This window comes from Humulus lupulus, chromosome 5 (assembly GCF_963169125.1).
Source record: "Humulus lupulus chromosome 5, drHumLupu1.1, whole genome shotgun sequence".
Taxonomy (NCBI): domain Eukaryota; kingdom Viridiplantae; phylum Streptophyta; class Magnoliopsida; order Rosales; family Cannabaceae; genus Humulus; species Humulus lupulus.
Genome location: NC_084797.1, coordinates 18,446,568 through 18,518,656, shown reverse-complemented (window position 1 = coordinate 18,518,656; position 72,089 = coordinate 18,446,568). Strand labels below are relative to the sequence as shown.

Below are 72,089 nucleotides of genomic sequence, written 5' to 3'. Positions count from 1 at the left end.
CCTAGGATCGCCTCAAGTCGCATGCTGCAGATTTACCCACATAATAATGTGGTCCTCACAATTAAAACATATAATCACATTTATGCCCTCAACGGGCTAAAATTAAAAATATACCCTTTTAAGCTAAACGGGGCCTACATGCATACTAATGCTCGTAGTCATGCATTTCATATATATTCATATAATCATACAAGCATGCTTATCACATAATCATGCATTAAGCTATTTAATTCACACATAAACCAATCGTGCCCTCCCGGCACACTAATCAAGCTCTTAAAGCCTTATTAGTGATTTTTGGTCGTTACAACAATTTTCTCTTATGGCTTCCCCAAGTTCATGCAGTGATTCGTGGTCATCAACTCCCTGAATACATTAAGCTAGATTTTAAAGCTCTTGACCAATTTCTCACTGATGTTGATCCATTGGCCAAGAAAGTGAATCCGGAATATGTCAAATGGGAACAACAAGATCAACTTCTGTACTCTTGGTTGTTATCTTCCATGTATGAATGAATACTCACTCATATTATTGGTGTAAAATTCTCAACTCAGGTCTAGTTTATTCTTGATTCTTATTATATTTCTCAAACTACTGCTAAGATCGATCAATTTCAAACTCAACTTAAGAACATCAAAAAAGGATCTCTGTCATTGAGTGATTACTTGCTGAAGATTAAAACTCTTGTTGATAAATTGGAGTCTATTGGTCAAACCATCACTCCTAAATAGCATATTAGTGCCATTTTCAATGGCTCCTCTCTGAGTATAATGTATGCATTGTTTCAATCAATTCTCACACTTAGCCATACACAGTTCTTGAGGTCGAGTCTTTGTTGCTCTATCAAGAGTCTTGGTTGGAAAATAACTATCAACAACTAGATTCTGCTCCTGCGATGGTTAATCTTTCTCAATATCATGGTTTCAAAAAGTGTGGCAATTTCACTTCTCCATATCCTTCATCTGGTTTCCATAATCCTTTTGGAAATGGTGGTAGAGGTAACAATAATAATTGAGCTAGTCGTGGTTATTGGAATTGTAATGTCCCAAAATTCCTAATAAGGCTTGGTGCCTTGTTTAGGGGCTCAAGAGGGCAATATTGGAATATTAAGTGTTTATATGTGAATTAATTGGATATTTATGTGATTATGTGAATTGCATGGGTTGTATTATTATATGACCGATTATAAATGTTTAAGTGTATTAAATGTTCGAAACAGACCCGCTTTTATTTAAAGGGGCATATGTGTAATTTTGACATGTTAAGGGTATAATTGTGATTATATAATTGAGACCACATTATTATGTGGATATATTTGAGATTTTCGGCAGAAGTTGGTCTTTTCGAGCAAGATAGTTGTTTAGTCACAACGGGGACTTATACCTGACTCGGGGTGAGCCAAGGGGATATTTCGATAATTCGGTGAATTACCGGGGCTCACTACAGTATGAGTCGTATTTTGGGAAAAATAGTGATAATCCAGTTTTAGCGGAATTAACTGGGAATTATAAGTGTAAGGTGAGACGGGAGTGTAAAATGATGATTTTTCCCTCAGTGAGCTTTGAGTGAAAAGTTTTTCCTTAGGGGCATTTTGGTCTTTTGGACCACTTGAATGATATAGGCTAAGCTTAGTATGATCAACTTAGAAAAAAATAGAACTTCAAAGCACTCCCTCACTCCTCTCTCACATTTTCTCCATTCTCTTGAAGTTTCCTTGAACTTTGAAGAGAATTGTGATTCTAGAGTTTGGAAGAAAGCTTGGTAAGGGATTTGAAAGCTGTAAAAGCTTTGGAACTAGCTAGAGAAAATCGTTTAACTAAGGTAATTCAAATTTATCTGAGTTTAGTTTTTTTTTTATTTTCTATGGTTTTTGAAGCTTTATTGAATTTTGGGTTTAATGAAGTTTTGATTGAGTTTTAAGATTGATTTTTAGGTTTTTGAGCTATTGGGAACATTATTATATGGTCGAAACTGGTTAAAATCATGCTTTTGGATGATTTTGGGGAGTTGGCAATTCTTAAAAGAGTTGCTTTTTTTGGGTTCGCAGGTTGCATCGCGATGCTGTTCTTGGGGCGATGTGCCCTAATGAACTCAAAGGGGAAAGGACGTGCCTCGAGCCATCTTGGAACCATGGTGCGTACCATGTGGTTTTAGGCTCGGAGCTCTCTGACTTGTTGCGTTGCAACCCATAGTGGGGACACCACGACTCTAATTGGGGGAAAAAAATTAGAAATCAAGTTTTGGGTTACAAGAACCCAAACCTAAGGGCTCGGGAATGGTTCTATTAACCAGGTTAGTGGAATTCAGGGTCCTGGAGGCTAGGACTCGGCCTGGAAGCCTTTATTAGCTAGTTTCCTGATAATTATTCCTTGATATGGTTGTGACTAAGGTGAACTGTTAGGCTCGAGAAGAAAGGACCGTACTCGGGGTCGTCATACACTATTTACTCAAGACCTGAGGTAATAAAACTGCACCCAAATTGTGTTTAGGGCTTGGCCCGGCTATAGAACCTGGTTATAACCATGCTGAGAATGTTTCATTAAACCCGTTGATTGTGTTGTGCTTACCTTTGTTAAGTATTGACTGCTTATCTGTATGTCTGATTAAAAGGCTCGACTTATAAGTCAAGGGTTATCTTTTATATCTTATTGAAAGGCTGGGCTTATAATTCGAGAGTTTATTGAATGTATTTGACTAAAAGACTCAACTTATAAGTCGAGGATCTATCTATTGCATGTGATTAAAAGCTCGGCTTATAAGTCGATGATCTATCTATGATATCTGATTAAAAGCTCAGCTTATAAGTCGAGGATATATCTGGTTCACAATGCCCGACTTATTAGTCGAGGGTTTAAAGGCTCGACTTATGAGTCGAGGATGACAATAGCGTGCTGAACGCCGGCCAATGTGGGTAAGCTAACCCAGAAGTGTGATGTACAATTGAACAACCCTATGACCACCTGAAATAATAAGCACTAAGTGCGCTTGGCTAGCCCTAAGGCTGGTTATATAGGGAATTGGGCATTGAACCCTGTTGAGACTCTATAGTCACTTATCTGGATAGAATGCATGCACGATTAGGGTTATTACTACTAGGCATGCTATTTATGATTTTGTGATCTGATGTATTATTGCTTATGAGCATGATTATGTTTTCTTGCTGAGTCTTGGCTCACATGTGCTAAATGGTGTAGGTAAAGGAAAAGAAAAGCTGGACCAACCATGAGTTGGAGAGCTTCAGGGGCAGGGTGTACATATGTAGCTTGCTCGACCGCCACTGCCGATGGTAACAGTTGAAACTAGGGTTGGACTCTGATTTTGTCACTTAGGTCAACTTTTGTATTCATCTTGAGTTGTAATAGTTTTAAACTCTGTTTGGATCCCATGTAATGTACTCAAACTCTTTTAACAAAATAGTTGACTTTTAACCGATACTTTTAGTACCTAAACCTGTTGTTAGTTTCAATTACACATTTTAAGTACAAATGACATGTTTAGTGAGTGAAGCACTATTTAATTACACAGTGTAATGGTCCTAGATTAGGAGGACTTTACAGGAATCCTTATGCAATGGGAGGTCGTGGTCAATTTTCCAACAACTCAGGTGGCTCTCCAATTTTCAGTGGTGCAAATCGTGGAGGTATTTCATCCCCGGGAGCTGGTCGGCCAATATTTCAATTGTTATAGGCCTGGTCATTTTGCATCAAAGTGCTACAATCATTTCAATCTTGGATTTCCTGGATATGGTGCTACTCCAGTTGATCAACCACGAGCCAATTTATAGACGATGATTGCCACGTTTGATATGGTCATCGATCCAACTTGGTACTCTGACTCCAGAGCTACAAATCACTGTACTAGTGATGAATCTAACTTGATGCAGAAACAAGAACTTTGGTTCTGAGAAGCTTCATGTGAGTGATGGCAGTGGCCTTATGGTAAATGTAATGCCCTACTATTCAGGGACCATTACAATGTGTATTTTAAATAGTGTTAGACTCGCTAAATGAGTCATTTGGCCATAACTGTGTAACTAAATGTGATTAATGGTTTAGGGTTACAAAAATTTCGTCAAAAGGTACAACTGTTTCACATAAAAATGTTTACTTCCATACAGGGATCCCAAACTCATATTTAAAAAGTTTAATTACAATTGAAAGTTACAACCAGTAAACCTAAGAGGCAAAATAAGGTTTGATCCTAGTTCCTCTGAGAAACCCTGATCGTGGTGGTCGAGCAGCCACATATGTACACATCATCACCCGAGCTTTCCAACTCAGGGATGGTCCAACTTTCTTTTCCCCTTACCTACACCACAAAGCACCCGTGAGCCAAGGCTTCGCAAGAAAACTTAAACATGCTCATAAGCAGTTAACAACACATTACCAAATCATAATAAGCTTTCCGAGCAGTAACAACCCTACTCATGGATGCATACCATTCATATAATGACTACAGCATCGTTTGGGGCCAATAGCCCAAGATAAATGATTAATGAATCATACTGGGGACCGTTTCCCAAAATACATGGTTAATGAATCTTATTGGTGCTCAGCGCCCTAATACATGATTAATAAATCATACTGGGACTCTTCGCCCTAATAGATGATTAATAAATCATACTGAGGCTCAGAGCCCTATGATATGGGACTAATAAGTCTCCCCAGGGCCCTTTCCCCTATCCTTTATATAACCAACCTTAGAGCTGGCCCAGCGTACCTGACGCTTTAGTTTTCCACGACCAGTAGCCCGGTTTTATGCCCTAATTAAAACACAAATTCTTTGTAATCTCATTTTATTATCAATAAAAGAATAGAAATCATTTTTTGACTTGGTCAATCACTTTGCTCACATGTTTTATTTTCATGATTATTTGTTTAATATAAACTTCTATTAAATCCTGAGCATATAGTTAATCCTATTTATAGTGACATAATCACAGTGGAATATAAATATGATTATATGTTCAAAATAAGTTAGTCCTAACATTAGTCAGTGCGCAGGATTTACACTGACTTGCCAATCTACGATATGATCTACTTACATATTACAATGTTATGTTCTTTCGAGAACATTAGCAAAGTAGATAAGATCGGATGTATTTGTTACATCGGACTGGACCGATATTGACAGTAGATAAGATAAGTAAGCGTACCATTATTATCTATTCTAGTCATATCATATAATTGACCATAGGTCAATTCAATCTCAATTCTGAGTGGTTAGTATTCTTACTAATTGTATTATTTGAGTTCTTTGACTTGTTCGTTACCAGCTTACCCTACGGACTAGCCCATACTTACATCTTAGGAACTCGGTAGTATAATTGAGTGGGAGTGTTAATTATAGATATAAACATCTATAGCTTCTGATGAAGAAGTGAAATGATTGTTTCCTTTTAGTTTGGTTCAAGTTGTTAAATGATAGAGATCTCATTTCAGTAATTAAATTAGTTTACTGAAATATCATTTACAAGGAACTAAATGTTTTAAGGATAAAATACAATGAGGGGTAAAACGGTATTTTAGTACTATCTCATTGTAGACCGTCTATAGAGGATTGAGTGACAATTATGGTTGTAACAATGGATAATTAATAGCGTATCTATATTTGTTATAGAGCGTTCTATGAATTCAAGAGTGCAATTCTGAGTTTATAGTGGAGTCACGAGGAATTAATAAGTTAGTAAATTTATTTGTTAGATTTATGATAACTTATTGGAGCTTGATTTCATAGGCCCATGGTCCCCATTGTACCTTGGATAAAATCATCTAGATAGTCTCAATTAATTGATTTAATCATCAATTAAAATTATCAAAGTTGACCAGGTCAATTTTGGATAGTTTCACAGAGTTGTGTAATTTTGAGAAGAAAAGAGAAATTATGGCAGATTTATTAATTAAGATAAATTGGTATCTAAATTAATAAATAAATTTAAATCAAGGTTCAAATTATAAATAATTTATTTGATAAAGGATTTAAATAATTATTTAATTAATTAAATCAATAGAAAATAATACATGCCTTGATTTTAAGTCCAATGGGCTTATAATCAAATGGGAAATTTCACGAGCCTAAAGTCCATGATAATTTTGACCTAGGGCTTTAAAATGGCTATTATTTTATCGATTTTTTAATTAAATTAAATGGCCTAATTGAGTCTATAAAAGGAGTGCTTAGAGAGAAGTCAAAACATAAGTTTGATAAGTCACAAGTCAGACTTTCTGATAGTTTTAGATTCTCTCTAAACACAAGTCCTTTTTCTAAGCCTCTTGATTAATTTCTCTTCTCTCTCTGTATCTATCTCATGTGTTGAGAATTTCCCACACTAGTCTAGGTGATTCTAAGGTTACATTGAAAGACTGTGAATAAATTAGAAGAACGATTTAGTTTCCCTATAATACTCAGCGACAGAAAGGATTCAAGAGTTATAGAAACTGAAGGAAGGACTCTTTCATTTCGCTGCGTATACTGTAAGTATTCTTGTCTTTATTTCTCATTGAATTCAATTTCAGAAACATGTTTTAGGCTATCTCGTATTAATTTGTTTAATATTAGATATACATGAAAATAAATAAAGATCATGTATAAGTTTTCCCAACATAAACCATTCCCTTCTAGGTGTCATATGGAAAGTACACCCAAAATCTAAGATCACTCATCCTTTGAATCTGCATTACTGACTGTTAAAACATCCAAAATGATTGTCAAAACATCGACTGTATCGAACTCCTCTGAGACAGCTGCTGTGATTCCAAGAGTTTCTTTTCCTGACTTTTGATCCTTGTTAGACTTTCAATGAGGACATTGCTTCTAGTAATGACCCTCCTTATTACAAATCCAACAAACCTTTGATCCTTGAGCACCATTTATTGACTGTGACCTAGAACTTCCTTTTCCTTTCTTGTGAATTCCCCCATTCTCTGACCTTTCTCTAACACTCAAACCTTCTCCATTATGTTTGGATTGCTTGCCATTAGCCTTCAAATATAGTTCTTTGGAGTAAGAAACTCCTGTCACTTCCTCTAGAGTCAAAGTGTCCTTGTTGTACTTAATAGTGTCCCTGAGTTGGTCATATTTCCGAGGGAGAGAATTCAAAAGAAAAATAGCTTGGTCTTCCTCATCTATTTTAACTTCCAGATTTTCCAGATCTGAAACTTAGTGACTTCATCTATATTTTCATCAATGGATTTATTCTCATCCATCTTGAAACCATAAAAATTTGCTTCAAATAAATCCTATTTGGTAAAGCCTTTGTCATATACAATTGTTCTAACTTATTCCACATTTCACAAGCTGAAGTTTCTTTGATTACCTTTCTTAGAACTGAATCGTTCAAACTCAAAATGATTGTGTTCCTTGCTTTCTTGTGAATATCAACCTTGTTTGTAATGTCACAAATTTCCTCATAAGGTTTAGGACCTTGATTAGGAGGCCGGGAGGGCCATAATTGATTTACTATGATATTTAATGATTATATGCATGTTTATGTGAATTATATTATTATATGATGGTAAATGCATGCATATGAGTTCATTTTTAATTATAAGGGAATTTTGGTAATTTGGCCCGTTGAGGGCGTGATTGTGTATTTTCATGCATGTGGGTGAATTATAAATAATACCACATTATATGTGGATTGGTTCGAGCCATTCGGCATGAGACGATCATGGAATGCAAGCTTTCGGTCTATTCATAACGGGATTAAGTTCGGGGCTCGGAGTGAGTCTCAGGGTCATTTGGTGATTAGAACATTGCCGGGAATTAGAGGGCAACGCGATATGAGTTATTGGTGTTTGAGAATATTGAGAATAACGGGAATTGGAGGGTGTTAATTATAATTAACAAGATAGGCAGGAAAGGACGATTTTACCCTTGGGAGTCTTTAGAATTCTTTATTTGACCTAGGGGCAAAATGGTCTTTTCACCCCTAAGATGTATATCAGCCTTTGAGTTTAGAAGGCTGTGGAATTGTTGAAAATAGAGCATCCTCATCTTCATTTCTTCTCTCCTTCCCGTACACCATTTTCCCTCCTTCTTCCTTTTAATTTTTGAGAGCCAATTTGAGGAAATAAGCTAGGAGATCAAAGGTGGGGGCTTAGGACTTTGGTTCAATCATTGAAGGGGATCTAAATCAAGCTTGAGGTAAGAATTCATCATTGAATATAGGCTATACTCTGTTTTTCCTTATGGTTTTTCAGTTGAGAATTTGAGGTGTTAGTGGTGAGAACTCATGGAAGTTTTTGTGTAAGTTTGAGAGGGTTTTGCTGAGGGTGTGATGTAGATGAGGATTGGGGGTCGAATTTGATGTTTTGATAATGTTTGGGATTGGTTTGGAGGTTTGTTTTCAAGGGAAATTGCAGGGGAGAAGACCAGAAAAGTTTCTGGTCTGCTGATGGTGCCCCGGCGCTAGGCAGGGCAGATTCTGGGGTTTTCTGACTTTGGGGCAGCGCCCCAGTGCTAGTGTATTTTCCAGCAACTTTATTTTAGGGATCAGGAGGACTTTTAAGGCGCGGGGGTTGGTTCATTTACCCCGTTTTAGTAGATTAAGAGTCCCGAGAGTGTGGGATGCATCCCGGAAGTGAGATTTTAGATTGTAAACCTTTTTATGATTTATTTTATTGATGGGATTCCATATTTGGTTATGACTAGGTGACCGCTAAAGGATCAAAGGATTGATCGTTCTCAAGGGTCGTTCTTTACTAGTTCTTGCTCGAACCTGAGGTAAGAAAACTGCACCCTGTGTATATGTGACATGCATGGTTATTCTTAATGCATGTTGGATGTCTAAATGTGATCCATGTAATGCATGAGAAACATGTGAGTAGGGAATGCTATGAATACTGAGTATGATATTGTTCAGAGCTTGAGCCTCTGTGTTTATGCATGATCCTAATTGTGCTAGTAATTATTAAGTAAGCATGTTGAATGCCCTTTATTTGGATATTTGACATATGATATATGTTTGATGGAACTGCTTACTTGTATATGTACTGACTAGTCAGGGATACAGACCTAAGAGTCAGAAATGGCATAGCGTCATGAACGTCGAGCCAAATGAAGATTAAATCTAATCGACATCAGCGTTGAATGACTCATATGGGGTATTAATGCTGGACCGACCTAAAGGTCGATGAAAATTATAAGTGCTTGGCTAGTCTTTGACTAGTTATTCAGAGCCAGGGCCTAAGGCCTAGGTGACTGCTTGTCACATGGCTAGGGAACATAGTTCCATAGTTATGACTCTAGGGTCAGGAGGAAGGTTATGTTGATGACTAATCATCATGCACCTATCCTGTTTAAGCTAATGAAAGGATCACTTATTTATATTGGGAGTGGAACCCACTTTAGTGACTTGTACCACTATCACTCTTTTATTCAGGGCTGTTAGCCGGCATGGTTACCGGAACCACCAGTGTTAAATCACTTATCTGATTGAGATCGAATTGATAGTAATCCACTCAGGAGGACAGGATTTCTCATCCTGGATACCCATCATTACTTGGATTTATTGCCTGCTTGACTAGGGTTATATCTGTTAGGCGTGTGCCTTATGATTTAATGAGCATATTGAGTTTTCTTGCTGGGCTTCGGCTCACAGGTGCTATGTGGTTCAGGTAAAGTAAAAGAAAGCTGGACCATCCTTGAGTTGGAGAGCTTAGGTGATGATGTGTACATATGCAGCTGCTCGACCACCACGGCCAAGGTTTGAAGAGGAACTAGGGTTTAACCCTGTTTTGCCGCTTAGATCGGCCTGTTGTAAATATTTTCTTGTAGTAGACTCTGAAATTATATTTTGGGATCCCAATGTATATATTAAACATTCTAATGAAACATTATATTCTAACCAAAATTTTAATCCCTAAACCGCTAATCATACTTAGTTACACGATTTTGGCCAAATAACTCGATTAGCGAGATTAGCACTGTTTACAAGACACGCCGTAACGGTCCCTGGAGTTAGGGCGTTACAACTTGGTATTAGAGCGAGCCAAGGTTTATGGTTCCTAAAGACAAGCTGGGCATGTACACTCGTCACTGAAGATAGCTTCACTTAGGGAATGGTAACTGTTTCTGTAGTTATGTGCTTAACGGCTTAAATAGAATGTAAATGCTTTACCTGCACATTGTATTAGGGAGCATGAGATTCTGATAAGAGCCAGGCTAAACTCTTGACTATATGATTATATGCTCTGTGATTATGTATATGATTGTGATCATATGATTACCTGCTCCATGAATATATAATTGTAATATTTGCATGCTGAAGTTGGAGGCATGGTTTGAATGATGGAAGAGCAGGGATTGTAGTTGATGTATGAATGTTGTGGGCATGTTTTTAGCACTGCAAGTGGTTATGATTGTGGTGTGGTAAGATTTATCCCGTGGGGGAAAGCTCTTGATATGCTCATCATGATTAATGGGTCAAGTTATTGACTGTAGATTCAATTAGCAGGTTTATATCCAAGGCAGATTATGAGACCTGGTGGTGGTTATACAGGGGCTGGGAGTTACAGCCAGGGTGTTAGTTCTTCATCTGCACCTATGAATTTTCAGCAGATGCTTACAGATTTGCAATCAAAGTTTCAGAGGCATGAGGAAGAGATTAGGTGTTTGAAGCAACAACGGAATCTATTAGGGAGCACCTCTTCCTTTGCTATGCCAGGAGTGGCATCAGCTTTAGCTCAACCTAGGGTTGAGAATAGATGGGGATTTCTTTGTGGAAGATTCCAGGAATATTACCCTCCAGTCTTCGAGGGAGGCCTAGATCCATTCAAAGCTGAGCAATGGATAGGCATGATCAATTCCATTCTAGATAGTATGGGGCTGGTAGGTCACAATTGGGTGATCAGTGCGACTTATGTATTGCGGGATGATGCCCGGACGTGGTGGGAGGTAGTATCCCAGACACGAGATACATCTGTGATGGATTGGAAAGAATTTAGGCAGTTGTTTAATGAGAAATATTACTGTGATGCAGCTATGACTGCTAAGATGAATGGGTTTCTGAATCTGGCTCAAGGAAAGGAAACATTAACCGAGTATGTTAATAAATTTGATGGGTTTTCCAAGTTTGCTTTTGACATGGTACCCACAGATATAGCTCGGAAGGAAAAGTTTGTTCAGGGATTGAATCGTAGAATAGCTCAGGGCGTTAGAGTTGCCCCAGTGCATGAAGTCTCCACCTATGCTCAGGTGGTAGAGAAGGCTCTTGCTATTGAGAGCATAAAAGATGAGAAGAAGAGTGCCAAGGAGCACGGAGCTCAGATAGTGGTATCTTCACTTATTGGAGCAAGTAAGAATGAAAGCTGGAAAACTCGTCCAATATGCACGTGGTGCAAGAGGCGTCATTTGGGAGAATGCCAAGCAAGGGTATGTTTTGTATGTGGCATGGTTGGGCATTTCAAAAAGGATTTCCCAAGGCTAAGAGAGCTTAAGAAAAATGAGATAGACAGCTCGATTCTAACTCGAGTGTTTATTCCGGGGCAATCAGAGTCTGAGACTGAGACTAATTCCTTAGGGGTGGCAGGTCAGTTTTTGGTTATGCTCTCTATTTTGTGCTGATTGGTTTTGGTGCCATGCTGTTCCTTTATTTGTTGCATATAGAGAGGTATAGATTTGCTATGCAGATCACATGGTTATGTTGTGATGGGAAGATGGTACTGTATTGGTAATCCAAGGGATGAGTTGAATTGCGATGAAAAAGGACTTATCAGTGATTTTGATAATGCTAGTTATGACTGGCTTTAGTTTGATCCAGGGTATGGATTGGCTACGTAGTTATGGGGAAATTTTAAATGGCAAGGAAAGTATAGTAACTCTTGGGATTGAGATTGGGAAGCTTTGTAGTAGTTGGCAATGTGCGCGGGTTCTGTATGCTTATGATATCTATAGTGAGAGCTAGAGTTTTGTTGCAGGGAGGTGCATGGAACTCTGAGCTAGTGTGGTGGATATCTGTAATGCCCCGGATTCCCTAATGTGGTTTAACGGCCGGATTAGTAGGCCGGGAGGGCCATAATTGTTTAATTACGCTATTAAATGTGTTTATGCATATTTATGAGAATTATATTATAGTATAATGTTAATTGTATGCATGTCGGTGATATATGTGAGACCACATTATGATGTGGGTTTGTTCGAGCTGTTCGACATGAGACGATCGTAGTTATTGATTAGCGGTTTAGTCACAACAGGTTTAAGTGTCGGGACTTGGTTTGAGTCTCGGGGTGATTTTGATGATTAGAGCGTTACCGGGAGATAAAGGGTAACGGGTTGTGAATTATTGGTGTTTGAGATTATTGAGAATAATGGGAATTGGAGAGCGTTAATTATGATTAACGAGTTAGGAGGAAAGTACCAAAAATGCCCTTAGGAGCCTTTAGAAAGTATTAAATGACCTAGGGTTAAAATGGTCATTTCACCCCTAGGATAGATATAACCTTATTTAGCTGAAAAGGTGAAGGAAAAACAGAGTATCATTGAGAGTTCTTCCGTACCTTCTTTTTCTCTCTGTTCTTTGTGGTTTTTGAGCCAACTTTGAGGATTCTAGCTTGGGAAGCAAGCCATAGGAGTTTGGGAGTGTGTTCCATCATTGAAGAGCTTCATAAGCCAAGCTTTGGGTAAGTTTCTAACCATAGTTTCTCTGGTTTGCTCTGTTTTAGTTTTGTTTTGCAGCTGAAATGTTTAGGGTGAATTCATGGGTTTTGTTGGGAGTTTTGGCTAGGGTTCCCATGCTTGTGATGTTTGGGATGTGTTGGGATGGTTTTTGGGTTCATTTGGCATCAAGAATAGGCTTTGGAAGCTTGGGAATCGAGTTAGAATCGAGGGAGATGAAGAAAGTCGGTTCAGGGGTGTTCTGGGCTGGAGGTAGCGCTACAGCGCCCACCCTAGGGCGCTATAGCGCTCCTCAGGAGGGTTTCTGGCACTTGGGAGTTTCTGAGTATAGCGCTGTGGCGCTAGGGGTTGAGCGCTGTAGCGCTACCATGTTCCTTCCAAACCCCGTTTTGAGTGTTTTTAAGGGTTTTTTACTTGGGGTTTCAATCCTTAAGGCCCGGGATCGATTCTACTCACCATGTGGGCATGTTTCGAGGTCCCGGGGATGGTGCTTAGGTCAAGACCCTATTGTTGTGGATTCTCATTAATGGAGGTTATAATTGGTTGTGATTAGGTAACCGCTAAGGAGCTAAAAGACCGATCGTTCTCAGGGGTCGTCTTTATCATACTCCTCGCTCGAACTTGAGGTAAGAAAACAGTGTATGGACACAGTTGCACCCTGTACAGGTATATGACATGCATGGTTTGATATTGAGGCATGTTGTTTGTTATATGTGAACGTGGATTGCATATCAAATGCTAATGATTGCTAATCACCTGTTAAAGACACTGACTAGTCAGGGACCGACTCTAAAGTCGATGATCACGCATTGAGTAGCTCTATGGCATTAATGCGAGACCGATGTAAGGTCGAAGAAACTTACAAGCGCTTGCCTGGTCTACGACCAGATGACTATAGCCAAGGTATATGACCCCGGTGACCGTTTGTCACGTGGCTAAGGGATGTTGTCCATAGTTTCGACTCTAGAGTCGTGAGGAAGGTTATGTTGGTGACCAATCACCATGCACCTGCCCTGAACATGCTTATGAAAGAAATCACTTATCAGTTAAGCCCTGGTGACCCTATCGTCACATGGCTAGAAGGAGCGATGCTCATTACTGTGACTTTTGGCTATTGTCACCTATTTGTTGGACTGATAGTCCTGAGTGGTTATTATGGTCGTTGTTGATATTACATCATGTTCTATTATGTTTTCTTGCTGGGCCTTGGATCATGGGTGCTATGTGGTGCAGGTAAAGGAAAGGAAAAGCTTGGCCAGCCTTGAGTGGAGAGCTTGGGCGATGTAATGTACATACAGGGCCGCTTGACTGCCACGGGCAAGAAGTTCTCAGAGGGACTAGGGGTTTACCCTATTTTTGCCGCTTAGGCCGGCGGGGATTGTATATATGAAACTGTAGCGACTCTTTTGTAATACGAACTACTTGTAAACATTTTAAAAGGCTCATGAGCAGTTTATTTACTTAATGAAATGTACCCTTTCCTTTTACTGGTTTTCCACCTTAACCTGATAATAACACTTAGATCACGTTTTTAGCCAAAGGACTCGGGTAGCGAGTCAAACTTCCAGCTCACCGTTCTCCGTAACTGTTCTGGGGTAGCCAGGGCGTTACAATATCACTTAGATCGTGCTAGTGAGGTCAGGACAGATTGGACTAATCTGTGAGTTTCTGGATGTGTTTCCAAGGGACTTGTCAGAGTTTATTTTATATGAAAGGAAATTAGAATGATGATTGGATCAGTGCCCGGGATGGAATCAGATGTAAGCATTGTTTGGAATGGCTCAATGAAGTTGTAAGAATTAAAGGTTTAGTTATTGAGTAAGATGGAATTCTCTAAGGTGAATCTTGGATTTGGTTAGGACCAGTTAGAGATCAGAGAGGAAGTTATATGAAAAAAAGAAGATCGTGTTTGTATCAGATAAGAGCACTGAGAGTGCTGAGTATGATTTGGGGAAATCTCTTAATGTCAAGTGTTTATGAATCAGATGAATAAAGCATTCAAAGGATTATTTGAATGGGATCTGTGGTCCTCTTGGATGATGGTATTGTGGTATTTTCTCTGCGGAGAATTGCCAAGGTCAAGAAACTCCTCAGAAGGCAAGAGTGTCCTTGGGCGGTAAATATATTTCAGGTGCCTTGGAAAATAGTTCTGAGTCTTCTCGCAGATCAGAACCAGTTAGTAGGTCGTTATGACATCTCAGTGACAGAGAAAAGTAATTGCCTATGCAATATGTTGGTTAAAGGATTTGACTAGAACTAGAGTAGAGTTTCTAGTGGGCCAGGTGGCTAGTTTATTGTTTGAGATTATTATCTCAGGGAAGATCAAAAAGAAAAAAAAAAAACAACTAAGTGAACCACAGATAGGAAAGATTGAATGGAAAGCCTTAGCTGGATTAACTAAGAATCGTGTAGTGTCAGATATAAATTTATTATGGTATAAGGGTTGGATTTGGAATCCAATGGACAATGAGATTAATTAGGAGATTCTAGATGAATCTTGTGTTATTCTTCTATTCTTTTCATTCAGGCGTCATGAGAATGTAACCGGATATGAAAGCTTTATAGTGGTAGCCTGAGATGGAGAAGGATGTAATGGGATGTGTGTAAAGTTTTTTGCTTGATAGCAGGTCAGATTAGAGTGTCAGAAATCGGTGAGGCCATTGTAGCCTTTGAATATGTTATAATGGAAATAATAAAGCATCGCGATGGACTTTGCGGTGGGATTGCCCAGGTTAGTGGGTCAGCGTGAGTTGGCATGGGGTTATTGTGGACCAGTTTATCCAAGTGAGTTCACTTTTACTAGCAAGGATGAATAATGCAGCTGATTAGTAATCAGATCTCTGTGTGAAAGAGATAGAGCGCCTTCATGAAACTTAAGGTCTATCTTATCAGATGAAGACTCTACTGTGAATTTTAGGTTTTGGAAGGGTTAGGAAGGCTACGAGTATATAAATGGAATTCAATACAGATTATTACTCCCAGACTGATGGTAAATCAGAGAGAGAGGGTTATCCAATTATTATTGGAATAACATCTTATAAGATGAATGAGTTAGTATATATCTAGATCCTGAGGTGGTTCAGGGGACTATTGAGATTATTAAAGAGTGGAGCTTGGATGCTCACTTCTCAGAATAAATGGAAAAGTTTGCTGAATTGAAAAGTAGAAACGTGGAATTCCAGGTAGAAGAATGTATCCTCTTTAAAGTATCGCCATGGAAAGGGGTGAGGAGCTAGGGCAAGCTAAGCCCTAGATTAACCCGACAGTTGAATCCTGCATAGGTCTAATTAGGTTGACTTTGGATCAGCCTTACCTTTAGCACTGTTAGTTGTATACAGTGTGTTATGTATTTCCATGCAGTGGACATGGGTTAAAGGAACTCATAAGTTGAGTAATAGGAATCTGAAGGTTAAGGTTAAGTATTCTGGTAAGGAATAGTCAGTTCAAATTATAACTGAAGTAATAAGGATCTGAGGAACAAAGTGTACCTTGTGTTAAGGTATATTGCAGAAACAGTGAGGTCAAGAGAATGACCTAGGAATCTGGGATCAATTGTGCGCAATTCTTATTCCGGGCTGTATAGATAAATTTCAAGGACGAAATTTCTGTAAGGAGGGGATAGTTGTAATGTCCCAAATTTCCTAATAAGGTTTGGGGCCTTGATTAGGAGGCCGAGAGGGCCATAATTGATTTATTATGATATTTAATGATTATATGCATGTGTTATGTGAATTATATTATTATATGATGGTAAATGCATGCATATGGGTTCATTTTTAATTATAAGGGCATTTTGGTAATTTGACCGTTGAGGGCATGATTGTGTATTTTCATGCATGTGGGTGAATTATAAATAATACCACATTATATGTGGATTGGTTCGAGCCATTCGGCATGAGACGATCATGGAATGCAAGTTTTCGGTCTATTCATAACGGGATTATAAGTTCAGGGCTCGAAGTGAGTCTCAGGGTCATTTGGTGATTAGAACATTTTCGGGAATTAGAGGGTAACGTGATATGAGTTATTGGTGTTTGAGAATATTGAGAATAATGGGAATTGGAGGGTGTTAATTATAATTAACAAGATAGGCGGGAAATGACGATTTTACCCTTGGGAGTCCTTAGAAGCCTTTATTTGACCTAGGGGCAAAATGGTCTTTTCACCCCAAAGATGTATATCAACCTTTGAGTTTAGAAGGCTGTGGAATTGTTGAAAACAGAGCATCCACATCTTCATTTCTTCTCTCCTTCCCGTACACCATTTCTCCTCCTTCTTCCTTTCAATTTTTGAGAGCCAACTTGAGGTAACAAGCTAGGAGATCAAAGGCGGGGGCTTAGGACTTTGGTTCAATCATTGAAGGGGATCTAAATCAAGCTTGAGGTAAGAATTCATCCTTGAATATAGGCTATACTCTGTTTTTCCTTATGGTTTTTCAGTTGAGAATTTGAGGTGTTAGTGGTAAGAAATCATGGAAGTTTTTGTGTAAGTTTGAGAGGGTTTTGATGAGGGTGTGATGTAGATGAGGATTGGGGGTTGAATTTTATGTTTTGATAATGTTTGGGATTGGTTTGGAGGTTTGTTTTTAAGGGAAATTGCAGGGGAGAAGACCAGAAAAGTTTCTGGTCTGCTGATGGCGCCCCAGCTGTAGAGTCTAAGAACTTTACTTAGCTAGTTAGATAGTAGTAGTAATAGTAATAGCTAGTAGTAGTTGTAGTATGTTTATGAATGTGGATTTTGGTTCAAGCCGGGACTTAATTGGAAACTCCTAGCAATAGTTATGGATTTTATAAGTTTAATCTATAGTTTAAGAATATTAATTATAACATAAGGTTTGATTAATATTGCTGGTTATTAATATGATAATTATTATAACCTAAGGTTTAGATAGAGCTAATAAGAATATGACACTTGTCATGAGCATGGTTATTCTTAAGGTTTAGATAGAGCCAATAGGATTATGTCATTTGTCATATGCATGATTATTAAGAAATTATTATTTTAATGATAAAATAAGTGAAATATAGGACTTAGTCTTCACCAGAATCTGTTAGGAGCATGACATTTATCACAATTTTATTTATTTGTGTATTAGGTTGTTATTTAGATAATTAAATAGATTTTTCGTAACTTTAGGGTACTATAACTTCCGACCTATTTTTGACCCAGTTATATTATGAATTTTAAAAAATAGTATTTCTAGAAAGTATTAGATAATTTAATTAGCTTTCTAACAGTATAAATTGAGTCTAAATCGGAGTAATACAGCTTCAGATATGTTGATTTTACTGCAGGAGAGTTTAGAGTTACGAGATTTAGGGAGTTAGAGGTTAGGATTCTATTTGTTTTTATTATTTTTGTTTTAAAAATCAATCTTTGAATCCTTAAATCTCTCTGAAAAATTTGACCAATTCCTAAGCCTTTGGCTGAAGGATATTCAAATATTTTCAATTAAATTTATTATTTTTATTCAAAGCCAAAAAAGAAGATTTTTATTCCTATAAATAGGATCTAGCACCAAGCCTTTTCATTCATTCTTCAAGCATTGATTAGAGCCTTCCAAGTGCCAGTGAGACTATAGAGTGATAAACACTTGGGTTGGGGTTATAAGCTTAATCATTATAAGCTTAATAAACACTTGGGAAGTAAGGTTCATAGTGTGTATTTCGGTTTCGAGGTGTAGTTCGATCATAGCAATTTCAAAGGTAATCCTATTCTTAGTTCCTTTCAGTATTGTTTCATTAGTTTTATAGTCCTCACTCAGTCTTCTCTATTCTTGGTTAGGCATCTAAGTTCTTCCAACTTGAGGTTTCTTGTCGGTAAGAATACTCTCGGTGGTTTTTAGTTCATTCATCGATTTCTTTTAGAATACTCACATCTATATTATGGTTTTTAGGAGTGTTCCAAAATCCCGACTTTGTTCTCATCATCCCGGTATATTGGTAAGGAAAATAGGATAGGATATTATGTGTTATGCCATATGTTATCTTATGATTTATGTGTTATGTTAACTTATGATTTGTGTGTTATGCATGTTTGTAGACTTGGGCATATGACCTGTACACTAACAAGCCCCAATAAATTTATGGGCATATGACTTGCTTAGCTAGCAAGCCCCACAAATCTAATGGGCATATGACTTGTTTAGTTATGGGACCCCAAGTAATAATGGCCATTATAGTATGTGTGACATATGTTTATGATATGTTTTATTATATGCTAAGTTATGAATTTTGTGTATATGAATTATGTGTTAGATTTTCCTTGCTGGACATTAGGCTCATTCCTTCATGTTTTATATGTGCAGGAAATAGTTATGGCGGCGGAAAGATTCTTGGCAGCTTGGGGATGTGTATTGAGGCAAGATGGAATCGATGGACTGAGCGTTCGATTAGAGGATGAATTTTTTTTTTAGCTTTTAGTTATGATTTCTATGTATTATTTTTCCGCACTTAATTTTGTAACCAATTTATTTAAGTTATGTTTTGTTTTATTTTTAAAAAAATGGGATCCCATATCCTAAATGATTTTTTATGGATTTAACCTTTACTTTACAGTTTTTAAATAAAGTTATGGTTATTTCATATGTACGTTTTCTTAAGATTAGTATAGTAGTTATTAATGGTCCAAGGTCTAGAATAGTTGGGTCGTTACAGTTGGTATCAGAGCACACACTCAAAGCTCCAAGTTCTCCTCGATACACACACTCAAAGCTCTGAATCTAACCGCCAATGTAAGTGTTTATGTTTTAGTTGTTTTGATTATGTGTTTAGTTAATGTTTTAGCCCTTATGTTTTCAATTAAGAATATTTGTAAATTAGTTTATTTTTCGTTATTTATTTTATTTATTATCTTTGCATTTATGATTGTACATAGTGAAAACTTTTTTTTTCCAAATAAATACCATTGTTATTTTTTAATGACATGTATGAGTTTGATTTTTTTTTTCTACAATCATAATAAATAATAAATTTAATAAATAATGACCAAGTTCGGTGAGGGTGGATACAAATCAATGGACCGGGTTCTATATTGAGAGTTTAGGAGGCCATAGTAGTGGGAACGATTTTACTAATCCCAGCCCTCCCTGAATATGGTTAACTTTGGAACAACGACGAGTTTCGAGCCTGAGAATTAAGTCATATAGGATGATTAGAAACAGACTTAGTAAATTATAAAGATGGCTTATTTTTCTAAGTTTAGAAACAGACCCTAATCATAAAGAAGGCTTACATAATTTTTTTTTTTGATAAGAAATCATAATTAATAGGTCCGAGTTATGCTTGCTTAGATTAATTTTTGCCTTAGAGCCTATTAGGATAAGTTCTAACATGTTCTCGACTGTTAGAACTTTGTTAAAGATGTCGTTAAGAAGATCTACTCGCAACAACGCCAATACCTCATGCGTCGCTCTTGAAACTTATGAAGCCCCTTCAGTTCGCAGAAGGGGAAGGCGTGCAACCAATGCTGCTGCTAAAGAAAGAGCATCATCACCGCTGGTTGACAACACTGCAGAAATTGCAAGACTACGACAACAAGTGGAGGAATTACTACAGCAACAACGACAACAGACTCACTCTCCACCTCAACCGCAACCACAGGCCCAGCAAATGGCTCAAGTACCCCATCAAGTAGGTCCTTATAGGGGATGGCCAATGGTGAACTATGCGCCATACCCAGCTCAGCACATGGAGCCAATCTATGAGCAGTTTTCTAAGCAACACGCTCCAAAATTTGAAGGGACAGCAGACCCCTTTGAAGAAGAAGAATGACTCAGAAATGTAGAGCCGATCCTAGCGCATATGAATCTCGGCAACGCGGACCGCATATCCTGCATTTCTTCTCTGCTTAAGAAGGATGCTAGAATATGGTGGGACTTAGTTCAGCAGACTAACGATGTCGCCACCATGAGATGGACAAGATTTGTGGAGCTGTTCCACAAGAAGTATTACAGCTCGGCAGTCATCGCTACAAGGGTTGAGGAGTTCGCTTGTTTGAAGCAGGGCAACTTAACGGTAGTAGAATATGCTCGGCAGTTCGATAGATTAGCCAGGTTTGCACTAGAGTTGGTTCCAACTGACTTTATGAGGGTGGAGGACTTAGACCAAATATTGAATTAGGGGTTAAGCTAGCAAACCCGGGAAATACTACCTATGCCGATGTTCTAGAAAAGGCAATAGAAGTAGAAAGGCTTCAGGCGAATGTTAGTAAGGAGAAGGCTAGTAGGCCTGAGCCTAAACAGCAGGGTCAACCTCAGAATGGTCGAAACAACCACAACAACAGCCGTCAGCATAGCAATAGTAATAGTAATGGTCAGAAGAGAAGGCATCCTAATGATAAGCAGGCCAATAGTGATAAAAGAGCACGGACAAACAATGGAGGCAATAAGTCGGGTTATGTAGAATACCGGCAATGCTCTAAGGGCCAAAAGAAACATCATGGGATGCTTCAACTATGGTCAGGAAAGTCATCGAAAGAAGGAATGTCCATAGCTCAAGCAGAAGGAGAAGAGGGATTAAACGATAGTTCCAGACCTAAGTCTTTGCCTTGACCCAGGGAGGAGCCCATGCTAGTAACAAGCACTTTCAGGTCAGATTCCTATCCTCGATAGTATATGTTCTAGTATCGCTTGATTTGAGAGCAATATACTCGTATATCTCGTTAGGAATGATAGAGAAATTAGACAAACCTTGTAGAACTAGGTTTGTGACATAGTTGCCTTCGGGTGAAGTAGTCCTATCATCACGGATAATACGAGGCGTACCGATCAAAATTGAGGACGTAGAACTAGAAGGAGACCTGATAGAACTGGAGATTAAAGATTTCGACATGATATTAGGAATGGACTGGCTAGCAAGGCATGGCGTAACCATCGATAGCAGACGTAAGTAAGTGATGTTCGAGACTTCTGACGGTCAGAAACGATGCTATATGGGAAAAGTTTTAGGACTACGTACACCGCTAATATCATCTCTCAAAGCCCAAAGAATGATAGAAAAAGGGTGTCAAGCATTCTTAGCTAGCGTTACGGATGTGGTAAAGGAAACACCACTAAAAGTTGAAGACTTCCTCAATCTAAGGGAATTCCTAGAGGTATTTCCTGGAAACTAGCAGGATTGCCGCCGACACGGGAGATAGAATTCACAATCGAACTAGTACCGGGCACCGAGCCATTCGCTATGGGGAGCACCGGTTCTATTTGTGAAGAAGACAGACAGAAGTATGCATATGTGTGTAGATTATCACGAGTTGAATAATGTGACAATTAACAATAAGTACTCGCTACCCCGACTTAATGACTTGTTTGATCAACTCTGAGTGGCAACCGTGTTTTCAAAGATTGATCTACGGACCGGGTATCACAACTCAAAGTACGGGGAAAGGATAATCCCAAGACGACTTTAAGAACTCGTTATGGACATAACGAGTTTCTAGTTATGTCTTTTGGTCTTACCAACGCTCCAACCGCGTTTATGGATTTAATGAATAGGGTCTTTATGGATTATTTGGATAAATTCGTCCTAGTATTCATTAACGATATCTTGGTGTACTCAAAGGATAAGTCGAGCATGAGAAACATTTAAGGAAGATCTTGCTGCGACTAAAGGAGCATCAACTTTACGCCAAGTTCAAGAAGTGCGAATTTTGGCTTTCACAAGTAGCATTTCTCGGCCACATAGTATCCAAGGACGGGATTGCGGTAGTCCCATTAAAGGTAGAGGCCGTAAAGGATTGGCCAAGACCAAGGAACGCATCAGAAGTAAGGAGCTTTATGGGGTTAGCAGGTTATTATAGGAGGTTCGTAGAGGGCTTTTCTAAGATAGCCACTCCACTCACCAACCTGACCCGGAAATGACAAAGATTCAATTGGAATGATAGATGTGAAGAAAGCTTCCAGTTGCTTAAGGATAAGCTTTGCTCAGCATCAGCACTCTGTGTGCTGACACCCAACGACAAGTTCGTAGTCTACTGCGATGCATCGAAGCAAGGGTTGGGTTGCGTGCTGATGCAGAAGGACAAGGTGATAGCCTATGCCTCACGACAGCTAAAGGAGTACGAGCAACGCTATCCAACGCATGATATGGAGTTGGCAGCGGTGGTCTTTGCATTGAAAATCTGGTGCCATTATCTTTACGGAAAACGGTGCGAGATTTATACAGACCACAAAAGTTTAAAGTACTTCTTCACTCAGGTGGTTAGAGCTAGTGAAGGATTATGATTGCGAAATCTTATACTACCCGGGGAAGGCAAACGTAGTTGCCGATGCGCTAAGTAGGAAAAGTTATGGAAGTTTAGCAGCATTAGCCGGACTAGAAAAGCCACTACAGCAGGAGCTGATCAGTGTCAGAATAGAAGTAGTTATCGACAAACTGGCTAACTTGTCTATCCAGTCAAATCTGCTAGAAGATATACGGCTTGGGCAGGGACTTGACGACACACTAGCAGCACATATGAATGCAGTCAGAGAAGGCAAGGCTATAGATTTCTCAATATCAAGTCAAGGATTATTGAGATATAAGGATCGGGTATGCATGCCAAATGATCAAAGGACTAAGAGGACGATTCTAGAAGAAGCGCACAGTACCCTGTACTCAGTTCACCCAGGGTCGACCAAGATGACACATGACGTCAAGGCAATCTATTGGTGGCCAGGGATGAAGAAGGACATAGCACAGTTTGTGTCTAAGTCTTTAGTATGCCAGAAAGTGAAAGCAGTGTATCAGTGGCCTGCAGGCTTATTGCAACTGCTTAGCATACTAGAATGGAAATGGGACAATATAGCTATGGACTTCGTGATAGGATTGCCAAGAACGGATAAGCAGCATGATTCCGCTTGGGTAGTAATAGATAGACTAACCAAGTCTGCTCACTTCCTTCCTATTAAGACTTCATACACGGCAGACCAATATGCAGACATCTATATCCAAGAGATAGTACGGTTGCATGGAATTCCCAAGAAAATAATGTCGAATAGAGGATCGGTGTTTACATCGAGATTTTGGGGAAGTTTACAGCAAGCTATGGGTACTAAGTTAAGTCTTAGTACATCTTTTCATCCTCAGACAGATGGTCAGTCCGAGCGTACGATTCAGATTTTAGAAGATATGCTACACGCTTGTGTACTTGATTTCGGAGGATCGTGGAATAAGTACTTGCCGCTGATAGAATTCTCCTACAACAATAGCTACCAGTCAACGATCGGGATGGCACCTTATGAGTTGCTTTATGGAAGAAGGTGCCAATCGCCATTGCATTGGGATGAAGTAGGAGAAAGGCAACTTCTCGGTCCCGAAGCTGTTAGAAAAGCTCAAGAAGCAGTAGCACTAATTAGACAGCGTATGCTTGTTGCTCAAAGCCGTTAGAAAAGTTATGCGGATGACAAGCGACATGATGTGGAATTCAAAGTCGGAGATCAAGTCTTCTTAAGGATATCTCCTATGAAAGGTGTGAAGCAGTTTGGGAAGAAAGACAAACTTAGTCCCCGATTTATAGGTCCTTTTGAGATATTGGACAAAGTGGGAGCAGTTGCGTATAAATTAGCCCTACCACTAGCTCTAGCAGATAGTCACAATGTGTTCCACATCTCGATGCTGCGTAGATATTTGTCAGACCCCTCTCACGTCCTCAAGTACAATACGATAGCACTCCAGAAAGACTTGAGTTACGAGGAGCGACCGGTTAGCATCCTAGATAGAGGGATGAAAGAATTACGATCTAAGAGTTTTTCGATAGTCAAAGTCCTATGGAGAAATAGTTTTGAATAGGAGGCAACGTGGGAGTTGGAGGAAGACATGTTAGATCGGTATCCGGAATTGTTTTATAAGTAAATTTCGAGGATGAAATTCTTTTTAGTAGGGGAAAATTGTAGAGTCCAAGAACTTTACTTAGCTAGTTAGATAGTAGTAGTAATAGTAATAGCTAGTAGTAATTGTAATATGTTTATGAATGTGGATTTTGGTTCAAGCCGGGACTTAGTTGGAAACTCCTAGCAATAGTTATGGATTTTATAAGTTTAATCTATAGTTTAAGAATATTAATTATAACATAAGGTTTGATTAATATTGCTGGTTATTAATATGATAATTATTATAACCTAAGGTTTAGATAGAGCTAATAAGAATATGACACTTGTCATGAGCATGGTTATTCCTAAGGTTTAGATAGAGTCAATAGGATTATGTCATTTGTCATATGCATAATTATTAAGAAATTATTATTTTAATGATAAAATAAGGGAAATATAAGACTTAGTCTTCACCAGAATCTGTTAGGAGCATGACATTTATCACAATTTTATTTATTTGTGTATTAGGTTGTTATTTAGATAATTAAATAGATTTTTCGTAACTTTAGGGTACTGTAACATCAGACCTATTTTTGACCTAGTTATGTTATGAATTTTGAAAAATAGTATTTCTAGAAAGTTTTAGATAAATTAATTAGCTTTCTAACGGTATAAAGTGAGTCTAAATCGGAGTCCTACAGCTCCATATAAATTAATTTTACTGCAGGAGAGTTTAGAGTTACGAGATTTAGGGAGTTAGAGGTTAGGATTCTATTTGTTTTTATTATTTTTGTTTTAAAAATCAATTTTTGAATCCTTAAATCTCTCTGAACAATTTGACCAATTCCTAAGCCTTTGGCTGAAGGATATTCAAATATTTTCAATTAAATTTATTATTTTTATTCAAAGCCAAAAAGAAGATTTTTATTCCTAGAACTCTATAAATAGGATCTAGCACCAAGCCTTTTCATTCATTCTTCAAGCATTGATTAGAGCCTTCCAAGTGCTAGTGAGACTATAGAGTGATAAACACTTGGGTTGGGGTTATAAGCTTAATCATTATAAGCTTAATAAACACTTGGGAAGTAAGGTTCATAGTGTGTATTTCGGTTTCGAGGTGTAGTTTGATCATAGCAATTTCAAAGGTATTCCTATTCTTAGTTCCTTTCAGTATTGTTTCATTAGTTTTATAGTCCTAACTCAGTCTTCTCTATTCTTGGTTAGGCATCTAAGTTCTTCCAACTTGAGGTTTCTTGTCGGTAAGAATACTCTCGGTGGTTTTTAGTTCATTCATCGATTTCTTTTAGAATACTCACATCTATATTATGGTTTTTAGGAGTGTTCCAAAATCCCGACTTTATTCTCATCATCCCGGTATATTGGTAAGGAAAATAGGATAGGATATTATGTGTTATGCCATATGTTATCTTATGATTTATGTGTTATGTTAACTTATGATTTGTGTGTTATGCATGTTTGTAGAGTTGGGCATATGACATGTACACTAACAAGCCCCAATAAATTTATGGGCATATGACTTGCTTAGCTAGCAAGCCCCACAAATCTAATGGGGATATGACTTGTTTAGTTATGGGACCCCAAGTAATAATGACCATTATAGTATGTGTGACATATATTTATGATATGTTTTATTATATGCTACGTTATGAATTTTATGTATATGAATTATGTGTTAGATTTTCCTTGCTTGACATTAGGCTCATTCCTTTATGTTTTATATGTGCAGGAAATAGTTATGGCGGCGGAAAGATTCTTGGCAGCTTGGGGATGTGTATTGAGGCAGGATGGAATCGATGGACTGAGCGTTCGATTAGAGGATGAAGTTTTTTTTTAGTCTTTTAGTTATGATTTCTATGTATTATTTTTCCGTACTTAATTTTGTAACCAATTTATTTAAGTTATGTTTTGTTTTATTTTAAAAAAAATGGGATCCCGTATCCTAAATGAATTTTTATGGATTTAACATTTACTTTACAGTTTTTAAATAAAGTTATGGTTATTTCATATGTACGTTTTCTTAAGATTAGTATAGTAGTTATTAATGGTCCAAGGTCTAGAATAGTTGGGTCGTTACACCAGCGCTATGCAGGGCAGATTCTAGGGTTCTCTGACTTTGGGGCAACACCCCAGCGCCACTAGGCAGCTCCCCAGCGCTAGTGTATTTTCCAACAAGCTTATTTTAGGGCTCGGGAGGACTTTTAAGGCTCGGGGGTTGGTTCATTTACACCGTTTGGGTAGATTAAGCGTCCCGAGAGTGTGGGATGGATCCCAGAAGTGAGATTTTAGATTGTAAACCTTTTTATGATTTATTTTATTGATGCGATTCCATATTTGGTTATGACTAGGTGACCGATAAAAGATCAAAGGATTGATCGTTCTCAATGGTCGTTCTTTTACTAGTTCTTGCTCGAACCTGAGGTTAGAAAACTGCACCCTGTGTATATGTGACATGCATGGTTATTCTTGATGCATGTTGGATGTCTAAATGTGATGCATGAGAAACATGTGAGTAGGGCATGCTATGAATACTGAGTATGATATTGTTCAGAGCTTGAGCCTCTGTGTTTATGCATGATCCTAATTGTGCTAGTAATTATTAAGTAAGCATGCTGAATGCCCTTTATTTGGATATTTGACATATGATATATGTTTGATTGCACTGCTTACTTGTATATGTGCTGACTAGTCAGGGATACTGACCTAAGAGTCAGAAATGGCATGGCGTCATGAACACCGAGCCTAATGAAGATTAGATCTAATCGATATCAGCGTTGAATGACTCATATGGGGTATTAATGCTGGACCGACCTGAAGGTCAATGAAAATTATAAGCGCTTGGCTAGTCTTTGACTAGTTATTCAGAGCCAGGGCCTAAAGCCTAGGTGACTGCTTGTAAAATGGCTAGGGAACAGAGTTCCATAGTTATGACTCTAGGGTCAGGAGGAAGGTTATGTTGATGACTAATCATCATGCACCTATCCTGTTTAAGCTAATGAAAGGATCACTTATTTATATTGGGAGCAGAACCCACTTTAGTGACTTGTACCACTGTCACTCTTTTATTCTGGGCTGTTAGCCGGCATGGTTACTGGAACCACCAGTGTTAAATCACTTATCTGATTGAGATCAAATTGATAGTCATCCACTCAGGAGGGCCGGATTTCTTATCTTGGATACCCATCATTACGTGGATTTATTGCCTGCTTGGCTAGGGTTATATCTGCTAGGCGTGTGCCTTATGATTTCATGAGCATATTGAGTTTTCTTGCTAGGCTTCGGCTCACGGGTGCTATGTGGTGCAGGTAAAGGCAAAAGAAAGCTGGACCATCCTTGAGTTGGAGAGCTTAGGTGATGATGTGTACATATGCAACTGCTCGACCACCACAGCCGAGGTTTGAAGATGAACTAGGGTTTAACCCTGTTTTGCCGCTTAGATCGGCGTGTTGTAAATATTTTCTTGTAGTAGACTTTGAAATTATATTTTGAGATCCCAATGTAAATATTAAACATTCTAATGAAACATTATATCCTAACCAAAATTTTAATCCCTAAACCGCTAATCATACTTAGTTACACGATTTTGGCCAAATAACTCGATTAGCGAGTTTGGCACTGTTTACAAGGCACATCATAACGGTCCCTAGAGTTAGGGCATTACATTTTTCTTAATTGAATCCCCCATCTTGGACTCACCTTGAAGAGCATCATCCAACCTGAGATTTCCCAAATGTGCCATCATCTTTTGTCACCATAAATTGAAATCGTTCTTGCCATCAAATTTTTCTACTTCAAATTTAGAGGTTGACATGATTGAAGGAGCTTCTAGCCAGGGAGTCTTCAACAAAAAATTCTTCAAGTAGAACCCACTTTTGGAAACCAAGAACTTGTTTCCTTTGAACCATGAACTTCAATCTTCCAGCCGATTACACCAACCTATCTCTAATACCAGTATGTTAAGATCAAACCTAATGACAATAGATGAAAGATGAACACAATAAACCAGAACAAAAGCATAAACAGACAACACCAAGTTTGCTTGGTTCAGTAGACAAAAGCAAGATGTTTTTGCTACCTACATCCAAGGTAGGACAAAGCCCTAGAAGAAATTCACTATGAAAATATAAGAGATTACAGCCACCAATGTAATGTACAGAGATCTAAAGAACCACTCTCAAACCCCAATTGTGTATCAAGAACAATTAGAAGAAAGCTACAAACCCTGGAGATTAGTTCCCCAAGAACTATTCTATCTCTCTCAAAAACAAAATGCACTCTCTGATTTGATCTGAAACGTTCTGAACAAAATGAGTAAATATATCTCTAATAGAAGAGCTAGCCACATCAGCAAATCCTATCAAAATTGATTTTTTGATATAAAACCCAGAAATGTCGAAACATTCAAAACGCATGTTGAGACATGGGCACAGGCCACGACCACTGTATAAAAATGAGGCAACTCTTCAATAGAGACAAACTTAGAGTATCTCTTATACCTATTCTAAGTTTGAGGGGATGTTAGGATTAGTTAAACATTTTAGAATTAGTTTGTTAGTAATTAGTCATTTGTACAACTAATACTCTAACTGGTTGTATAGCTAAATCTTCTAACAACTTAATTAGTGCATATAAACCATTTTACCTATTTTTTTTATTTATGAGAATCAGATTACATTTCATTCTTTCGTTTCTCATACACAACTATATTGGAAATATTTTAGTTTTCTTATTTAAAATTTACTTCAATTTAGAAGTTATTTTAATTCTTTGAGAGGCATGTATATACTATGGCGGGGCGTGGTGGGGCTAGATTTCACTACTACAAAACTGGGCTTTCCCGACACCCAACCACGACAGTCAACTCTGTTGACTGTCGTAGTTGCTAAGCGGGACTCTACACCGACAGTTAAAAACTATAGGCATAGAGACCAACGCCGACAGCTAATAACTGTCACCGTTGCTTTTGACTGTCGCTATTGACCCCAATGCCGATAGTTAATTCGAGACCAATGCTGACAGTTAAAATGTGTCGCTATTGACCCCAACGCCGACAGTTAATTCTAGACCAATGTCGACACTTAAAATGTGTCGCTATTGAGCTCAACGCCGACAGTTAATTCGAGACCAATACCGACAGTTAATAGGTGTCGCTATTGACCCCAACGCCGACAGTTAATAAAATTCCAATGCCGACAGTCATAAAATGTCGCCAAAATTCAAATAAAAAATTATAATTAATGAATAGTATAATTTTAAAAATATAAAATAAATTATGTATTTATTAAAAAAATTTAAAACTAAATTTTTTTGTTTCTAAATTTTTTATTTACTTTTGTATTTATAATAATTTTTATATCAAAATTTAAATTTATTATTCTTTAACATATTTATAAAATTAATTATATTATTAACTATATTATTCTTTAACACATTTATAAAATTTGTATTAGTTAAAAAAGAGTTGTTTTTTATTAATTGGAAAAACATTGTAAAAAATTTAATGAATAGTATAATTTTAAAAATAAACTAAATTAAGTAAATATATATTTATAAAAATTATTAAAAACTTTTAAAACTAGATTTTTTTTGTTTCTAAATTTTTCATATTATTATTTTTTGTATTTATATAATAAATTTTATATCAAAATTTAAATTTATTATTCTTTAACATATTTATAAATTAAATTAACTATATTATTCTTTAACACATTTATAAAATTTGTATTAGTTAAAAAAGAGTTGTTTTATTAATTGGAAAAATATTGTAAAAAAATTTAATATATAAATTTATTAGTTATGATTTTTTTTATTAATAGATATGTTTAAATATTTTTTTTATAAAAACGTATTGGGGCAATGCCGACACCTATAAGTTGTCGCTATTGGAGCCATTAAAAAAAACTAGCTGGTAAATTTTTTCCCCCAAACCTCTATTTTTCCCTCTTCCTTCTTTCTTTCTTTTCCCTCTTCTTCTTTCTTTCTTCCAGCCAAAATAGTTCCTCTAGCTTCCAGCCGAAAGGTTCCTCCACCAGCCAGCCCACCACCACGTCGTCGACGCCGAACCAACCTCTCACCCGCCGGCACTGCCTCACCGGCTCTCACCCACCAACCAAAAGGTTCCGTCTTTTGTGCAGCTAGCAACTAGCCACACCCACGGTCCCTCTCTCACTATATCTCTCTCTCTCTATATATATATATCTTGTCTTGTCTTCTAGTTTGGGTTGTATTCAACCAGCCACATCCATATTTTTTTGAATCTAAAGATTTTGCAAACTTCTTTTTTGACATCCAACAAAAAGGAACTTTGCTTTTTGCTATTACATGCATACATGTGCAAGGTGGGAGGGTATTTGCAGCGTTATTACAAATTCTTTTTGAAAGTTAGTTAATCTTTAGAGGGTGGGTTCTTTTCATTCTTTGATTTATTAAGGATTGAGATTCCGTTTTGATGGACTTCTCTTCCACTTACTGTATTATTCTTTTTCCATTAATATATTTCTATGTGTAATGTAAGCATACTCGGAAAAAGACAAGTATTCCCCCTGTTCTACAAGAGAAAAACAATTCACTTTCTGTTGCATTCTGTAGCTGAGAAAAACCTTGAAAATGGTTGAATATACATAGTGTTGAAGGCAATACAAAGTTTTAAGTTAGCCTTCTTAAATAGAATAGCTATTTCTATAAAACATTTGATAAATTTATTTATTGAATTATTTAATTATTTTTCTTTTTGGATTTGTAATTTTAAATTGCATATAATAACATTGACTACGCTGTGAAGGTCCATGGAGTCAAGATTTCTCCTGATCCTGTGGTAATAGGCAAGCCAGTCACGTTTAACATATCAGCCTCAATAGGTGAGAACTATCAACTTCTTTGATTTATTTATTTTCAGTTTTGTGAGCTACTTCTTTATCTGCTTAACATTGTGATAACATCTAAAGTAGTTAGCTGGGTCTTGATTATCTCTTGTAGAACAGGGGGAATACTTGTCTTTTTCCCAGTAATAGTCCTTTTTCTTTTTAAAAAAAATACTTATATGATTTTAGGAGAGGAAGGACAAGACTGGGTTACTTTCACACTGAAATAACAGGAAATTTACTTTCAGACGTAAATTTATATTAGCACATGATAAGACTAGACTATCAATGACAAGTCTAAGACTTGTTATAGAGCTCCACTTCGCATAGTGTCAATGGAACATAAGACGGTCCTTTTAAAAAAAATACAAATAAGACGGCTCCTTTAGCAGCACCATGTTAGATACCCAATCGCATACACTACTAGGATACAGAGTTACTAGATTTCATTTCTTGATGATTTCATAATTATCCCTATTTTAAACTTGAAAAAAAAAATCTTAATTTTGGGAACTCTGTTTATTAGGTTGTATTATAATTTTACTTTTGAAAATGGAGTCATAATGTTGGATTATAATTAAGTACAAATATATATATTCTGACTATTATTATTGTTTTGTAGCTATTATATAAATATATCATCTCACTTAGCTTGGTAGCTATTATATAAATATATCATCTCACTTAGCTTAGTAGCTTAGTATTATTATTTTAGAAAGTAAATGTTGACAGATATTTAAGCATAAACTTATTACTCTGTTATTTATTTTATTTCATGTTTTTGAAAGGCTCTTCGGGATAAAACTCTTGATCTCAGATTTTTACTTCAGAAAACAATCTAAAGTTCAAATAGATCATCTCAGGTATGTTTTAATGGTTAAAACTTATTAATTTGTATTCTAATTGTTTAAACATATTTAGAGGTATATTCTTTTATTCTTTTTAAAATTATACAAGTGTATGCTAGAGGAGTTTGAATATCTTAAATATTCATCCATAGTGAAGTAGGTTCTAGGATTATAATTGTGTGTTGCGGTGATAGCAGAAGATTGAGAACTTGCATGTCTTAGTGAAGTAGGTTCTGTGATATCTATATAATTGCGTGCAGGGGAGATAAAAGGAAGAAAACTTGTTTGTTGTTTGAATTGATTGAATTATTTGTATTGATATTGACAGATGGTTAGGTTACAAATATAGGGGAAGTGTTGTCCGTTTTAAATCATAAAAAATTGTATGAATGATTTAGATTATGAAATATTATCGTTTCAATTTTATTTATATTCAAAGCTCAAGTAGTCATTTATTTTGACTGCTTCAAGCTTTCAAACCTCTGCAATGAATCTTCAAACTGATTTACTTACTCTTTAGTCCTTAAATATATATTTTTAATATATATGCGATTCAGAGAAAATTATATAGGGGATAATATATAAATATTTTTTTTAAAATATCATGAAATCCTTAGTGCATGTATGCAAACAGTATTAAAAAATTAGACTGTTTTAATTCAAACTCCTTAGTCTAATTAAATCAACCTAAGTTTAAACTTAAAACCATAGCATATGGTATTGGAAAATGATATGAAATAATACATTATATGAGTAAAGATGGAATGAGATAGTCATTTCAAGATAATTAACTCTAATATAATTGGAAGAAAATAAGTTTCTTATATTTTGAATATTTTAGATTATTTAATTGAACATAGTTTTGAAAATAGATTTTTTTGTGTGTACATTTTTAGACAAAATAATGGCAATCGATAAAGAATGGATGTCAGCGGATAGATTATCAGTGAAATATAAGGATGGAGTTGAGCATTTCTTGGAGTTTTGCGCAAGAAATGCTAAAGATCCTAATAACATTTGTTGCCCTTGTATTAAGTGTGGTAATGTTCAAAGTATGAAAATTACTGAGATAAAGGGTCACTTATTTAAGTATGGAATAGATCAAAGTTATAAGATGTGGTTTATGCATGGAGAAAAAAATCACATTTAGTGGAGAATCTCCATCTAAGAAGAATAATTGTGATTATGTGAATGATGATGAGAGAGATGACAATGCAGAAATGATAGGTGACGCACAATTTGAATCAGATTTTGATCCAGTGAAATTTCAATCCATGTTAGAGGATGCTGAGAAACCCATTTACCCTGGTTGTAATAAGTTCACCAAACTGTCAACACTTCTTAGGTTGTATAATATAAAAACCAAACATGGGTTGAGTGATAAGAGCTTTACGGATATACTTTCCTTTCTAGGAGAGTTATTACCCAAAAATAATGAAATGCCATTGTCATTTTATGAGGCAAAGAAGACATTGCGTTTGTTAGGCATGCAATACAAAAAAAATCATGCTTGTCCTTATGATTGCATCCTATATCGAAAAAGATTGGTTGATGCAAATGCATGTCCCACTTGTGGTGAGTTAAGATGGCAGAAGAAAAAGAATTCTGGTGAGGTTAGGGTAAGAGTTCCTGCAAATTTTTTATGGTACTTATCGCCTATACCTCGTTTGATTCGACTTTATCGAAATGATGATCATGCTAAAAACTTAACATGGCATGCCAATGATAGAATACAGGATGGTAAACTTAGACATCCAGCTGACTCACCTGCTTGGAAGAGAGTCGATTGGAAATGGCCTGAGTTTGGTAACGAACCTAGAAATATTCATTTAGGCCTTTCTGCTGATGGAATTAATCCACATACTTCCCTAAGTAGTAAATATAGTTGTTGGCCTGTTATGCTTGCCATTTACAATCTACCACCATGGTTGTGTATGAAGAGGAAGTTTACTATGTTGACATTGTTGATTTCAGGTCCTAAACAACCTGGAAATGATATTGATGTATATCTAGCTCCTCTTATTGATGATTTAAGCACTCTATGGTATGAAGGTGTTGATGCTTATGATGCATATAGGAAGGAAGAGTTCAAACTTAGAGTTGTGTTGTTATGGACCATTAATGATTTTCCTGCGTTAGGCAATCTATCCGGGTTTAGTGTGAAAGGGTACAAGGCATGTCCTATCTGCGAGGAGAACACATGTTCACAATATTTGAAGCACTCTAGAAAGATTTGTTACATGGGACACAGAAAGTTCTTACCTCGCGATCATGTCTTCCGAACATGGGAAAAACCATTTAATGGTTCACAAGAGTTTGCAATGGCTCCACAACCATTATTTGGAAGACAATTGGTTGAAAAGTTGAATAAAGTCCAATTCAAACTAGGAAAGCACAAACAGAGCATGAAAAGAAAGAGAGGACGTGAAAATGGTGAGGAGGTTCAAATTGATCCTAAGTTTGTTGGAAGAAGAAGTCTATATTCTTTGAGCTTGAATACTGCTAGCATTTGGTCCTACGTCATAACTTGGATGTCATGTATATTGAGAAAAATGTGTCTGATAGCCTTATTAGTACATTGTTGAATATTCCTGGACGGAGTAAGGATGGAATTAATGCTCGACTAGATTTAAAAAATATGGGTGTGCGTACAAATTTAGCACCAAAGGTTGGTGAGAAACGAACATATTTACCACCAGCTTGTTATACCTTGAATAAAGAAGAGAAACGAGGAATTTTTCATTGTTTGGCCAATGTGAAATTTCCAGAAGGTTATTCCTCCAATATTTTGACATTGGTAGATATGAAACACTTGAATTTAGTTGGGTTGAAATCTCACGATCATCATACACTTTTACAACATATTCTACCAATTGTTATTCGTTCTGTCTTACTCAAAAAGGTTCTGAATGCCATCACAAGATTTTGCTTGTTCTTTAAATCTCTTTGTTGTAAAGTGGTAGATGTTTCTAAGTTGGACAAACTTGAATCAGAAATCATATACACTTTGTGCTTGTTGGAGCAATTCTTTCCACCTTCTTTTTTTGATATTATGGTTTACCTAATAGTTCATTTGGTGAGAGAAGTGAGATTGTGTGGACCAGTTTATTTAAGATGGATGTACCCTTTTGAAAGGTATATGAAGATTTTAAAAGGTTATGTTAGAAATATAAGCAGGCCTGAGGGTTGCATTGTTGAATCTTTTATCGTTGAAGAAGCAATGGAGTTTTGTTCAGATAACTTGTCAGGTGTTTCAAGTGTTGGGGCATATCCATCTCGAATTGAGATTGAAATTAGTAAAGGTGGAAGAGGTGGTGTAGTTTTGGAAATAAATCAAGTTGATCGAGATGAAGCTCATTGCTTAGTCTTACAAAATATTAACGACGTTCAACCTTACATTGAGTAAGATACTTTTAATTCTAATTCTTTCGAACAATTTAATGATATAAGTAGTTAACTTTGAAAACAATAATGAAGTTTGGATCGCTCTATTTTCAAGGGAGCATTTCAATTGGATCAAAAGTTCGTATCCAACTAAGTCGAAGAATCAAAAATGGCTACAAGATGAACATTATCGAAATTTTAGCACTTGGTTTGAAAATCAGGTAAAAAATTATTGTTTTGTCTTTTGTGGGCCTAGTTTTAAGTTATGATGATATTTTTATATTTTATATATCTGATTTTTTTTTAAATTTTTGTTTGTAGGTCCTAATTAAATTAAGTAAAACACCTAATATAGTGTCAGAATCATTAAAATGGATATCACGAGGCCCTACATTTAATGTGATTAAATATCAATCTTATTATATAAATGGTACTCAATTTAACACAATGGATCGTGATAATAGTAGAAAGACACAAAATTATGGTGTTAGCATTGTCGCCAAAACTTTTCAAGTATCTAGTTCCAAAGATAAAAATCCCATAGAATGTGATATGACATTCTACGGAGTTATCAAAGAAATTTGGGATTTAGATTATATAAATGTTCGAATTCCTCTTTTTTTATGTGATTGGGTGAAGAGTGATAGCAGGGTTAAACAAGAGAACTTCGGATTTACATTGGTTGACTTGAATCGAATAGGGCACAAATCTGACAGATTTATAATGGCGTCCCAGGCCAAGCAAGTTTTCTATGTCACTGATCCTTTAGATTCTCGTTGGTCAGTTGTGTTAACAAGCCAACCAAAAGACTATCACCTAAAAGAATCTCACAACGGCGAAGTTTTACTCGAACAAGAAACTTTTGTGCTTGACGCACCACTTCCTGATGTCACCATTGAGGATGCAAACATTGGTTTACGTGATGATGGTGAAGGTTTATGGTTTGAAAATTAAGTGTTACTTGACAAATTAAGTGGTTTTTACATGAAAACACTTTTAGAACAAGGTACTTTGCATTTTTTTTTATCAACTTTTGGTGGGAAACCAATGCAATACTTTGTGAGCTAACTTTTATTATTCTTCAAATGTAGGTACACAAGTATGGATCCCCCTTTATCTGATGATGATGTTGACCCATTTGGCGATGACAATGATGAGATGGGTGAAATCCCAAAAGAAGTTAAAATTTCGAAGATATATAGGGGCAAAACAGTTTGTGCTGACGTCATAAAGGCTAGAAGTGAGGGTCAAAAATTAGTGGCAGAGTATAATCAATTGGGGATATCAATTGGAAAGGGGGCAACGAAGATGGCAAGTCGTATTGGAGTGTTGGCACGTTGTCACATTCCTTTGAATATCGATGACTGAAGGTTGGTCCCAAATGAAACTAAAGAGCTAATTTGGAAGGAAATTAATGTAAGTTTTTAAATTTTATTAACTTATATATGAGTGAACATATATAGTTGTTTATTAATTGATTACTTATTATTTTTTATTTATGTAGGAGTCATTCGATGTACAGGCCACATCTAAAGCTAAAGTTTTGAGTGAAGTTGGGGACCGATGGAGAGATTGGAAGAGTTGGCTAACAAAGAATAAAGTTGAAAAGTACAAAGAAAAAGCTCCTGAACTCCTTGCCCATCCACCAGATGCATGGAGTAACTGGATCAAACAAGATTGTCTCCTCAGTGGGCTGAGCTAAGAAAAAAGAAACAAGGTGTGCGGGCACACAACAAATACAATCACCGCATAGGATGGGGTGGTTACAAATAGATAGAGCAACAACTTGAAGCAGAATTAGGCCACGAACTAACATATTTTGATAGAGCTGATATATGGTTAAGGATAAGAAAGGATCAATTATGGAGAAGATTGTGAGTATAATTTTACTTTAATAATTAACATTTTTAAATGGAAATTCGTATTAATTATTAACTAATTTGATTTTGTATATAGGTTGACTACAAACAAAAGGTAGCAGAAGGAACTTTGGTGGTGGAAGGATCCAAAGATGTCCTAACTTTGGCTTTGGGCACCCCTGAGCATTCTAGACGTGTTAGGGGGATGCCTAAAGGTGTCACCCCTACCCAATTTTTTAAGACACCAAAGCGTAAGAGAAAAAGTCAGCTCGAAGTATCTACTTCAGAAGATAGCCGCATTAATAGGCTGGAAGAGCAACTTCGACAATCTGATGAGAGGAACCGTCGAACTGAGGAGAAGTTAAATCAATTGATGGAGCAATTTAGATCGACACATAGCAATATCGATGAGTCATCACATGCATCTGGTTCTTGTCTGGGAAGAGTAGCCTCTAATGTATCACCACCACCACAACTAGCACCATATGTTGAACAAGAGGTTGTTCCACCTAATGTATCACCACCACCACCACCACCACCACTAGCACCAAATGTTCAACAAGTGCTTGTTCCACCAATACTAGCACCACCACCACCACCACCACCACATGTTCAACCAATGATTACTCCACCAGAACCACAAGTTCCACCAACTATGCATGAGGTATTCTTATTACCATAATCAACTTAGCAAATGTTAATGCTTAATAATTTCACTATTGTACTATATTAATTATTTCTTTCTAACGCATCATATTAAATGCAAGCTTGCTATCAAAACGAGAGACAACATAGTTGCATCGGGATACATCCTTAAGACTGATAGTACAGATATCCATGGAAAAAAGATGCCTAAAGAAGTTGCTCGTGTAGTCGTTGAGGTAGCCCACGATGAGATGGCTAGGCTACAATTTCCTAATTTGAATGCAGGGATGACTTTGGTAGGTCAAGCAGTTGGGGTACCAATAGCATGGCATAAACATCTTATTATCGATGAAAGTGAGCATGGACAGGTAATGTCTATAAGTTTTTATCGCCTAACTTATTTTATTTTGAAATTTATTTTATTTTGACTTTTTCTTGGGCCATAAGCAGAAGAGAAAGCAAGAAGATATTGAGGCAATGATACCTTCCACTCAACATCCACAGCTCCCAAAGCTTCCGCGTGTAGAGCCGTTAACACAGGAGGTAGTGTCAATCTCTCACAATGATTCGACATCTATGTCAAGCAATTTGACCTCTTTATTGAAGTTTGTATCACCATGGGATAATGACTACCACAAGAAGATTAATATCCCATCACATGTTTTTGGATACAACACGATTGCTACGCTTTTCAAGGATGATGTGACGCAATTTTGCAACATGGAAAAGATTGGGCAAACTCCAATGATATTGTATTTTAGGTATATATTCATGTCTTTTATAATTTAAAGTTTCAATTATATGCATGTCTTTTATAATTAAATATGATTAATTTCTAGGTTGTTGGATGATATACTACATACCAATGGGTTGGATCATTTGTACGCATTTCAGCATCCAGGTGAAGTTAGTGTAGGTCATGAGAATAAGCGTGCCCAAGCACTTAAAGATCGATTCATTCAAATGGGCGAGAAACAGTTCCTTATTTGTCCCTGGAATAACAAGTAAGTTTATATTGAGTTTTGAAATGTTAAGTTCATATAGTCATCTTCTAAATATTTGATTGTTTGTTTTCTAGTGAACATTGGATGTTATTGCTATTTCAACCTCACTCACATTCAGTGGCGTTCTTGGATCCCATTAACCTTTAATTACGCAATGAGATTAAAAATATAGTTAGGCTGTAAGTTTATATAAGTTTCATTCCTTAAAGTATATTATCTTTTTAATAGTACTTGTTTGCTAATTAAAATACTTTTATTATGTATAGTGCTTTTACGCTATATGACACAGAAAAAGGAAAAAGAGTTGTAAGTCTAAAGTATTATAGTCCAAAAGTAAGTAACATTCAACTTTATAAAACATAAGATTTAAATTACAAGTATACTAACAAGTATATGTAATATACTTTTACATTTTTCGATGTTAACAGTGCCGACAACAACCAAAAACCACAGAGTGTGGTATCTACTGCATGAAGTATGCTAAGGATCTCATTTCACAACAAAGAACCAGAGCATATCTATCGAATAATGTAATAATTAAATGTGTTTAACTTTTAACTTTAATAAAGTTATATTTTAATTTAAAATATATTTGACATGTAACTTATAATTTAAATTATTTGCAGTTCAATTCAGATTTACCATATACTCACGCAAAACTTAATGAAGTTCAAGAAGAGTGGGCAAAATATATTCTACCGCAACTCGCTAAATGATGGCATGCTTGCTTCGTACCAATGTGAGGGGGTTTAATCATTTTTTGAACTTTTTTTTTCTTTTATTAGAAATTGTTAGAACTAATCAAATACAGAATCAATCTAACAAATTATGTGTAGTTAATTTAGCTTTTTGAGGTGTATACTGTGCTAAATATTCATTTTATGACAAACTTTTTTGGAACTGTGTATTTCTTTTATTTAGAAAGTGTTAGAACTAATCAAATGTAAAGTTAATGTTACCAATGTTAATTTAATTTAATTTTTGATGTGCATTCTTTTACTGCAATTGCTACGTTGATTTTGAAACTAGCGGGCATTGACAACATATTTGCAATGTCCTCTGGTGTGGAAACTTTGCGACAGTTAAAAACTGTCACCATAGATAACCAATCCCGACACATAATAACTGTCGGCGTTGCCAGCAACGGCGACACCTATTAACTGTCGGCGTAGCCAGCAACGGCGACACCTATTAACTGTCGGCGTTGCCAGCAACGGCGACACCTATTAACTGTCGGTGTAGCCAGCAATGGCGACACCTAATAACTGTCGGCGTAGCCAGAAACAACAACACCTAATAACTGTCGGTGTAGCTACCCTATGCCGGCATAGGCAAATACGACAGTTAGTCGATTGTCGTCGTTGCTCAATAGCGACAGTTAAAAATTGTCGGGAAATCCCATTTTTGTAGTAGTGTTTGATTAAAAAGGGACATATTTTCTTTTTCAAAACAAAAAATATATATAACATGCTAAAAATTAATTAAAAAGATTAAGACAATTTGCTGTTAATTATAACTTGTGGATATCAAATATCAAATCACCACTTCAAAAATAAATATACGCAATATCTTAAAATTTTAGCAAAATAGATAAATTTTTAGTTCATATATTTAAAGTTGTTCTCAACAAACTTTTCACGATTTAATAAAGATGAATGATAGGCTCATTAAAAATAATATTAAATACATCTTTGCTAAGACACATAGTTAAACAATCTAGATGTAACTGATGCGAGCAAGATGGTGGATGAGCAATCCTTGGAGATTTTGGAAAATGTATAGATGTTTGTGAGCAGACTCACACTTTAAAGGATCACAACTTTTGATTCAGGTTGAAATATGGGACCAACGATACATGAAACTGAAGCTGGTTTAGCGATTTACATTTTTGACAAGGCTAACCTAGTTTTAAGCCCAAAAAAATGTTATTTGAAGCACTTTCTTTATTTCGTTAGTTTGGTAGTTGTTTTTTTTTTTTTGTACTTTTCTACTTTGATTGCTTTTGTTTTTTGAGATACTTTTGGCATTACAAAAAAAAGGGTTATAGCGACGAAAATTTTCGTCGTTGGAACCCCATATGGTGTCGCTATTTCCCTTAGCAACGAGTACACCATCACTGTATGTCATCTCTGGTTGCTAATTTTTTCTGCGACGACAAGGCCGTTGCTGAAAGACTTGCATGGTTGTCGCTGGTAGTTTAAAATAAGTCTCATCCAAGAAATATTTTGTTTTGTATTTAGCGATCAGGTAGACAAATTTAGCGACAACTTTATTTTATTTCTTTTGGAATTGTTAAAGCTATTAAATATATATACGTACAGACAAGGATTTAAATTAGAGGAGAATATATATACCCAAAATTATATTAATGACTAAATATTTTACATATTTATATGTAAAAGTAACTATCATAAATTTACAAATTCTACTAACTATGATAGTAAAATTAAAATACATAAATACGAATGGTGCTAACTCAGTGTTATAGCTAGATCGTCACCATCAGCTTGTTGAAAAGATCCTGATCTAAGAAATTCTCAGGGATTTTATTTGATTTGTTAATTATAAAACGAATTTTTTTTAAAAATAAAGTACTCAAATAATCAGTATGAGATTTAAGAGTTTATTTTTCATGTTGCACGAGGTTTATTATTAATAAGCCATTTAGTCAAACATGCTTGAAAGCGATCACCAGCTATCTTATCATAGTTTAGACTGAATTCGTATTAAAAAATGCATCGGTTAGGATTGAAATCAATTTATCAGTTGTTAATTTAAAATATATATACATATTTGGGAATTCTAAACTATATATCAATAATTAGTAGGGCCAGCTATGTCCAAGTCTTCATAATTGGGACCATGTTTTGTGCCACATATCAGAGAAATTAAGTTAATTATTCTAAATTATCAAACTAATTAAACAATAAACTCTCTTTCTTCATAATATTCATTTTTCTTTATTTCTTCATTCTCACAGGATTATTTGATACATATTCTCAAAATGATGAGGTTTGATTAGAGATAAAGAGAGCATTGTATGTGACTTCAAGTTATGAACCACCGTGATATAGAGCCTTTTCCAACAGGCCGAGGGAGCACAGAACTAGAGACAATTCAAGTCGAAGTTGGGTTAGTTTCCTTGTCCTATTTTATACATATTTGTGTGGCAAATAAGATATAATTGAATTCTATAATATATATTATTGTGTCCTTGCAACCCAATTCATCAAATTTAATTACAACAATATATATATATATATTTGTTACATTTTTTTTCTCCAGTAAGCTGGATGAGAATTTTAATCATGATCCAAAGCAACTTTCCAAGAGAGAATTTGAAGAACATTACCACTTACTGTCCAAGAAGCCAAGAACATCAATAATAGTAATGATTCGACAAATTCTTGATCCACATGGGCAGTATCTTCCAATGTTGAATAAGATATTTCTAGCTTCATGGATGATTGCAGTCTTAACAGATCCTCTGTTTTTGTACATTCCCACTCTGGATGAGGATCAAAGTGCCTTAAAATGGACTCAAATTTGAAGATTGTAGCTCTTGTTTTCAGATCCATCACAGATCTATTTTTCATTCTTCATATTACTTTTCAACTTCTTATTGGGTTCATGCCTAAGGCACATGTGGATTTGAAGGGAAAAGGGTTCCTCAAATATGCTTTGGGAAGAGCTAGGAAGATTAAGTGGTCATACATTTTAATTGATCTTCCAGCTGTTCTTCCAGTCCCACAGGTACTTTTTTTTCCTTATTATTATTGTTTAGCAATATTAATCTATTCAACAATATTTGTCTAATCCCCACAAACAAACAAAAAAAACAATATGTCTCTAATGATTGATTTGTACTATTTAATTAACTTGAGAAAGAGGGTCTCCACTATGTCCTTAATTAAACCATGGGTATTGATCATCATCATGTATAGCTTTTGCACAAATTTTAATATAATAATTAATGTTCTTTATTACATAGTTTCATTGACTAAACATATATAATGTTTACTTGGTGAGTAACAATATTTGTGTTTTGAGTTGATTATAAGCTATTAGCCAAAAAACAAAAAATTGGCAAAGGTCTTAACTTTATTTTTAAAGTCACTAAATAAGTTAAATTAATATAATTTTGTTAAAAGGAAAAAATGTTTGGGCGTATTCAACTACCGGCCCCGAAGTATCTCTGTCAGTGCTAGTGATTATTCTACTTCTACAAGTGTGACTCACTCAAAACTTTCACCGAGTTCTTTGGATGTGTGATTGTAACTCCAATTTTCTAATTAATATCCACATATTTATTTTTTCTTTTTCTTTCTTTCGTAAATCATTTAATAGAATCTACACGCATAATGTAACACTTCTCATATTTGCATGGTTTAATAAATGAATTGATATCAAAACATATATATATATATATAGAGAGAGAGAGAGAGAGAGAGAAATTCTTATATTTATACTAGTTACCATAATCAATTAACAATTGTGTAAAATTAACTTGCCCAGATGGTAATTCTAGTTTTCTTCCCTGGAATCGGGCCGGGTTTCGGATCTAAGAGTAGCAGAAAATTCTTGCTAGAAATGATTCTAATCCTACAATACATACCAAGGACTCTTCAAATCTACCTATCATATGAACAGCTTAAGAAGACTCGTGACGCCTTTACTACTCCTTTGTGGATTAGAGGGGGCTTCAATTTGTTTCTCTACATTAATGCCAGTTATGTAAGTAGTTAATTTAATTTCTACATATATATATACATATATATAGTAGCTATAAATATAATTTCATTCATTAAATTTTCCAATATTAGATTCTGGGATCGTTTTGGTACTTCTTTTCTGTTCAAAGAGAGATGGAGTGCTGGCACAAGGCTTGTGATGACCATTTTGCCTGCTTTCCGACCAACCAAATTGAAAGGTGTAATATTTTTAGTATGAATAATAATAGTTTGAGGAATATAACAGCTTTGAATGAGTTTTGTCCCATAAATTCACCAGACACAACCATCTTCGACTTTGGAATGTATCTTGGAGCCCTTCAGTCTGGTATTGTTGGCTCCACACATTTTCCAAATAAGGTGCTCCAGAGTTTCTGGTGGGGTCTAAGAAATCTCAGGTTTGGACTGGCCCATACCTATATCTCTTACCAAATATGTCTGATTTATTAAAAATAATTAATTCAACAACACAACTGTGAATATATATTGTTGATTCTATTGCATAAGTAATAGAATTTTGTATACATTAGTTGAATGCAGAATCAACCTAATTTTTGATCCTATCCATATTTGTGCAGTTCCTTTGGTTCAAACCTCCAAACAAGTCCCAATCCTTGGGAAACCTGCTTTGCAGCACTACTGTCTATGCTTGGCTTGCTTCTATTTCTATACCTCATTGGAAATCTACAGGTTAATTTAATATATATAACTCATTGATTAATCCTTCCATTCTCAATTAATTATCATTATAATTAAGTCTCACATTATTATAAATCATCTCTATATTGGCACACACATATATATATATATATATTCTAACAAAGAAAAAGTATATATATAATTATATGTGCAGATTAATACTTGGGTTATTAAATTTGAACAATATATTGACAATATAATGTTATATAATTGGGGCAAACAGTTATATATGCAACTAGCTACACAGAGAACAGAGGACAAAAGATACAATAAGAAAGTGGAGATAAAAAGGCTAATGAAAGCAAAAGAGCCAGACATACAACTCTGGGCTTCCACACATAAGCTTCGTGAGCCTGAGAGAGTGAAGACAGTGATCATGACTTACATGCTTGACACCCTGGAAAACGACAAACAGCTTAACTTCAAACAACTTCAGAAGAAACTGTAAGAAAAACAATATTGAGAAATTATATATATCTTTAATCTTCAAAGGAAGATAAAATATATATAAGAATATGTTTTTGGTGTAAATAAAACTAATGCCTCTAATCTCTATATATAGGCTATTCTATGAGACACACTTTTATTCACAAAAGATGTGGGACAAAAACCAATTGATTTTTTCATTCAAAAAAATATCCAACAATCCCCCACATGAATGGAAAAACTGACTCAAGAATAACCAACAGATGGTTTAGACCTAGGTGATAGAATTCAACGTTAGAAACCCGCATAGGATAGGTAGGTGTTACCCTTTGAACCTTCCCTTGTGTAAGTATATTTACTTTACTGGCTGATCAGTAGACGCGATGTCTTTGAACTGTTCTGCCGTTCGTGTAAACGATGATATACCACACACAGGAATCTTCCTGACATATATTGGTTCTCAATATTATGTTCGTTTTGGCCCTGAACATTTCCCTGGTTCTGCAAGAGATATTCTAGGAATTGAGCCCTTATTCAATCCCTATAGAAGCGGCCCATCTTCTCTCTCACATAGGTGATTTTCTTAATTAAGAGTAACCCGTATTACTCTGCTCGACATTTCGACGCATAAGAAATCATTAAAAGCATAGCTTAACCTTTTCCTTACGGTTATCACTGTTTCATCATAGGAATGGACAATGAGGATAACCCCCACAGTGATCCAACATAGTCTTTACAGTTTTAGTTGTCCCTTTGAACCTAGATCTTGGGATCTCCAGTCAACTAGGTGGGGTGTCTACTGTATTGACTTTATTCATTCATGGGCTTTAGACCCATTCCCCTCGATGATTTTTCAACCAACTCTCTATTTAACCCTTTGGTTAGCGGATCCGCAATATTATCCTTTGACTTCACATAGTCAATAGAGATAACTCCAGTTGAGAGTAGTTGTCTAATGGTATTGTGTCTACGACGTATATGTCTAGACTTACCATTATACATATTATTATGCGCCCTACCAATTGCAGATTGACTATCGCAATGTAAGCCAATAGCTGGCACTGGTTTAGGCCATTTTGGAATATCTTCTAAAAATTGACGAAGCCATTCAGCTTCTTCGCCACACTTGTCTAAGGCAATAAACTCAGATTCCATCGTGGATCTAGCTATTACCGTTTGTTTAGAAGATTTCCATGATACAGCTGCACCACCGAGTGTAAACACATATCCACTCGTAGACTTTGAGTCTTTCATATCAGATATCCAATTAGCATCACAATACCCTTCAAGTACTGCTGGATATTTAGTATAGTGCAGCCCATAGCTACGAGTAAATCGTAAGTACCTAAGTACTTTTGTTATTCCTTTCCAGTGGTCAGACCCTGGATTACTCGTGTATCTACTCAGTTTACTAACTGCGTAGGCTATATCAGGTCTTGTACAACTCATTAAGTACATTAGACTTCCAATAATTCTAGAGTACTCTACCTGAGAGACACTCTCCCCTTTGTTCTTGAACAAATGTAGATTTGAGTCTATAGGGGTTCTGGATACACCAGAATCTTCTTTGTTGAATTTCTCAAGAATTTTGTCCACATAATGTGACTGACTTAGAATGATCTTATCAGATGTCCTTGAGATTTGAATCCCCAAAATGACATCTGCTAGACCCAAATCTTTCATGTCAAATTTCGAGTTCAACATACTCTTGATAGATTTGATCATCTTATCACTGCTTCCAACAATGAGTATGTCATCTACGTAAAGACACAAAATGACATAGTCATTATCTGTTTCTTTAACATAAATACATTTATCGCATTCATTGATTTTGAAGCCATTTGCCAACATAGTTTGGTCAAATTTCTCATGCCATTGTTTTGGTGCTTGCTTTAAACCATATAAAGATTTCACCAATTTACATACTTTTCTTTCTTTTCCTGGGGAGGAAAAACCCTCGGGTTGTTCCATATAAATTTCTTCATTTAAATCCCCATTTAGAAAAGCAGTTTTCACATCCATTTGATGTACTTCAAGATTGCGTAACGCAGCAATAGCAAGTATCATCCTAATGGAATTTATTCTCGTCACAGGAGAATAAGTGTCAAAGTAATCAAGGCCTTCACGCTGCTTATAACCTTTAATTACAAGCCGTGCCTTATACTTATCAATTGAACCATCAGATTTCATTTTCCTTTTGAAAATCCATTTAGCCCCTAAAGGCTTACATCCTGGAGGAAGATCTACTAACTCCCAGGTGTGATTTTGAAGTATGGATTCAATCTCACTATTAATAGCATCTTTCCATAAAGAGCCTTCAGTGGAGTTCACAGCTTCATCAAAGCTTTGAGGTTCACCTTCTAGCAAATAGGTCAGAAAATCTGGACCAAAAGATTTTTCTGTTCTAATCCTTTTGCTACGTCTAGGTTCATCCTCACATTCTTGACTTTGATCCTGACTATTTTCAGCAATAGTCTCATGTGTTCGTTTCAACGAACTTGAATCCTCTTTTGATCTAAGAGGAAATACGTGTTCAAAGAACGACGCATTTCTGGATTCCATTATCGTGTTTTTGTGTATGTCAGATATTTTAGACTCATACACCAAAAACCGATAAGCACTACTATTATGTGCATAACCAATGAAAATGCAATCAATAGTTTTTGGACCTATTTTTACCATTTTTGGTAAAGGTACAACCACTTTGGCAAGACACCCCCACACTCTTAAGTATTTGAAGGAAGGTTTCGTTCCTTTCCATAACTCATAAGGGGTCTTATCTTCTTTCTTTTTGGGTATCTTATTTAAAAGATAATTAGCTGATAAGATAGCTTCTCCCCACATGTTCTGCGACAATCCAGAACTAATCAACATCGCATTCATCATCTCTTTCAATGTACGATTTTTTCGTTCAGCAACACCATTTTGCTGAGGTGAATAAGGTGCAGTGGTTTCATGGATGATTCCATTTTTTGCACAGAATTCACGAAATGGTGATTCATATTCACCACCTCGATCACTTCTCAACACCTTAATCTTTTTGTTAAGTTGATTCTCAACTTCGGTCTTATAGAGAACAAATTTCTCTATAGCCTCGTCTTTGCTTTTCAGCAAATACACATAGCAATATTTCGTGCTATCATCGACAAAAGTAATAAAATACTTATTGCCTCCCCTTGTTTGAACAAATTTTAAATCACATACATCGCTATGGATTAAATTTAGGGGTTCATTATTCCTTTCAATCGTTTTGAAGGAAGACCTTGTTAGTTTTGCCTCAACACAGGTTTCACACTTATGATTTGAATCAATGTGGAATTTTGGTATGTGATTCAAGTTAATTAATCTCCGTAGAGTATCATAATTAACATGTCCTAGTCTACCATGCCAAACATTGGAAGACTCAAGCAATTAAGTAGAAGAGTTATTAACTTTATTGATAATTGGTTTAACAACCATTACACTGAGTTTAAACAACCCATCAGTTACATAACCACTTCCCACAAACATTCCACTTTTGGACAGAACAACTTTGTCTGACTCAAATACAATTCGGAATCTGTGTTTGTTCAACAGTGAACCAGACACTAGGTTTTTCCGGATCTCTGGTACGTACAGTACGTTGTTCAGAGTCAGCTCCTTTCCAGAAGTCATTTTTAGGATCACACTTCCTTGACCCGCAATTTTAGATGTGGAAAAATTTCCCATGAAAATCTTCTCGCCATTATCTATCTGTTCAAAAGATTTGAACAGACTCTTGTTTGAGCATACATGCCGAGTGGCACCACTATCAATCCACCACTCCATTGAGTTGGAATTGACTAGGTTTATCTCAGACACCATGACTGATAGATTTATTAGATCAAACTTAAAGAAAATTCTTAGGTTAGCCTGGAAGGGTAAAAAACCCAACCATTCGTGGTCTAGCCTCTCGTAGAATATTTCTATTAAGTATTTATCCAGCCTCAAATATCTCTACTAGATAATTTCCAAAGAACACTAGAAGAAGGGTCTAGCCCCTGCCTCAGCAGTCTAGTTTCTTTGAAAATATTCAGTTCCCAGAACTTCTCTAGTGAGATTTAAGTTCAAACGAACTTTTCAAAATAACAATATCTTTCAATATATAGATATAGAAATATCACTAATAGATATATTCAAATATTATATTTAAACAATAATCTGTTTTAAGATTGTAAGAAAAACAATATTGAGAAATTATATATATCTTTAATCTTCAAAGGAAGATAAAATATATATAAGAATATGTTTTTGGTGTAAATAAAACTAATGCCTCTAATCTCTATATATAGGCTATTCTATGAGACACACTTTTATTCACAAAAGATGTGGGACAAAAACCAATTGATTTTTTCATTCAAAAAAATATCCAACAGAAACTTCAACCTTATCTTCTTCAAGACGAACCAAACCAAGAAATAATGGGAGACCTTGACTTGGGTCACCTACGAATAGTGAGCTTCTTCTAATTATAATAATCTCAAACTTCATGTATACACGTATATAAATTTGAACATAATTATAGAATTTGGGATTGTGGGTGACATGCATTTATGAATACAGATACATTTAAAGTTGGAGGCTATAGTGTCACGAGCGAAAAGACATCAGTGGAAAAATATGGAGCAAACTGCACAACTATGGATGTTGAAAAACGGTATCCCAAGACATATCATACCTATGATCAAGAAATATGTACAGTACAGATTACAAAACCATAAAGACAACGTTGATTTGGTCACTCTTCTTTCTGTTCTTCCCATCGAACTTCAAAGGTCTGTCAAGCAACACCTCTGCTTGCTTGCACTGAAGAAGGTAAGTGATTTATAAACCAAATGATCGACTTTACCATGCAAATACTCATCACACATTGTTACAGTAAGTATCACAAAATATACAAAAACAGAAATGTGCTATACATATATATAAATTAACTCAGTAACTCGTATTTGTTACTCGTAACTATAAGGGTCAAATAAAAATATATTACATAAAATCAATTTAAATTCAGTATACAATCCAAATTTGATACCTCATCTCTCGTGATAAAAGGTCAAGCAGGGTGCTTTTCTCCTATAAATGAATCTTCCTATACTTTTCATGTCTTGTGTTAGAATGTTGAAAAGTGGTAGTAGAATTGAGTGTACGGTAAGAAGAATGATATTTTATTTTAAAATGAATTGATGATGAATGGAGTAATGAATTGATGATAGTAAGAAGATCTTATAAATTGTTGAATATACCACACATTTTTTATGTTCCATATTTTCTCTAACATTCCGAATCACAATGGTTTTTCTAGTTATTTTTTTGGACCGATTTTATAATTGGATAGTATTTACTAGTTATAGTTTTTTTTACTCAAGATACCATGTTAAAATGTTGAAAAGTTGTCTAAAAGTACAATGACGTGCATGGTAAGAAACAAAAAGTTCAATCGCAAAATCAATTAGTGATAAATAAAGTAACTCATGTTGTTATAAATTGTTGAATATAATATATTTTTTCAAACATGTTGAAAGTATAAGTTTGTTTTAATAATCCACTATTTACACCAATTTGATAGAGTTGTTATTTTTGTGTTAGAAATATTTATAGTTTATTTCATCTCACTGCAAATAAGTTTAATTTGGCCAACTGTGTCGATTAACAAAACCAGGTTCCAGTGCTCGAAAAGAACGACGATGAAGTATACGAAGAGATCATAAAACATCTAAAGCCCGTAACGTACGCGGAGAACACCTACATCATCCGAAAGGGAGAGCCGATAGGGTACATGCTGTTCATCACACACGGCGTCGTATTGGTGTTCGGAGATGAACCCACCAACTCGTGCGCTGCAAAGACCAAAGACGACTACTATGGAGAGGAACTAGTGGAGTGGCAACTCAAATCGGCGTCGTATTCGGACCTGCCCATCTCGACCACAAATGTCCAATCCCACACTAAAATGGAAGGCTTGATCCTCAACGCCGTGGACTTAAAACATGTACTGTCCAAGTACTGGTGGAAACTACCTATCTCCACCAAATACAAAGAGGATCTTCGAATGAGATTTGCTGTGAATGCCATAGGCGAGGCCTGGACGCGGTGCCTGCAGAGAAGGCAAATTGATGATCAGTTGGGTAAGTGGACTGTTGTCAGGCGAAGATTGAGAGGCGCAACCGCCTGGATTAATTGATGTATATCAACATTTGGATTGTCCTTTGGACTCGTTTTTCTATTAATTAATACATACTAATTATGATCTCACTATATATGTCTAGCTATATACATACCACGAGGATCCTCTGTACAAGATTTCTATCATCTTCCCTGTCTACGAAATAAAAATAAGACACGTCATTTTTTTAATTTTGCTTTCTATGCCTACACTTTAAGAATCTGTATTCCATATCAAATTAGTGTCTCGAATTATATCAATCAATCTAATTTTGATACCTCATAATTAATATTTCATTTATATATATAAAAAAAAAACTATTATCACTCATTCACAGCAAGTTAGCTTGAAACATTCCATGTCATTCGACTTTAGGTTTGAAAAAGATTAGTGTGAAGCACATCCAATCCTTTTCCAACTGGTTCAAGGAGAGAGGTTCTCACAATCTGAAGATTCATAGCCCAAAGAAAGAGCTTCTCGCAACTATTCAAATACACATCAATGGAGTCTCTCCAAGGAGATGAAACAACATAAGCCCGAAAAAAAAAAATTCAAGGCCATAAATTATGGGGAAAAAATGCAAATATACCTTCTATACTTTAATATATATGTCGTAATCATCTAGAAGGAATGTACCACAAAAATCAACGGTAAGCAAAATGAAGATCAAAGATTCATTCTCATATTATTTTTTTTCCATTTGAAGGGCATCTCCAACCATGTGCATCAAATAAGTGCAAAAACACACACCAATGCAACATCAAAGTTGTTACTAAAATGATGTAAATGCACTATTCACCATCAATAATAATGTGAATGCTCTAGCTTTTTTTTAAAAAAAAAAGAGAGGGAAATAGTCATATACCGTTATAGTTTATAATATATACATGTTGTACCAAAAAAACATGAGTTGACGCGTCATTCGTGGTACAGTTGTGCATCATTTAATGAAGCATTTTTAGCTCTAGGTTCATGGTGCTGACTTCTAGATGTTTAGGTCAGTCGAAGTGTTGGTAACCAAGGAAATGAGGAGATCGTTTAGGTAGATCCACTACTACAAAATTGGGCTTTCCCGACACCCAACCACGACAGTCAACTCTGTTGACTGTTGTAATTGCTTAGCGGGACTCTACGCCGACAGTTAAAAACTGTAGGCATAGAGACCAACGCCGACAGCTAATAACTGTCACCGTTGCTTTTGACTGTCGCTATTGACCCCAACGCCGACAGTTAATTCGAGACCAATGCCGACAGTTAAAATGTGTCGCTATTGACCCCAATGCCGACAGTTAATTCGAGACCAATGCCGACAGTTAAAATGTATCGTTATTGACCCCAACGCCGACAGTTAATTCGAGACCAATGCCGACAGTTAAAAGTTGTCTTTATTGACCTCAACGCCGACAGTTAATAAAAACCCAATACCGACAGTTATAAAATGTCGTCGAAATCCAAATAAAAAAATATAAAAATATAATTAATAAATAATTTAATTTTAAAAATAAACTAATTTTTTAAATATATATTTATAAAAATTAAATATATTTATTAATATCTTTTAAAACTAATTTTTTTTAATTAATTTTTCATATTATTAACTTTTATATTTATAATAATTTTTATATTAAAATTTAAATTTAATTATATAATGGGATAATAGATTGATTTATGTCCCAAATTAGGTATTATTTTTTGGAATAATTAATAAGTGACATTAAAATTTAGAAATGGAGAATAAATTAAATTTAAAAAGTTTTACTCTTTGTTAAATTTTATTATTATTTCAATAAATAATAAGAAAATTTTAAATTTGATGAATGAGATTTATCAAGAATTAAAGATTTATATTTTAAATTATGAGAATCAAAATAAAAAAAAATTGATCAAGCAATTGGTATATTATTATTATAAATAAATATCAAGGTGATTTTAATTTGATTAAAAAAGAAATTGTGTTAATTAAAATTGAATTTATATATATTAAAAGTAAGATTTTTTTGTAATTAAATAAATAACCAAAGTTAAAAAAAAAACTTAAACTTAAAACTTCTCTTTCCTTCTTCTCCCTCTCTTCACCGAAGCTCTCTCTCTCACTATGCGTTGCCTCTGCCAAGCCCAACCGCTCGTTGTCCCATCGCCGGAGCCGTACACGCGCCAGCCCAGTCGAGCCGCTGACCCTCGAAACGTCGACCCCCGCGAGCTCACCACGGTACTCGCCGCCCAGGGCTGTCAACCAACCGTCCGAAGCCGTCCGCCTCCTGCATTTTCCGGCAAGATTTCGACTACCCCGAGCCTCCCCGAGCCTAACCACCATCACCACCATACTCCTTGTGATCTAAGCTTCAAAACCCACCATACTTTGTATGCTCTTTCTTTCTCTTGAAATCATAAGATTGTTTTCATTTCGATTAAGATTATTTTATACTTATGTATACTAACTGTTTGATGAAATGCTTCATTCAATGTATGGTGACTTTTGTGATATCACTCATATTCTGGTTTTTTGAATCAATATTATTATTAGTTCTTTGCTTTGAATTGAGTGGTATACATTTTTTGATTTTGTATGTTTTCATATCAACATATCTTCACTTTTGAAGGTCGTAAAGCCTTTTTTCAGCTTTTATTTTTGAAATGCCTCTGGTAATGCAAGAAAAATAAAACAAATCCTTTCTACAAATTAAAAGATGTGGGTTGTATTCATCAGAAGCTCTTGGGAGAAGCTACTACCATCTCTCCAGGTACACAGTTGTTCATCCATTTCTTTCATTTGTTTATGATATATTTGCTTTAATGCTTTCCTCACTATTTTTATCACCAAACATTCAAGCAAAAAAAAAAAACTAATCTTAGCTCTGTTTTCTTATTTATGGCTTGGAGGAAAATCTAAATGTAAGATGAAGGAATCAAACACCATAAAGACAACTGAGTTGGTTTGGGCTTTCCATCTTCCATTTACAAATCTGATTCTTATGTTGAGATTGACAACAAAATGCTTTTCATTCATTGTTTTCTACCCTACTTGATTGCTCTCAAGAATTATCACACACACACATATAAAAGTCTTCCTTCACAGCTGCTTATGTGCCTTGATTCATGATTAATATGTTTGCTGTTATATAAAAATGTTTAATCAGTTTGTGCATATTTTTAGTCCATTGGCACACCATCTATTTGATAGAAGGTCTAAGTTAAAATAAAATTTCTCAGTGAATATTTTTCTTAATAAAGTTGGCTATAACATAGATTTGTTTTTCTTTTCTTTTCTTTTTTTTGTTAGTTTTGTTAATTCTTCTAACTTATAGACATAAATTCTTGTTTAACATTCTTAGGGCTTGATATAAAGGTTTGTGACATCAAAACCAATAATTTGATTCAATTGGATGTGTCCTTCCGTGGTTGAAACTACAGATGATTCAATTAGATTTTAATAGTTATAGTTTCTATGTGGTTTGTTAAGTCTGTAGTGCAATGGAATTCAAAACCAAAAGAGCTAGTCTGAGATGATTTGTTAAGTCCGTGATTGAAAGTGTTAATTGATTCAATTCAACCAAAGTTTGTCAACTAGTATGTCCAACTTTTCAAGAAATTTTATTGCAAAATATATTTTGAGACTAGAGAATATATAAAGAAAAGAACACTCCCTAGCAAATGTGTTGCTGTGCTTAAGATTGCTTCTCATATATACTACCATGATGAAATATTAACACTAGTATTTCCTTCTTGAATGTCATGGTTACCATTTTTTGAAATTCTCCAGAAGTTGCAAAATATATATACACATATTATTATGCAAAATCAAGAGGAAATGATTATATTTCACAAAATATCTATAGTAACAGAATTACAGCTTACCAAAATACTTGACTTGTTTCAAAATCAGAAACAATTTGATGCACATCATTATTTTTCCATTCATTGGTAAATTAGCCAGTAAACTTGTTCTAAATCTTATTCAAGTAATTGCTATTATGAATCATCTAAGTTTTGTGGTTTGTTATCATTGCATTTTAAAGTCTCTTCTCTTTGCTGTATATTATTTTTTTTAGTGAGAATCTGGTATGGTGCAGCCTGCTGTAGGGCTATTCTTTTTGTCTATTTCAGATGAAATGGAAATAAGGTTTGATAGTTTGGTGAGCACTTCAAACCGTTCAATCTGACTCAGATCTTTTGTTAACCATATCTCTTTAAAAGCATAGTGTTGCTTGCTTGATTTGAGGTGCAAAACACTTGATCTCAAGCTTCTCTTCATTCAAGGGTTCACTTAGAATTTATCTGCCTAAGACAACTTTCTTACCCAAATTTGGAACTTTCTTCCTCTGTCATTTGATTTAATATTCATTTCAATGTATATAACATGTATCCATTTACCAAGCATTTTTTCTATAATTTTAAATATTTTAGTACTGGTATACTCATGAGGAAATAATTATTGATTTTTGTTTGTTTGTATATAACATATAGATCGTTGGTTGTGATTCTTCTACATGCACATAAATATTATAAAGATTGTAGGGATATATATATGTATATATATATTAGTTTTCTGTCAAAAGTGTAATCCATCTTTGCATTTTACATATTTATATTGTTGTTTCTCTCATTCATTCGTTAATATATTATGGTAGGATATATTAATTAATTATAATTTGAATTTTTTAATTCATTGGTGCAGGAAATATCACAGGACCGACTTTTAAGGTGGGTGCTTAGATTTATTAAGAAGAATATTGAGAAAAGAAACATGATTGAGTTTGCAGTGATTTGGAGGAGAATTATGTTGTCTTGTTGAGATTTGTTGTATTATATATTTTTAAGTTTATGGATTTATAATATTATAACGAGTTTTTATTGAGAATTATTTAATCTCATGGGGATTTGATGTATTATGTACATTTCAATTATGAATTTTTATTATGATAAATATAATTTATTTTTACAAGTTATGGTAGTAATAATTAATTATGTGAGTAATTTTTTTATTTAAATTTATATCCAACTTCAATTGTTAAAAATATAATTAGAAGTTTTAAGAAATATATATCAAAAAAATATTATTTTTATATATAAATTTAATGTTACAGCGACACGTATTAACTGTCGGCGTTGCTAGCAACGGCGACACGTATTAACTGTCGGCGTTGCCAGCAACGGCGACACGTATTAACTGTCGGCGTTGCCAGCAACGGCGACACGTATTAACTGTCGGCGTTGCCAGCAACGGCGACACGTATTAACTGTCGGCGTTGCCAGCAACGACGACACTTATTAACTGTCGGCGTAGCTACCCTACGCCGGCATAGGCAAATACGACAGTTAGTCGACTGTCGTTATTGCTCAATAGCGACAGTTAAAAACCGTCGGGAAAGCCTAATTTTGTAGTAGTGATCCTGAGATCGCCTAAACTTAGCTCGTGAGACCTGATAAGCAGATCAAGCTATCCTGGAATGTTTGAGTTCGCGTAGTAATACTTCAGATCACGACTGAAAGGCTGGAGGCTCGATTATGAATCCTTGAAGATCCGAGATTTGTACTCATAAAGGGATTATTACGATTTTCTAAAATAAAATTAATCAATCAAGCAACTAATGTAATTTATGTAATAAAGGGTAGTTACCCATTTTTGTAAGTTACCCAAACATGTCCATTTTTCTCTTGGAATGGACTTTAAAATGGATGAAACTTTTATTTACTAAATACAATAATATATAACATTGACTTGTGAACTATGTGGATTTAACCACTAAATCACGTAAAAAAAATGTGTATTTATTATTTAAGGTTTAGATCAAGCCTAATCCTCTATTTTTAATTTCTTCATTATCAGTTGACGAAAAACTGCGTCAATAATTTGGTGCTTTAATTGATAGCATTATTAGGTTTGAGATTATTATTCAAAATTCTAAAGAGATGGTGATGGTGACTAGAAGATCAACAAGTGAAGATGAGTCCCTGCCTGCTGACCAAATGGATTATCAATTGTCAATCCCGGCCGAAGAGGGTACTTCTCAGTGTGCTGGAAAACATCCCCATAACAATGTCGGGAACAACCAGGATACATACAGCTAGTCGACGCATCCTATGAGGGAACCACGTGTTTCCTTATATTATGCAGGATTGGTTGAACAAGAAAAAGTTGAGCTTAAGAGACCTGACTTGTGACATCACTTGAATTCTAATCATAGTATTTGTAGTAACTATCAACCCGATATGTGTGAGCACCTTAACTCACATAGAGGGCAACAAAGTCGTGACCGTGAGCTGAGATGACCCTACTGTCAAACAAAAAGAAAGGAATGTCCTAAATAACCAAACTCATATTCAGAGGGACAATAACATGGATAACATGCAACTAGGTGTGGGAGCTAATAATTAACTCCCCATTAACCCGATAGTAAGGGATCCAACCCAGGAACGACTCGCGTTCGTTGAATAGCAGATGAGATTCCTTTTGCCAGAAAAGAAGAAGGATGATTACAATTCTGATGAAGAGCTTAAGCCCTTTGCACCTCATATTGTTGCAGCCCTGGGTTCAAGATGTCCCACATGGCGACGTATGAAGGGACCAGTGACTTATCCAACCACATCGGGACATTTAACACCCTGATGCGAGGTCAAAGTGTAGGTATCTACCTTCGATGTTTGTTTTTCCTGGCCACATTAAGAGACGCTGCAAAAAAAATGTGTTTTGACAAGTTTCAAAGACACTCGATCACCTCCTGGAGCCAGCTATCCTCAATTTTCTAGAAGAAATTTTGAGTACTAACGAAAGGCGAGTAAAATCTAATTCCTTGACGAACATAAAATGACAGCCTGGTGAATCTCTCAAGACCTTCATAAATAGATTCACTAATCCCACTACTCGAGCCAGGGACGTTGTAACACCCCAATTTCTTGAAACGTTAACTGACCATTACAATAATTAGTTTTGAAATAAAACACCTTTTAATAGAAAAATTCAACGTGAATAACAATTCGAACATTTAAAAAGAAAAGAAACTCTGGAGTTTCATAGTTATCGTAAATAAATAAAATGAAACAAAATTTGAACCCAACAATAAAACAAAACATCATTCAAAATTATTAATAAATTCCCTAGTACGTTCGACCCCTTACGGTCGTTAAATCTTTAACATGTACGTCCTCCCCCAAAGCTCTCCAACTCATTGTGCTGTAACCACATATTTGCCTTTACTTGTAGGGAAAAGTACCCATGAGCCAAATCCCAACAAGAAAAGTTGTATAGGACACAACACCATAGTCTTAACCAAGAATTTGAATAATAACCATAAAGAAAAAAAACATAAAAGCATAATGAAAAATAATTATATCATAACACAACATAAAACGAAAGATCGTAGCCCAAGTTGAGTTTGACAAGTGCAGCGAGCACATAATAACGTAAGCATGCAATTTCAACATATCATAAGCATGCCGCTTCTTAACATAGACATGTATTTTAAAACGTAAGCATGCCGCACAATTATCACATATACATGTAAAACACATAAACCGAAAATAAACATAATCATGCACTAACATGTTCATACTTAAACATAAATGTTACCATATAACATGAATTCTACCATAAAGAGTACATCAAGCTTACACCCTGCGTGCAGGTGTCCACTCTTCTTACCTCAAGTCCAAGTAGCAACGATCCACGCACACACTAGCGCATCCCTTCAAGTATCCATAGCGATCCAAAACGTGTCACATAACATCAAAGCCTTAAAACTTAATCCAAATCAAAACCATAATAGAATGCACCCATGTCTTTCTTAAGGATAATTCATGCACACAATATCCTTAAGAAAGTCTTAAAACTCTACTGCATAAACCCCCAAACCAAAAGGTACCAGTATATATCAAAAGGGTGCATTAAAATCACAAAAATAAGCATTTTTGGGCAACTGGTGCGGTTGCGCCAATACCATGGCACGACCGCACCCACAGAGCGTCTGGGCTAACCAATCGAGTAGCGCAGTCGCTCCAGGGTTAGGCGTGTTCGCGCTTGGCCCTTTTTCTAGAAATCTCATACGATTTTTAAACCTAAGAATCGACCCAAATCACAAAATTAGTCATCATCCTAACATGTTTCTATCACTTGGAACCCAGATATAATCAATCATAAACCTCTAATAAACATTCATAGTCCCATATACTTTTAAATCCCTCTTACGACATCAAAATCTAGGTATCATAACTTGAATAACATAGTTCAAAGAGTTCACCTTTCAATTTCTCAGATTACATCTTCAAAGTCTTGCTCCCCTTGTATGATCCTTAGTCCATCAACATACAAAATCCTCAATCTCCTTTGGATCTCCAAGCCTCAAAGTTTCAGATCAAGAAGGATCTTCTTAGCCTTATACTCTATGTAATTTTATTTTTGGTAAATAATCGTATAAAACCATTTTACCATGCTATCCTCAATCTCTAACTTTTCCTCAATAATTACTTAAGCCCATTGTTGTAATTTCCATCAAAGCTAATAGCTTCAACTTCTCTTAATTACAATTTCTACCATAAAACTCATATTTCTACTTTGAACCCTTAACTCAACTACTATCACATTTTGGCTCCTAATACATTAAGTAACACTTGTGAGGATAGACTAACAAGTTCATAAAAATGAAACATACATTCAAATAAAGCATACCATAGCTTAAATCATGTATCACATAAACACATACAAATTACCATATTATCATGGCCCACGCCAGATTACCAAAATACCCTTATTAACATAAACAGATATTATAGACATTGACAATAGTGCCAATCTTATGGTCATGCGAGCTGGAATCACAATAGGAGAGTATGAAAGCATCAACGATTTCAATCTTCAGGAAAATGTATGGTTATATGGCTTATATGTAAAAAGAAATCATTAAGTTCCTACTTTTTTCAAAGATGCATTTTGGGCTAGAATGTCAATCACTCAACGTAGTGAGAGTATGGATGCATTTTTTGATAAATATCAACTCAAAGATAACACTTAAGCAAATTGTTGAACAATATGACAATGCTTTAAGAGACAAGATTGAGAAGGAGAATCGAGATGATTTTCAATCTTTTAGAACGTTGATTCCATCTATGACTCATTTTGAAATAGAAATGCAATTTTAGGAAGCCTAACCAAATACAAAGTTTAAAGAATTTCAAAAAGACTTCATTTGGAAGATTTTTGTGATATTTCTTGTGTTGATGAAAGTTCTGGGTTATTCAATGTATGTGAGGTTGTGTTTTTGGATGAAGTAAGTGAAGAAGTTAATTTCACATTTCATTTCAACAAAGAAAACTATGAGGTTCAATGTGCTTGTCGATTGTTTGAATTTAAAGGAATTCTATGTAAGCGTGCAATCTCAGTTCTCATTAGAATGGGAGTTTCAAATGTTCTGATGAACTATATATTTTATCATGATGGAGAAATAATATAAAAAGGTGACATACAAAGATTAAACTTATTTATGATGATTTACATAGCAATCCTGAAGTGCAATGATATCATGAGCTCAAAAAGAAGTTTGACAAAGTAGGGGATTCGGCTATTGTGTCTGATGAAAAGTTTAAAATATTTTGGCATGTGATACATGACTTTGAAAAAAACTTAGCCATAGATAAGGCTAATTGTGTACCTGATTTGTCTACCACTCTAGGTAATTCTACCAAAAATTCTCTTGATGAAATGATTAATGACAGTATTGAACCTCATTTTCCTACTGCAGTTCGAAGAGATGGGCATCTGCCTAAGAACAGGAATATTCCCATGGTTGAAAAGGTAATAACTATGAAAAATAAAGAAAAGGGTGAAAGAATAAAAAATAAATAAAGAAAGTAAAGGTGAGGCAATTATCTTGTTATATATTGTCTTAAGAGAAAGTATTTAGTCCAAATCAAAGTTTACATAAATGCTACATATTTTTACAGGATACAAACAGGGAAGAAAAGATGCAAACATAAAGAGAATATTGTTAGTACATTAGATAGATTGAACATTCAGGTATAAATTAGCAATTGATTTGTGTACTTACTGATATGATGGTTTCTATTAAATTATCTAGCAACTTGTATATCTTTCTCTTTAAATCTTTTCCAGAATGAAGAAGTACAAACACAAATACCCAACACGATTTACCTACACCACAAATTTTAGGTTTCCAACCAAATTTGTAAACCTTACATTTGTCCTACATTCATTATCCACCATCATATTGTTAGGGTTTGTGCCCTAAAACCATGTGAAAAGATATTTTTTATTGATATAATTAAAAATAAAATTTTATTATCAAAATTATTGTTTGAACAATTTATACATTAATATCATAAAATTTCACATTCATTTATAAGAATATGATCTTGTATCCGTAAGATAGAATTAAGATCTTATATAATAAATAAAATATTTAGCAACATATTAAAGTATGTAATCTTTAATCAATGGTTGCAAGTACGGTTTACTAAGTATATAGTTGGATGCAAATAATCTAGACTCAGATTATTGATGTGGATGGACATCTTGGTAATTGTACTTTATATAATTATGATTATATATGACATGACTTCTGTGAATTAATTTCTTTATAAACAAACCGTTTTCCATAAAAAATTTATTCATATCTTAAAATATGATCATTTGTAGACCACTCTAAATCCTGAGTAGCCATGAACTCATGTTCATGTCTTTTAGATCTTTTGATCATTCGTTAAGGACTATTAATATAATAAGGCTAGTAACTTTTGATTTGGACATTCAATAGCTTGAATGGGTAGGAACATGACTTTACAATAATGGAATTCATGTTTTCTTAACATATCGAATATTTGTTCCATTAAGCGTTAATTCTGGGAATGAATAGTTATTGAGCTCAAATCTATAATATGATTATAGATGAATTATTCACTAGTGAATTAATGGTAATTAAGGAGCAAGAGGTAATTAGAAGGGTAAAACAGTAACTCTTGACCATATCTAATTAACGAACCAATAAATGGAGGACAAAATTACATGTTATGATTGGTTAAATACAAATGATAAAGTGTTAAAATACAAGCAAGGTATAAACACTTAGTAGAATTCACATAGTGAAGATGTGAATTTGAGTTTCAAATTGTAGGCACTTAGAAAATGCAAATTTGAGTCCAAAGTGATGCATAAAAGTATATAGGGGTTCCCAAAAATTTCGGTGGCATTTGGAGCATTTTTTGAACCTTTGGAAGTGTCCAAAGTCGGAGGGGTGGTGATACGTCGCCACCTAAGAGGCGACACATCGTCCGCGTCGCCTGCTCTATTATGTGGATTTACGTAAATGCTCAAAATAACATTTTTTGCAAGTCTAATCCTATTGGGTAGACCTAATGACGGTGCCTACTCTATATATGGGTCAAAAATAGTGATTTGGGAGACTTGATCTGTAATGCCCCGAGTAATTCTAAGACCTCGAACCATTAAAACTACTAAGGCATAGCTACTATTTTGGAATACATGCATAAAATAATAGAACTTTATTATAAAAATCCAAAATACGGGATCCCATTGTTATAACATAAAAACACAAGGAAAACAAAACCTTTAATTAATTGTTCAAATACTAAATGCGGAAAAATAAATCATAAATTAAAAAGACTTAAAATATAAACTTCATTCTAGATCTTTCCAGCAGTCCATCCATTCAGTCATCTCCCAATACACATGCCAAAACTGCCATGAATTTGTCCCGCCATCCAAGATTATTTTCCTGCACCATCTAAAATAAAAAGGAAGCCTAATGCCCATCAAGGAAAATCTACTAAAACATATCATAAATCATAAGACTAAAAACATATATCATAGAAACATATGATGTAAAAACGTATATCATATAGGACTGCAATATTAATGGTCATTAACTCATTACCATAGTATGTGATAAAACCATCTAGATCCTCTATCTACTAATCGAGGTAGGTTAGATCACAAAATAGTATATGATAAACCATCTAGGTCCTCTATCTACTATTCGAGGTAAATTTAATCATAACTCTAATCTACGATAATGATAAAAAAAATCTTGGGATTTATTTGCTATCTAAGCAACTATATTTACCAAGTGACTACAACATAAAACATATACATGCATATATACATAAACATAACATAGCATATAAACATATCATAACACATACAATCTAACCTATTTTCCTTACCAAAAATCATGATATTGGAGACAAGAATGAGATTGGAAAACTCCTAAAATCAAACAATAAGAATCATAAGTTTCTAAAGAAATGGAGATGAAAAAGAAGATCTAACCCATCAAGATCGTAACTTACCGAAAACCTTATGTTTTAAGAAAGTTAAACACCTAACCAAAAGCCATAATAACAAGTTAGGATCTGAAAGAAAATAAAAGAAATATAATAAACTAACTCTGAAGATAAGAATACCTAGGATAGAATAGAACATGGATCTACATCTCAATACTGAAATGTCACTCTATCTTACTTCCCAAGTGTTTAGAAAAGCTTATATTGAGAAGCTTTTAATCCCAAAACCCTAGTGTTTTCTCTCTATAATAAACTTAGGAACTTGGAGGCTCTGAAGAATGCTTGAATGATGAATGAAATGACAGATGATAACTCTACAAAATAGAGTTATTTTACCACTTTTTATGTGTTAATTGTTGCTTAATTCTTGAGTTTTTAATTGATTTATTAAGTTTTTAAGTAATTTTGAATTTATTAGGCTTATTTTAATTTTATAGATTTTTGTGTGTTTTTATTGTTATATTATTGTAAAATGTTATGGCTTAATTATTTAAAATTAATATTGTAAAGTTAGGAGTAAAAAGATGAAATTTTAAGCTTAAATGTTTAAGTAAATTAAATTTTAATTAATATTTTCATTGAACTTTTGTTGTATATTTCATTATTGAAAATATTTAGTTTTAATTTAATTTATGTTTGTTTTATAGGGAATTTTTGTATGCTATTTGCTCTTGAAAAGCAAGAAGAATGGTGAAAAAAGATGGCATTTTTGTTAAGACTAGCAAAGGAAATTGGCATTTTTCCAAGCAATTCGGGCCCATCAGCACAAGGCCCAACTGCTCCTCCACGTGTCTTCTCTCAGCCAACCTTCAGCACATCACATTCAGCATCCCCAACACCTGAAGCAACTCCTCCCATCCACGGCTCAATGCTCTTATTCCTCTTCAGCATTCATCCTCCCTCCAACTAAATCACATGCAGCCTTCCTTCAGCAAAGAAGGCCCAACGCCAGGCCCATGCAATGAACACACTCCCAACACCTTCGGACCAGCAAGCCCAATTTGCCTCTCAGCCCAATCAGGCCCAACACCATCCCATGCCTAAACCGGCTGCCAAATAGCCACAAAAATGCCAAAAATCATGTTTTTCATTCCCAATATTTTTCACTTAAATATCAATTCACTCTTCCCTATTTTTCTTACCTAAATAAACATTCCTAATTTATTTTTTACCCTAGCTTTTCACTAATCTTTTACCCAACCAAACATTTCATCTTTCCAATACTCTTACACTTACTCTATTTATCCTACCACTTCCCAACACAATTAAATTAATCAATTTATTTATTTTAATTTGATTAATTTAATATCCATATTTTGCCTATAAATAGAGTCTTGTAAGACCATTTGGGGGGCTCTTCTTCTTCATCTTTTCAACCTCTTCTACACATATTTTTCTCTCTTCTTTTCACTATTTTCTCTCTACCATTTTCATCTTTTGAAGAGCATGTCAAGTATGTTATTTTGTAATTTTTATCTAGTTATGAGCTTCTAATCTTTTTCAAAGGTTATTAAGATGATGATGAAGCAAAATGTAACTAGATAGTATTTTTTGTTGTATGTTGATTTCCCATTTGTACAACATTGTTTATGGATTTTTCTATCAAATATATCCATTTTTCATCTAGTGTTGATTGTTAAAGCATATTACACTTAGTTCTTCATCATGCAAAAATGTGATATTCTTTGATTAAATGTTTTTCATTAAATTGTTCACATCTAATTCTTAGAGCATAAGTATCATATTTTGCCTAAACATAATCTCTTTGATTTTTTTGTAGTTTCATTAGGTTGTAACACAACTAATGCTTAGAAATTATATCTTATATAAGTGAAGAAAAATCCTACATTTTTTAAAGAGTAACTTGTGCTTGAATAGAAAATATATTTTGAAAAAATATATAGTGTGATTTATTTCAACTATATCAAAACTTGGGAATCAATATACTTATAAATACTATTGAACTTGCATTTTGTGGATTCTAACATCTTAATAATCTTATTTTACATATATCATTTGAAAACAATTTTTCTATTTAATCTTAAATCTTTTTATTACTTGTCTTTTATTTTTTTTAAAACAAAATCTCATCAAATATTTGGAACTAGGTTAGAATATTATTGCTTTGTTTGAAATAGTTTCTTTTGATGTTAGTCAACTCCCATGGGTTCGACCTCGTACTTACATGAACATTATATTCCGAAACGATTCGTGCACTTGCGAGTTTAAATATTAAAACATACCCTCTTTAGGGATCATCAACAGAGTGAAAGGTCCTATTTATAGAGTTCAACAGATGCCCAGAACTCGGTCAAAAACGTTGAAGAGCAAGTTCAAGTTGTTGAGGGCTATTTCAATTTCGATTCCACAAAAGTTCAAAAACATCATAATGAACCGATATATCCCCCCCCCCCCCCCCCCCCCCCCCCCCCATAGGTGATATATCGCTTAACCTATGTCCCAAGCCTTCGTGGTTACATTTGTGCGAAGTCTACATGTTTTCCGTATCAACCTTAGGTGACATATCGGCCCCTATAGCTGTGATATATCGGCATACATTGATATTTTAAACATGTTTTTGCACACTTTTAGCACACTTGAAGTTTGTTAAAACAACTTTGACTAAATAAAATGTGATCCTAACAGTTGCTGGAAGGTTCTAGACCTTCTAGATCTATCATTTATTAATTTATTCATCTAAAATCCTTAAATCTTTATTAAACATGTATGTGACAAGTGTCACGTTCTAAATTATTCTATCTAAACCTTAGGTTATAATAAATAATAAATTCTAGGACCAACTATATTAATCAAACAATTCTGGATATCGTGCTTGGATGTCTCCCTCCAACTCTCACGTTGCCTCCCGTTCTGTACTATTACTCCATAGGATATTGACTATCGGAATACTCTTAGACCGTAATTACTTCATCCCCTTCTATAGGATGCAAATCGGTCATTCCTCGTAACTCAGGTCTTTCTGAAGTGCTAACGTATCATACTTGAGAACGTGGGATGGGTCTGACACATATCTACGCAACATCGAGATGTGAAACACATTGTGGCTATTTGTTAGAGATGGTGGTAGGGCTATTCTATATGTTACTTGTCCCACCTTGTCCAATATCTCAAAGTGACCTATAAATCGGGGACTAAGTTTTCCTTTCTTCCTAAACCTCTTTACTCCTTTAATAGGAGATATTCTTAAAAATACTTGATCTCTGACTTTGAATTCCACATCCCACCGCTTGGCATCCGTATAACTCTTTTGTCGACTCTGAGCAGCGAGCATATGCTTTCTAATCAGCTCCACTGCATCTTGAGCCTCTCTAACAAATTCGGGTCCAAGAAGTTGTCTTTCTCCTACCTCATCCTAATGTAATGGCGATCGACACTTCCTTCCATAAAGTAAATCATAGGGTGCCATACCGATCATTTTCTGGTAGCTATTATTGTAGGAGAACTCTATAAGTGGAAAATACTTACTCCAAGATCCTCCAAGGAGTACACAAGCGTGCAACATATCTTCTAAAATTTGTATGGTACGCTCGGACTGACCATCGGTCTAAGGATGAAATGTCGTACTGAGACTTATCTTGGTATCCATGGCTTGCTGCAAGCTTCCCCAAAATCTCGATGTAAACACTGATCCTCTATCAGATACTCTGCTCTTAGGGATTCCATGCAGTCGTACTATTTCTCGAACATAAATGTCTCCGTACTGGTTAGCAGTGTATGTAGTCTTGACAGGCAGGAAGTGAGCTTACTTAGTGAGTCTATCTAACATAACCCAAGCCGAGTCATGTTGCTTATTTGTTTGTGGCAATCCTGTCACGAAGTCCATGGCTACGTCTTCCCACTTCCATTCTAGAATACTGAGCGGTTGCAATAAGCCTGCAGGTGGTTGATGTTTTGCCTTCACTTGCTGGCATACAAGGCATTTGGACACATATTTTGCGACGTCTTTCTTCATTCCCGACCACCAATATAGTGCCTTAAGGTCGTGAGTCATCTTGGTCGACCCCGGGTAAACTGAGTATGGGGTAGTGTGTGCCTCTTCTAAAATCTTCATATTAATTCCATAGTCATTCGGCAAGCACACTCGACCCTTATATCTCAAGAACCCCTGTCCTGATATAGAGAAATTCGTAGTCTTGCCTTCTTTGACTGCAGTCATATATGATACTAATGTGTCATCATGCCCTTGCTCGATCTGTATATCTTCTAGTAAACTCGACTAGATGGACAAGTTAGCCGTTGACCAATGACAACTTTTACCCCGGCATTAATCAGCTCTTGGTGAAGTGACTTTTCAATTCTGGATAATGTTGTTAAACAAGATATAGCTAAAAGGGTAAAATAGTAATTTTATTTCCTTTTAATCATGAATCAATAATCGAGGATTAACGTTGTATGTAATGATTATATCAATTGACACTTTATTCTTTAATAAAGTACTCAGTAAATATATGTAAGTAATTATCGAGAGTTAAATCTCATATTTATAGTAATGTAATCATAAGATTAATAAATATGATTATCTAATCAAAGAGCTTTGATTAATAATGTAATATTTATTGGAGCATGATATTATAGGTCCATATATAGGTCCCTAGGGTGACTCTATCTACACCATATCAAGGTAACAGTTGATACAAGGGTATAACTATAATTTGAGAATTGAGAATAATTATATTCTTCGGGTCAAGTATGCAATTATATGATAATTGAGATTGAATAATTAATTTGGAATTAATTAATATTCGAAAATATATTTATTAATTTAAATATATATATAAATTTTCAAAATTCATATATATATAAATAAACTGATTTTTGAAATTAATTGTTTTATTTGAGTGGAAGAAAATAAAATTGGTAAGTCAAAAATAGTTTTTTATTTATTTAATTTTAAAAGATGATGGCCATCAATTTGAATTTTAAATTTTGAAATATGGTTGTCATCTTTTTTTTAAAAAGATAAATACCTTAGTTTGTGGAAGATTGATTTTAATTAAATAATTAAATAAAAAAAAATACAATATCCCTGAAAAGGATATTGCAGTCCATGCATGACACAATTCAAGGACTATGTCATGCGTGTATGACTACACTGATATTGATCAGTGTTGTTTTTATTTTATTTATTTAATTAGTTAATAATTTGAAGATATATTTTTTTTTTGAAATATATTATTGAGGATAGGAAGTTGATCTGTGACCACTTTGTTACTAGCTTCGACTTCTCCCTGGGTCAAGGAAAAGACTCTGGCTGGAACCATCTTATTGTCCTTCTTTTCTTCTTTTTTGAGCTGCGAACATTCCTTTTACCGATGACCTTCCTGGCCACAATTAAAACAACCCTTGGTATTTTCACGACACTCCCCAGGTTGTCTTTTCTGGCATTTGGATCATTGGGGGTATTCCACATAACTCGACCTGTTATTACCGTTATTAGATCGTGCTCTTTTGTCAGTGTTGACTTGCTTACTATCAGGATGCTTTCTTTTCTGCCCATTATTGCTATGTTGGCTATTGTTGTTTCGACCATTCTTAGTCTGACTCTGCTGCTTTAGTTCAGATTTGCTGTCCTCCTCCTTACTAACGTTTCCTTTGGAGCCTCTCCACCTCTATAGTTGTTTCTAAGACATCGACACAAGAAGTGGTTCCAAGATTTTCCAACTTGACTCCTAACTCAATCTTGGGTCTGAGTCCCCTGGTGAACATGGTAACCCTTAAGAAATCGGTTGGAACCAACTCTGGTACAAACTTGGCTAGACGATCAAATTGTTGAGCGTACTCGACTACCGTCAAATTTCCCTGCTTCAGATTGACAAATTCTTCCAGCCTCGTAGCGATGACAACCGAGTTGTAGTACTTTTTGTGAAACAACTCAACAAATCTAGCCCAAGTCATGGTGGCGATGTCATGAGTCTGCTGTACTAAATCCCACCAGTTTCTAGCATCCTTTTTCAATAGAGAGGAAATGCAGGATATGCGATCCACGTTGCCGAGGTTCATGTGTGCTAGAATAGGCTTTACTTTCCTGAGCCATTCTTCCGCCTCAAAGGGGTTGGTCGTTCCTTCAAAGTTTGAAGCGTGCTGCTTACGGAAATGCTCGTAGACTGGCTCTATATGCTGAGCTGGATAAGGCGCATAGTTTTCCATCGGCCATCCCCTATATGGACCTATTTTATGGAGTCCTTGAGCCACTGGTTGAGGTTGCGACTGAGATTGCGGCTGAGGTTGGCGCTGAAACTACTATCGTTGTTGTTGTAGTAGTTCTTCTACTTATTAACGTAGCCGGATGATTCAGCAGTGTTATACATTGGAGGTGGTGCAATTCTATTGGCAGCAGCAGTAGTAGCCCGCGTTCCCCTTCTTCGGATTTGAGGGGCTTCGTGAGGCTCGTTGGCAGTGCTGGAGGCATTGCCATTCGTTCGTGCAGACCTTCGTAGTGACATCTTCAGTTAATTTCTAACACTTGAGGAAACATGTTTGTAATGTCCCAAGATTACCTCATAAGGCTTAGAACCTTGATTAGGGGGCCAAGATGGCAATATATGGAGTTGTATGCTTATTTGTTATATTTTATTGTAATTATGTGGATTATGTGATAATATGACTAGTTGTGCATGTTTAGAGATATTAAATATGAATGCGGGCCTGTTTCTTATTAGAAGGGAAATTTTGGTAATTTGGTCCGTTGCGGGCGTAATTATATATCTATGTGCATATATGTGATATATGTGAGAGACCACATTATTATGTGGGTTTATTTGGGTTACTCGGCACGAGGTGATCCTAGGGAGCAAGTTAGTGGGAAAGTCACAATGAGACCCAATACCTGACTCGGGGCGAGTCAAGGGGTATTTTGGGTATTAGGCATATAATTGGGTTATTGGGTAATGAAAATAAATAATTTGTGATATATTTGAAGTTAGTGAGTTTAGGAGGGAATATTGGGGAATTTGACCATTTTTCCCTCGGGGACGTTTTTGGTACCCCAAGCCTCAAGATTAGCCTAAGTCATTTAACCTTAGGAAACAAAAGACAAAACACAAGAAACATTTAGAAACACTTCTCGGACCGACTCTCTCTCTTTCTCCTTCACACTTTTTCTCTCAAACTTTCCTAAGTTTGTCCTTGAAGAATTAAAAGGATGTTGGGCTAGACACACAAGAATTGAAGGCTTGGGATTGGGAATTGGATAGCTTGTGGCTAGAGGAACTTCATTCATAGCTAAGGTTATCGTTAGGGGCTCAGAACCAAGATCGTGCTCGAGGGCCGTTCTTATCTACGCTATACTCGGACCTGAGTTAAGAAAACTGCACCCAATACGTGTTATATGTGATTAGGGCTTGGCCTGATTGTTATCAATTATCATGACTAGGGCTTGGGCCCCAAGAACATTTATATTTAAGCTAATGCTTCACATGTTGGTCAATACATGCTTAAGTGTTCCATGATTATTGTATGAATTCCGTTGTTAGGGCATGAGGCACCGTTAAATATGTATGATTAGTATCGCAAGAGTGATTATTCTATGGTGTTATGTGATTAACAAGCATGCATGATTATTTGTTGGGATATACCTATTCATATATGTATTTGTATTGAGGTTTGTATTCCTGGAGCAGGGCTTGACTCATTAGTCAAGGACGGCAATAGTGCGCCGCGCACTGGTCGAAGGGCTTAGGCCTAAACTAGCAACGTATTATTATGTTGGCCGACCCTATGGTCGATGAAACATTAAAGCGCCAGGTACGCTAGATTAGCTCTACAGCTAGTTACTCAAGGCTAAGGGCAAAGGCCCCATGTGACTTTATGGTCACGTAGCTTGGGCATAGGGCCCCGTGATTGACTCTATGGTCAATTGTTCAGGGCAGCAGCCTCAAATTAGTCAAATGACCATTTGTTTGTAACTAAATAACTATATGTGTAGGTAATTTATTTAGTTGAGTTCTTTGTCATTCTGGAAAGGGTTTCATAAAAGAATAAACAACTAGTATCTCATTGCGAAAGCAATAGAGATACAACTATTTTAGAAGAACTAGAAATCATGAGAGGGTAAAGCACATTAAATGAAGTATCATTCAATTCAAGACAATTTTACATAATTGATGCAATGATCTTGAAGATAAATTCATGGTAACAAAAACTTTGTTTGAAAAATTCGGTCACGAGAATGTGATTTTCATATTGAAAGAGATGCCTCAATTTGCTTTAGGGTAAGTGGGAGATTGTTGGGAATAATGCCCTTAAAGCAATTGTAGTTGACAAGTGTTTTAAATGAAATAAAGAATTGAATTGAATTATTATATAAATATAGACTATGTCTCATATTATATGATAATATTAAGTAAATATCAGAAAATTCAAAAGTTTATCTATGTAGTATTAATCTCATATTGGTATGAGATGATAGAGATTAAGATAATAAACTTAAAATAGTTTGCAGTAAAATAAAGTTATGGAATCTTTCGATTAATTACTACTAGTACGGTCCACTAGTATTATGAATACATGTGACCTAGATCCGGGTTACTAGTGTAGTAGGACACTTTAGTGGAGGTACTTTGCATGCTGAGAGTATGTAGAACTAGACCAGATGTGAATTGTTAATACTTGTTTAAATATCGTTTCATAGTATTAATCAAACATATCAAACAATGATCATATACACGATGATCTTAATCCTGAGGTTGCTATGAACTCCTATATAC

General features: G+C 35.4%; 1 protein-coding gene across 1 annotated transcript; it reads left to right on the top strand.

The window, feature by feature from the left end:
- The first annotated feature begins 42,552 nt into the window (after nt 1-42,552).
- Nucleotides 42,553-44,895, top strand: LOC133778909 (cyclic nucleotide-gated ion channel 1-like). The gene is made up of 5 exons (XM_062218921.1): nt 42,553-42,771; nt 43,669-43,752; nt 43,842-44,146; nt 44,327-44,438; nt 44,671-44,895. The coding sequence occupies exons 1-5, from the start codon at nt 42,553-42,555 to the stop codon at nt 44,893-44,895; spliced, it is 945 nt and encodes a 314-aa protein (XP_062074905.1).
- The last annotated feature ends 27,194 nt before the right edge of the window (nt 44,896-72,089 follow it).

Excerpts from the sequence above, each read along its gene's own strand:
- LOC133778909 (XM_062218921.1), top strand. The coding sequence starts at position 42,553 with ATGGACTCAAATTTGAAGATTGTAGCTCTTGTTTTCAGATCCATCACA. Across the intron at positions 42,772-43,668 it reads CTGTTCTTCCAGTCCCACAG|CTTAAGAAGACTCGTGACGC; the intron begins GTACTTTTTTTT and ends TCATATGAACAG. Across the intron at positions 44,147-44,326 it reads TGGGGTCTAAGAAATCTCAG|TTCCTTTGGTTCAAACCTCC; the intron begins GTTTGGACTGGC and ends ATATTTGTGCAG.